General features: G+C 43.4%; 2 protein-coding genes across 11 annotated transcripts; one reads left to right on the forward strand and one right to left on the reverse strand.

Annotated features, from left to right (window-relative positions):
• The first annotated feature begins 239 nt into the window (after nucleotides 1–239).
• On the forward strand, nucleotides 240–15,948 carry CARD19 (caspase recruitment domain family member 19). Of its 5 annotated transcripts, none has more exons than XM_064724203.1 (6): nucleotides 240–366; nucleotides 5,510–5,652; nucleotides 7,493–7,646; nucleotides 10,972–11,031; nucleotides 12,613–12,684; nucleotides 14,994–15,946. In XM_064724203.1, the coding sequence occupies exons 1-6, from the start codon at nucleotides 348–350 to the stop codon at nucleotides 15,161–15,163; spliced, it is 618 nt and encodes a 205-aa protein (XP_064580273.1). In that variant the 5' UTR covers nucleotides 240–347; the 3' UTR covers nucleotides 15,164–15,946. The 5 variants fall into 5 exon arrangements, with proteins under 5 accessions (XP_064580273.1, XP_064580275.1, XP_064580276.1 ...); XM_064724205.1 differs by having other exon boundaries at nucleotides 13,381–15,129; XM_064724204.1 differs by lacking the exon at nucleotides 240–366 and adding an exon at nucleotides 2,595–2,782 and having other exon boundaries at nucleotides 14,994–15,948.
• A 5,216-nt stretch (nucleotides 15,949–21,164) lies between these two features.
• Nucleotides 21,165–36,832, reverse strand: NINJ1 (ninjurin 1). 6 transcript variants are annotated; one of them, XR_010441837.1, is made up of 5 exons: nucleotides 36,603–36,832; nucleotides 29,376–29,610; nucleotides 25,152–25,313; nucleotides 24,985–25,044; nucleotides 21,165–23,275 (listed from the first exon to the last, which is right to left on the reverse strand). XR_010441837.1 is itself a non-coding variant. In XM_064724210.1 (4 exons), exons 1-3 carry the CDS (start codon nucleotides 36,672–36,674, stop codon nucleotides 25,159–25,161), a joined length of 462 nt encoding a protein of 153 aa, XP_064580280.1. In that variant the 5' UTR covers nucleotides 36,675–36,832; the 3' UTR covers nucleotides 21,165–25,044; nucleotides 25,152–25,158. The 6 variants fall into 6 exon arrangements, 4 of the variants coding, with proteins under 4 accessions (XP_064580280.1, XP_064580279.1, XP_064580282.1 ...); XR_010441836.1 differs by having other exon boundaries at nucleotides 24,985–25,313; nucleotides 36,603–36,831; XM_064724210.1 differs by having other exon boundaries at nucleotides 21,165–25,044.
• Nucleotides 36,833–59,562: the final 22,730 nt, after the last annotated feature.

Here is a 59,562-nt window from a genome sequence, read left to right on the forward strand (position 1 = left end):
ATAACCCATTTTATGTGCAAAGCAACTCTAGAAATTATTAGCATACGCACAAAAAGCCTTCATAACTCTGAGCAAACAAACATCTTGGTTTTCAGAGCTAAAATTTTATACGTCCCCTTAAATCATCAGCAAATTGCTGCTGCCTCCCAGGCGCAGAGGAGCAGCCGCCCCCCGCTGCCGGCGGAGCTCTGCCGGCTGTCACAACTGGACTCGCTCCCTCCCTGTTTTACTTTCGCTTCTCCAAGTTGCCCGTGACCTCCGCTTATCCCATCAAGGAGAATCGCACTGCGGGCGTCCCGCGTGGGACGTGTGCCGGGCACGGCACACACCCACCCCGAAACCCATGGATGATGTTCTACAGAAGCTGTAAGTGCACATTCGTAGCGAGGAATTTGGGCAAAACAAGGGTCTGAAAGGTGCAAATCTGCGGGAACAGGAGTTCAGAGACAGAGGGGCAGTGTCTCTGAAGGGAGTGGCCAACCCGTCACTGCCTTCACGTTTTTCCCCCTTCTTAGAGCTTCTTTTCGTAAATTATTGACTGAAACTTACTGAAGGGAGCCTCGTGCGATATCTGACCTTTTTTAAAAATACTTGATTGTATTTTCTTAAGCACAAAGAAAGACTGTTAGAGGAACTGCTTGCGCTGTCTAGATTTAATTTGTTGCTAAAGAGATTCAGTCCTCTGGCGGTGGGAAAACAACAAAGCGTATTGTGATCCAACAGTTAAGAGATAGAACACTACACGATAATGTTGCCAGGACAAGGGTGTTATTTAGTAAGCAAAATAGTTCGCTTAAATAAACAAATCGGCCTCTTTAGCGGGAGGAAACAGTACTGGCTTTTGAGATTAGCTAAGCAGGAAATCAGTCTGCTGGGAAAAGGAACGTTGTGCAGGTCACTTCGCATGGCCGCTGAGCGCGGAGGCAGAGCGCTGAAGTGACCCCGGGTTTTGGAAGGGCTCTGGGCTCTGTCGGGCAGCGGGGTGAGGGCGCGTTTCTCCCCTCGCTGCTGGCGATGCCGCCTCCCCGCCCGGCTGCGCGTGTGGCTGTCGCGGGGCGGGACTGTCACCACTGGGGGCGGTCGGACCGGCCCGGGCCGCTCCCTCCCTCCCTCCCTCCCGAGGAGCGCGGGCACGGCCGCGGCCTCTGGTGGGGGCTGCGCCAAGCTCTGCCTGCAAAGCGAACCTGACAGCGATCCTGCCGCAGAGGTCTTGCGTGCCGCCGCCATGAGAGGAGATATGTTTAACCTCTGCTTCTTGTGGATTTATCTGAGTCTGCGGGACAAAAATATCTCCAGGCAGTGCGGCACTGTACATCGCAGCATTCCTGAGGGATTGATTTTCGTTTCCACTTCACTCACTGTGCTTTGAATCACTGTGTGCTGAAAAACATGTAGATTTATACTAGAGATTTCAGTCCATATCGCACTAAGATGACTAGGTTTTCTGTTTAGTGGTTTAGATTCTACTAGTTTCAAAAGTTCTAAAAGCTTTTAAATTTAAAACTTCTAAAATTTCTAAAAGTTTCCAGGGAAACTTTTTAGTAGAACACAAAATGCAGTGAATTCACGGAGGTATAAAGGGGTCATAAAAACAAATTCTCAGCATGGCATTCTCCCACTGCTTCTTAATATTAGGCAACCCCTCTTGCTGTAATGTTTTAATATGCATATGGAAGTGAATCATAGAATACAAGAATGGTTTGGGTTGGAAGGGACTTTAACATAATTTTGTTCCAAACCCCTGCCATGGGCAGGGGCGCTTTCCACTGTGCCAGGTAGCTCAGCCCCATCCAAAATCACGTTAAAATATATCACAAGAGGAATTACAAAATTCCAAGTTACTTTTCCCATAATTTCTGTTTCTTTACTAAAACACATTGCCAAAAATCACACCAATGCAGGTATGATCAAGGTCTCCATTGGCAATAATAATAATAATAATAATAATAATAATTTTAAAATGTATTTTCGTGCTGTTAGGATGATCTGGATTCCGGAGGGTAAATAGGATAAACTCAGGATGTATATACTCTACTAATCTTCTCAAGGATATGCACCATGAATGTCACAACAATTGACAATGCTTCAATCCTCTGCAGCATTTATCCCTAGCAAGGCATATTCTCTTCCATTCCTTGCTAGGTAATTAATTTTTGATGAAATCTGGGGCAAATAGCAGGTTTTACATCCACAGATTTGCTTGTACTTTTTCTCTCACAAAGTTAACTATCCCAACTAATTACATGCTTCACTGAAACTTTTTCTATGAGATAAATTGTCCCTGCTCCTTGGGCTTGAGTCACTACCTGCCCAATGCACCTTACGTGTCCAGCTGCACTGAAATGCGTGTTGTGCTGCAGGACAAGGAAAATCTAAATTCTGCATGGATGTTGTGAAGATGTAGACATGGTATTTTGGACACTGTAATTTCTTCTGGGAAAAGAAATCGCGGCTTTAATAGTTTAAAAACTTGTGGCTGTGCAAGTGTAAATTCATGTTTCCACACGGGACGGGCTGGTGAGCACAGACATTTGAAGAAATGTTTTACCTCGGAGGTCAAGGCGGTAGGAACGCCGGTGTGGGCTCCGGGGGGACTGCCCCGGTACCGCCCCGGCTGCCCCCGGCCCTGCGCTCCGCTTCCCCCGCCCCGGCTTCCCCCGCTGCCTCCGGGTCCGGGAGGCGGTGCCCAGCGCCGGCCGCCCCGCCCCGCCCCGGCCCGGCCTGGCAGGAAGGCCGAAGGCCGCAGCCCGCGGGCCGGGCGGGGCCGGGGCTGCCATGGCCGGTGAGTGCGGGACGGGCAGGGTCCGGGGATCCTCGGCTGCTTGGCGAGCGCCGCCGCGCTCCCAGGCCCGGCCGGAGCCTCCGGGACCGCAGCGCCGATGTCGCGGTGTCGCCGCGCCCCGCAGTGGCCCCGCCAGCGCGGTGGCCCCGGCGGTTCGGTGCGCGGCCGCGGCCCGGCCGTGGGGCGGGCTGAGCGCCCCGGGACACGGCCCGGCCCGGCCCGGGCAGCGCTGCCGGGCCCAGCACGGGCGGGCCGTGGGACGGCGGGCGGGGCGGGGCTGGGCGCGGGGCTCGGGGCCGCAGGGCCGTGCGGAGCCCCGGTCTGGCGTGCCCGGGGTAGCCGGGCCGTGCCACGTTTCACACCCTGGCACGCCGGCTGCCTGCTGTGTGGCAGCGGAGTCTGCTGTTTGCTCCCAGCCTCCATCCAGCTCCCTGGGATTGTGCACCTGGGGAGCACACAGGTTAGTTTTCCTGGTGACTCCCGTTGTTTTAGCCGTCTTATGGAGCTTGAAGGATTGGGACTGTGCGTAACCTAATGTCGCACTCTAGTATCAAATGCTTTTTAATATTTTGCTCACTGCAGTTGTTGAAGTCTACAATTCCCTGACAGGTGGGTGTAGCCAGGTGGGTGTGTCTCCTCCCAAGCACCAAGTGACAAGATGAGAGGTAACAGTCTCAGGTTCCGCATGGGGAGGTTTAGGTTGTGTATTAAGGAACATTTTTTCGTTGAAAGGATTGCCCAGGCCTGGTATGGGTTGCCCATGCCTGGTACAGGCTGCCCAGGGCAGTGGTGGAGTCATTGTCCCTGGAAATGTTCAAGAAACGTATGGATGTGGCATTCCATGACATGGTTTAGTGCTGAACATGGTGATGATACTGGATTGATGGTTGGACTCAAAAGTCTTAAGGTTCTTTTCCAACCTAAATGATTCTGTGATTCTCTTGACTTGCTGTCAGAGTCCCTTGACTTTTGGTAACTTGCCAGTAGCACATGGCAGTGGGCGACAGTAGCAGAGGAGGGTGGCATCTTGTTCTTCACCTCTCTGTCATCCTTTCAGCCCAGAGGAAGAGACCAGTTGCTCTTCGTGGGTGTGTTTGGTAACCAGTGCCATCTGATCTTCTCAAGACCATTTCTGTGCAGCCAGTCGTAAATCCTTGGCATTCCTTTCTTGTGATCTTGAAAGGGAAGAGTCAAAACTAAATTAGTGTTAAGCTAACATTTTGTTGAGAGAGACTTTTTCCTCTTCCTGAAATGCTTCTGAAAGGAGTTCTTATGGACATGTACAAATGGTTTGATCATCAGATCCAAACCTTCCAGGTTTTAGTTGCCAGCTTTTCTGTATATTTATGAAAATCACCCAGGAGTTTTACAGGGAGTAGCAACTCATGTTTGCACTGCACAGCAGACACCACTGAGCTTTCCGGAATAGATGTTTGCAAGTTCTGTGTTTTCCGGGGAACATCAGAGAGCTGCACCAGTTTTCATGTCTGTTGTATTTAAATTTATCTCCTTAATGATCCTGTTTGTTTGCTTGATAAACTTAAGATGGCTTTTAAGGGGAAAACAAACCAAAGATGAAACCATAATAAAGATACAGTGGTGTCAGAGACAGTGTCCAGAGTCCTTATGTAAATATTGTTGGACTTAGGAATTGGGAGTGTGTACCTGCCTGACTAAAGGTGGTTGGCAGCTCCCAGGACCTGGGTGTGGATGAGAGTGCTTGCATGTTGCAGCTGGGCAGGGAAGGGCTGATCTCGGCCTACAAATTTGAAATGCAGCTGTACTTACTAATTTACTGTGATAAATATGAAGTGGCAGTGCAACTCCTTAGGGCCCTGTGGCTTTATCCAGAAAGGCAGTGAAAGTAGATCATGAAGAAATGTACGCAGGGGATTGTGACAAACAAAATCCTGTTTGATGTTTCTTGTACAGAAAGCAACATGAGAGTTTTATGCTAAAAATAGTTAAGCAGAAACAAAATTACAAAGGGGTTTTTAGCAACCAATGTAACTTGAAAGTTCCAGTTTGTGTTGTGCCAGGGGCTAGTGACAGCTTTAAGGGTCCACACACCTCAGCACAGGTGCATAAAGCACAGTGCTTTATATGGGTTTGCCCAGCGTTCTGGCTGCTGCCAGGGTCTGGCACATCCCTACCTCTGTTGGGAATTGTCTGACAAGCTCCCTGTTTGAAGAACTTGAGAAAGGGTGTCCCTGATGTTTTTTCTGCAGGTGCTCTAGCAGACAGTCTGGCACCTTATGGTCATGTATGATAAGTTTTTTTATGAGCCTTATTATTTCCAAGAGCAGAATGGGAGCATCCCATTGGACGGGAGAAGCATCTTGCAGGCGCCTTAAATGTCATAATCTGATTTCATAAGTGATAGAGTATTTATCTGCAGTAATTCATTAACTTTAAGGCTGTGTTTGATTAAATATCCCTCAGAACTTGACTTCTAAATGATTTATAGCCTTCTCCCTTTGGAAGGAGAGAGGCAGTAGGAGTGACCAGCCAGAAGTTCTGATTTGTGGAATTTCAAGTGGACGAGTCTTTGAAAAGCACATGGCAGTGTTATGTTTCCCTAACAGATAGTTCAGCTTGCTAATATTAGGTGGTGGTGATAATTGTATTTGAGCTATTTAATCAGTGGTAGTAAAATGAAATTTATGGAATTTTAAAATGGCTTATTAATTAACTGCATTGGTTTCTTCTGTGTTATTTTATCTTTAGATCAGTCGTATTGCCATCGGCTGCAGCATGACATGTATTTCCTTACAAGCACTAGCCGACTGAATGAGCAAGTGGTTGATAAAATAGTTCTTCAGCTCAACAGAGTCTATCCCCAAATTCTTACCAATGAAGAAGCAGAAAAGGTAATTTGAGGAGTTTTGCTGTGTCTCTGACTGCTGTATTGCTTCACTACCCCAGCTGCCCTCTTCCTGACACAACTCTTGGTGCCACATGCAGCCAGCCTGCCTCACCTCCTGCTTGCTGACCACTTATGTCTGGCATCTCATGCAAGAGGAGCAGTCACAGGGCTGGCACGTTCGCTGTGCCAAGTGGTCATGGGAGAGAATGCTCTCTGCAGCAGCAGTTTAATGCCACAGTCCCTGCCATGATCAGGGGCAGCCAGTCCTTGGGCAGGAGGGCACCCATCCTGTGACCACATGCCTGACATGCCTGTCTGCTCCCGTGAGGTGGTGTGGAGTGGCACACCGGATGATCTGTGCTGCATCCATCTCTGCCCACAAAATCATCTATATTAGCTCAATCAGTTTTGGTAACGAATTAATAATTTTAAGTATTGGTAGAGAAGTGGGGGGTGTTAGTCCCAATAGTAAGTGTGGAGCTGTGGGAATTGGGTGGAGTTAATAATATCTTGCAGTGGTGCCACCATGTATGGAGGAAGGCCACTCTCCTTGAAGTGAAGCTTTCAAAAATGAGTAGCTCTTTTTAGGGAGAAAGAAGCTTCTAATTTTGTGTGGAGACAAAATTAAAGTCAGCTAAGAGCTTCCACAATCCTACTTACAACAGTTTGTACTTACCCTCTCCTGGCTTCATGTCTGCAAAGAGTTTTGGTGTATCAGTATTTGAACATGAGGAAAAATAGGTCCAATTCTACCAGAATCAAAACTTCATGGAGACAAATAGTGTTTTGTGGTGTAGAGCAGAGCTAGATAATTTACTGAGCCAGTCTTGCCACTTCCCTTAAGAGCTTCAAAATAAACCATAAAGAATCTGAAACATGATTTGTGACTTCTGCACTTAGGCAGAAATGAACTGCTTTTTAATAGATTCAGGCAAGTTTGTGTCAACTCTATTGAATGTTTAGGAAGCTTATAATCTCAGCTGTATCTGGAAGACCTGTGGGAATTTTGTCAGAATAAGAAGTATTGTGTAAAATCTGTGGCATTCGTGTCCCCCTCAAGCAGCAATTGTTCCCAACTCAGTATGCTACAAAGGTTTTCCACTGTGCTGCTATGAAATATGGTGTTTTGCTGAGAATGGATTTGGATTTTTTTGCAATAAACTGAAAATGGTTTGATGTGTAAAGCTAGAGATGCATTTTCCTTCTCTTTGTAAGGTCTGCTAATACTCATCACATTTAGCACTACAGAAAAAATTTATTTCCCACTGCAGCTGTTTGCCAACCTGAGTAATGGGAATTGTGACTGTTGAAGTGGGTGTACAGCAGTTAATTGGCTGGAAACAAAAAAACCCCATGAAGTATGAAATCTTGGGATGATGAACACTCCAGTACTGGGACCAGGATAAACAGTATAAAGTGCCTTTTAGGGGATCCTTACGAGGCAGCTAAGGACAAACTTGAAAGCATCAAACTTTATTTCCAATTATAAGATTTGCTGAAATATTCTATCTACAGCTGCCAGAATTAAACTGTACAATAGCAACTGTACAATACAAGCAGGGAAGATGTCAAATGCAGAGTGTCTTTCACTTGATTGGGACAGAAAAAAGCAGAAGGAGAGGCAGAGACAATATGCTCTCCATCAGATTCTGCTGACCACATGGAGCTCAGGGCTGTGCGCTGCATGTATGTCCTTTTTAGGTTTCCCTTTTTGGCAAATTCTTTTAGTAAATATCAAAGAAGCTCTATAAAGAAGCTACATAACTGGTATAGTGAAGTAAAATTGATCTTTTAATCTCTCTTCTGTTTTATTCTCTTTTCTGATGAGCACTTTTCTCTTGCAGTTCAGGAACCCAAAAGCATCACTCCATACCAGGCTCTCAGATCTGCTAAAACACCTCCAAAAGAAAGGAGACAGACACTGTCAGGAGTTTTACAGGGCTCTGCAGATCAATGCTGAACAGCTGTTTAATGACCTGCCAAGCAGGAAAATCTTGAGTAAGTTGATTTGTAAGTTGATTGAGTTTTGAATTTCCTCACCAGCGTATTACAAAACCTAATTTCAGATGCAGTGTAGGTAATTTAAACAACCTAAACAGATTATAAATAATACAAATAAATAAGTTACTTAAATAATTTTTGGGGTATACCTTAATTCCTTATGACTTGAGTTTTCCAAAAGCTATAAGGGGATTTTGTGATGTAAAATTGTAATTTCCTTCATTTTGTCTTTCATTTTGAAAGAAGTAATTTGTATCTACCCTGCACAAACTGGTGGAGGACCATTTTCTTGCCTGCGTGGGGAGGCTGCAGGGTTACCCCACATCCATACCTGAACCCTTTTGGACTGGAGAAGTCGGGGCCCATCCTGCCTCAGAATCTCAGATGAGCCCCAGTCCCAACTGACTGAGCCTTGCAGCAGCTTGGAGGCAACGCTTTGGTCTGATGTTCACCTTGCAGAAGTTGTGTGCTTTGGAGAACAGGCTATTCAATCAAAGTGTCTTGAATCTATCATTTTTACTTTGGTAGAGGTCAAAAAACAAGTTTTTCTGCCAGGCTGACTAGCAGTTAGCAGATAGCCTTTATGAATTAAGAGCAGTTTGAGAAGTCTTGGTGTAATCACTAAGAAGAAAAATTTCAAGACTGTTTTGATTTTTAAGAGTTAAAACCTTTTTAGATGTTCAATAGCACATTCTACAAGCCATTTTTGAAAATGTATCGTTACAAGGAGACTTGGATAGGGTCTGTGGGATGTTTTCACTTTTAGCTAGAGCAGAAACGTGCTCATCCTTGCACATGTGGTGACTCTGAGCTTTCCATGAGTAGGCAGGGTGAGGGCTTCTCATGTTCAGACTCTGCATAGCAAATACCTGTGCTAGAAGTGCTTCACATTAAACATACAGCTCCTCGTGGCACCCAAAACCAGTTTTGCTGCTGCTGCAAACTGCTGACTTCAGTAAACATGAAAAGTCATTAAATTCTCTGTTATCTTGGCACACTCTTATATGTTACCATCCTCAGAAGGATAAGGACAATTTAAAGAACAGACTTAAAACTTTACTGTGTGCTGAGATTCAGCAGTTTCTTTCTGTTGACCTAAGAAATAAATATTTAGATGATTGTGTTAATGTGCTTGCTGCTTCTTAGAGTTCTGTAATTAAAACAAATGTCTGCATTCTGGATTGAATGGTCAAGAAACATCTGTGCAGCTTTTTAAGCTAAAACTGCAAACACCTTTATGCTTCAGGAAAAGCTCCTTTTGTCAATATGAGGAGTAACTTTTCATTTAAGTGAACTTGGACATTTTCAATATTAAAGAATATTATCCTTCAGACCTCCGACACGCACAATTTGATACTCGAATTTTACTTCTTGGAAGTGCTCAAGGGGTGTTACAGGCCAAAATCTATGGGGGCCTGAGCACTCTGGTCAGCAGAAAATGTCCCTGCTCATGGCAGGAGGTTGGAACTGGGTGGTTTCCAACACAAACCATGCTATCATTCTATAATGCTCTTAGCAGTAGTTGTTAAATTTAGCACAAAGCATTTACAGAACTGCCACTAGAATTTGTAAATATGAAGAACAAGGAGAATCACTAACATGGGGCTTTTCTTCTAAATGCAGGCTGAGCTGAAACAAGCAGCCTTACAAACAGCTGGAGAAATTATCAGTGAGGACATGGATGGTTCATGGATGAACTCCGTAGTTCTGTAATAGATTACATGCAGCTATACATATGACAGATTTTTTCAGCAGAGGAAATCCTTTCAAATATTTCTTTTTCATTTTTAAGACAGCTTTAAAATTCATGCTAGAACAAAATTTCTTTGCCTGAAGTGTAAATTGCCAATGAAGTGTCTGGTAATGTCTGAACATTCCCACTAGAGGGAAGGTAAGGCACATGGTATGGGCAGCCTCAGAGCTGTTGAAGCAAATGGGTGTTTCCAAGGGACTCAGAAAATGTTTTTATTTCTCTCCATGCTGACATAGACTTAAAGGATAAAAGCTTGGATCAGCCCCATGCAGCGATAGAAGTGGCAGAGATTTGTCTGTGCTCTGCTGTGCAGTGTGAGGATTTCCTAGCTGGAATTTCTAGGAAGGACATCAGCTCCTCAAAGGGGTGGGCTGGGTGAGGCTGCTAGGGGCACACCGAGCTTATGGGAGCTTTGCAGCAATCCTTGCTGCTCTGGTGGCTCTCAGGCTTCACAGCAAAGGGCACAGATGCTTCTGTCCTGCTCCAGGCCATGCCCTGTCCCCCCACAGAGAGGGATATCCTTTAGCAGGGGAGATGGATGTTCCCCTGTGCTTGCCTGGGTGGACTGGGCAGTTTTCAAGGCGCCTCTCCTGCATCCTGGTGTCATGTGAGAGAGGGAAACCAATCAATCTTAAATTCTTCCTCATTGACAGCCAGATTCAGAACTCTTACTTTTTTCCCTTTCCTTTTTTAACCCTCCTAGCCCTTTGACAGTTGGACTTGGTGATCATAGAGGTCTTTGCCAACCTTTATGATTCTGTGATTGCATGACTACAGAAAGCTTTGGCTAAAACAGTGTTGCAGATCAGTGATGTGTTATGGAAAGTCACTCTTCTGCCATGTCTGGTGACAGCTGTGCATCCCCCTTCTGCAGACAGCATAATCTCCAAATCTGTGTGGCAAAGGCAGCTCTGAAAGGGTCTTTCTGCCCAGGCTGGAAACTACTGAACACCTTGTCCTATGGCCAGCCTCCTTTTCTACTAGAATTTGCAGAAAGATAGAGGCTGAAATTACTTGTGCCAAATGTTAACATGTAGAACCCACAGAGTTTTAAAGAATGCCTTCAGCTGAGACCGGCATTTAGTAAATAATCTACACGAAGAAGTTCTTTTTATGTGCTTTACCTGCTAAATACATCAATGCCTGAAGATTTGCTCAAGAACAAAGAATGGTGATACATTAAATTATAGAGATGTTTTGAGATTAGTGCATCTGTTAACAAAGAGTTTCTGTGTATTACAATGAAAACTGCTGGTATTGTGAAGGATTACCTCCTGCTTTCCTAACTTAGGAAAAAAGTGTAATGTTACTTATGTGGTCAGTGCTTAAGCTGATCAGAGGTGGGGCTGCAGCCATTTGTAGTTGCATTCAGATGATCTATGCCAGTGTCTTTTGGTCAGTCCAACTTTAACTCTAGCAATGGTTTACCATTGGAGGGGTTAATACTTTATGTCAATATTGGATATTTTTCTGAAATACAGTGTTTTGCACCATTTTGCATGTGCTGATTATGTTTGTTTGTTTGCTTGAGCTGAGTACTAACTTTTCATGTATTGCTTTTATTTCTAGAAACCCCAGATCCCACAGAGATAGACACTGACAAGGAGCAATATATGCTAAATGACAGGGGTAAATAAATCATACAGTGTCACCGGATGGAATGGCTTTGCAGATAATGATGCAATTTATTATATCATGTAATTTGCACTGTATATAGCAACTACTTTGGCTTATGATGTGTTTACTGTCACAAGTTAAGTAGAATTAATGGAGGAAAATGTACTGAGTTACTGTCGAGGAAACCAGTGCCAGGAAATTGAAGAGACTGTAGAGTTTAATCAATATTTACAATGGTATTACTTACACTAAAACAGCTAAGCTCTTAATTTCCTGTGATTTCTTCAGTGCCTGAACAGTAAGGTCTATTCATTTTGCATAAAGCCATCAATAACTTTTTGATCTGGCTTTCAATTTTTTTCAATTTTTTTTTAAGCTCTCAATTTAACTACAAGTCATTTGAAAGCAATGATGGAAAGGCAGGAAAAGCTTAAATATATTTTCCTTAGGAAAACATATTAATTCATTTCACCTTCCTCTGTTCAATGCCAGATTACAGAGACAAATATTTTTTTCGTGGTAGGATATTTTGAAAAGGAAGATCTCAAATAACGATGAAGAATTCTCACCATTTATGATGAACTATTGTGTCATTTAAGTTCAGTATTTTATTTAGAGATTTAGATACAATAATGAGAGATTCAAAACACCTTCTGTGAATTATGCCTTTTTTGCAGTTTCCTGAGAAAAAACTGAAATAAGAAACACTGTTTAACTCAATGTATATTTTTGTCTGTGGTGGTGGTGTTTCTGTGAATATTGAACCAAATTGCTGTTCAGAGTTTACACATTGCTGCTGCTGTCTGCAGCATAACAGTACAGGATGAACAGAGAAAGTGTTTGGAAATAAGAAAATGAAGTAGTTGTTTTTTTTGGGGTTTTTTTTTTTTTTTTTTTACTTATTACTTTTTTTTTCTGACCTGGCCTCAGACTAGAGATTGTTTGGCCACTAGCCACCCTCCTTGGGAGGTTACATGCCAAAGAGCAACGAAATCTGTTTGGTTTTGGCTCCTTTGGTGTTTCTCCAATGTCCTTGTCCACACAGTCAGCTCCAGGAATTTGTTGAGGCAGTACACTTGACCTTAAATTGGTAGGTGTAGCTTAATTGTATCTACAAGTAGATGTGTAGTTTAATTGTATCTCTGTAGTGAGATAGTAACTACAAATAGAATATTAGGTAATGAAGAAGCAGATATAAATCTTAATGCTGTTTTGTCAGTGGATAAGTATGAATTAGGAAGGTTTTATTGAACATCAGTACTGACCATCACCATTAAACTCTGTGTAATTCCAGGCAGGCAGTTTCCAGGAGATTTGGTTTGGAAACTTTTCCTTAAATGCCTTAGTCTGTAGCTGGTAGATGAGCAGAGGGGAACAGGGAATGGTGGCAGAGCAACTGTAGTAAAAATTAATTGCAGCCTAATAAATGTGCTTCACAGTACATTAGCTGCAGAACATACAGAATTGTGAATGTGTTAGCTTCATTTGAATATGCTTAATTATGCATATTGATAGCAATTGGTGATTTGTGAGCTGAGCTAAACTTCTGGTGCCCTGCTCTGTCTCAATGTGTTTTCTTGCCATTTTCTGTAGGCCCAGTGTTTTTCCTGGCGTGTTTCAGCGTGGCTGCAGGGCTGGCCCTTTTCTGGTACTGCTGTAACTCAGGTGAGCTTCTCAGGGGCTTCTCCTGCCTGCCTTCCCTCAGCAGGGGTGCAGCGAGCTGGGCTCCTCATCTGACAGGGCTCCCTAACAGGGGGGTCAGAGTTTCATCACTCGTTAATGAGCTCTGGATACAAATTGCACAGCAAACATGCTGAGCTATAAATAATGGATGTTTTGCCTCCAGATGCCACAAATAGGGGCACTTTTTAAATGCAGTAGTGATGTGAACTCCTGTTGCTATGGCAATGGTCATGATTCCCAGCACTCATGGGACACACCCAAAACCTTCTGGCTCCCACACTCCCTGGGAGCTGGTGGAAGCCTGGCCAGGGCTGGGGATGCTGGCTGGATTTGCTGAGCTCCAGCAGCTACAGCTGCCCCACGCTGCTGGCTCTGGTGTTGGCTCTGACTGCCCCCTGCCAGTCCACACTGGCTCCACACCATCCAGTGCTGTGCTCAGGGGTGAAGCTGCCCCCTTCCCCAACTGATCAGTCTCTTCCTGTCTCGGCTTGCAGCAATGAATCTGAACAGATTCCTTGTTCACCTCTCTTGGCAGTTGATTTCTACAAATTGAAGGAAATGGGCTTTCCTCTAGAGTTACTTTTAATTGGTTTTTATTTTTTGCAGATGCTCCTTCCTAGATAAAATGAAATCTAACTGTGTTCACTTTCTCTTTTTCCTCTCATCATTCCATTTTAGAAACACAAGTCATAGGAAGAGCCAGGAGAATCTTGGGTTTTTCTCCTATTATCATAGGAGGACATGTTAGAAATATTTGTATGTTGTATTTGGAAGACATGTCAAGAAATTAAGGAAAAGCTGTCTCTTTGCCTGTCTGTACATGGCACCAAAGGAAGCCAACAGTGGATAAAAATGTCCTGTACTCATACCAAAGATTTTATTAACTAGCTTAATCAATAATTGCCTTGCCTCCAGATGTATTCGAAATTTCAGCTATAAATGTCCTTCTTTATGGGAATGGACCATTTATTTTTGTAAATGCTTGAAGTATTTATTGTTTGTATAAAAATATTTTTATTATGAGCTTTAAAATGATCTCTTAAGTGCGCATGGGTCTGAAGCCATGTTTGCGTATGTGTTTTCTATACTGAAATGAAGGATCACAACTGTTTGAAGAACTCTGGCTTTCCTTTTGTGAGAATTAATTTAAGAAAAGAACTTAAACACATGCACTCAAAGCCCTTACTAAGAAATGGATCTCCATCTCAGAACTGTTTTGTCTAGACGCTTTATAGTCACTGCCTGAGCTCAGGTGTACTGGCACCTGGAAAAAGTTTATGGGCGCCAGTTCCCTTGATGTATTCATTGTGTCTTCTGATTCCCAGTTGGTGCCTCATCCCAGTCTGCCTTGTTCCCAGTCTGCCACAGCTGCTGGCCCTGATTTGAATGCCCTGGAGCTGTTGCAGGCTGCTTCCCAGCCCATGGGCTCTTCCAGGGAGAGGAATGTCTGACCCGAAGCACTTCAGACTACCAAGAAAATGTTCCAGATTCATTTAGCTTTCCCTTTCCCAGTGAAGTAAAGGGAGACTGCAGAGAGACCTGGACACATGGGAGGGCTGGACAATCACCAACCCAGTAAAGTTCTACGAGGGAAAGTACCAGATTGTGCACTTGGGATGGTGCAACCCTGGATGTATGGACAGGCTGGGGAATGAGATGCTAGAGAGCAGCACCATGCAAAGGGACCTGGGAATCCTAGTGGATGGAAAGTTGGATATGAGTCAGCACAGCCTGGCAGCCAGGGGGGACATCCCTGTCCTGGGGGCACCAGGCCCAGCATGGCCAGCTGGGCCAGGGAGGGGATTGTCCCTCTCTGCTCTGCGCTGGCGCGGCCTCAGCTCCAGTGCTGGGGACAGTTTGGGCATCACAATATAAGAAAGATATTAAACTACTGGAGAGCATTGAAAGGACGCTTCCAGGGATGGGGCAGCAGCAGCTTCTCTGGGTAACCTGTGCCAGGGTTGGGGGAAGAATTCTTTCCCAGCATGGTACAGGAAATTTTACTATGGCTAGGGCTACATTTTCCTCCCTTCCTGAGGTTGCTTGAGATGAGGATATCTCTCAGGGAAAAAAATGATCCAGAATGAGCTATGCCAAGGGTTAGAGCTGGAAGGAGGAAGAAAAAGTGAGTCTGGGTTCATCCTAGTGTTAAAGGACCTAACAGCAAAGAATAGAAAACAATTTGTTCTTTCATTAGTGCCAGTTATTAATATGAACAATGAATGTCAGGCTGCCTATACAGTTGGCATGTGCACAGGCTGGGAGACATTCTTTGAATATTTTTCTTTCAGGAGCTTGCTTCTCTGCAAGCACATCTCTGCAGCACCTATGGACAGTGATAATTCCATTTTCAGCTCCTGGAGGAAGCCCATGTGCACCTGCATGGAGTCAGGTCCTTTTAGGCAAACAGTGTTACAGACTTGGGAATAAATCAAGCAGGGTCTTGGATGAAGCTGTTTAGTTGCAGAATTCTGGTTTCCCTGGCAAGTCAAGAACAGCTTGGCCTTTGCTGCTGAAACTGTACTGGTAACTAATTTATAAACATGGTTGACACTTTGTGCAGGGAGGTTGTCCTGGCTGGGTTGTCGGTGGTTCCATGCCAAGGGTGGAGACCCTCCTGGTGAACACTGGCTGCCATGCTGTAGGCAGGAATTGTCCAGGAGCTAAGGAGGTACTGGCCTGAGCCATGGAAATGTTCAAGGCTGAGTACAGGACCATCTGTGTGCAGAGAGCTGGGAAGCAAAGTGATAGATCCTACAAAGAATTTGCACAATTCTCTTTAAAGCCAGACTGCTATTTAAAGGACTTGGTGAAGGATGATGTGCCTGATGAGCTGGAATGGGAATGAAGTAATGATTCATTCTGGGATGCACTGGGCTTCTTTACAGCTGCTGGATGGAGTTTGCAGTTACAAGTGCCTTTGCCAAGACAAAGTTATTCCTTTTGTTTCTTTCAATTGTTGTTATTTTTCTCATATTGTAATAAATTGAAAACATATTTGATCAAAATGTGCCATTGTGGATGCTTTTCCCTGCCATTCTGTGTGCACAGATGTTACTCCATGTTATGCCATGCCTTGGCTGTGCTGGCAAGAATCAGTTTGCTGCACTTCACAGGGCCTGTGTCCTGTATTAATTTCTCTGGATGTACCTCCTTTAGAAATTAATGTATTTCTTTTTTTAATGGGGTGAAGCTGTCAATTAAATTGAAATAAAATCTGGGAGAAGAATGCTGCTGTTTTTTCTGTAGTTAATGCACTGCTCTTCCTTGCAGAAGCACCCCTTGGTTGTTGCCCTCCTGTGGCTGCTAACTGACCCCTCCTGGGCTCTTGCCTCTCATGGTTATATTTTTCTGGGTATTTGCACCAGGATTTTTAACATTTTCACCTGATTTCGAAATTGCAGGTTTTTTCTGCTTAGCTTGTTTAGGGATCTGGAGTTAAACAGGGCTTATTAGTTCAAAGACTGGGTGTCTTTGGGTTAATCCTTGATTTTGTGTCATTTTGGGAGTTCCAAGGATCACTGCACATGAAACCTTGGAGGTGCACCAGTAAAGGGACTTTGACACACAGTTCATTTGAAGTGCTACTTGGGGCCACCTAAAAAGGGACTTCATTTTGTTACTGGCCTGTTCCTTGGGGTAAGGGGGAACTGCTGGCATGGGTGCCTCTATGAGGAGTGTTGAGCATCCCACCAAAGGAAATTGTTGCTGTAGCAGGATAATCATGGGATCATAGAATTGTTAAGGTTGGAAAAGAGCTCTTAATACCATTGAGGCTGATCTGGCACCACCACGATCTTCACCATTAAACTGTGTCCTAAAGTGCCATATCCACATTTTTTTTAAACATGTGCAGGAATGGTGACTTCACCACTGTCCTGGGCAGCCCATGCCAGGGCTGGACAGCCCTTTCCATAAAAAAAAAATTTCCTAATATCAAATCTAAATCTCCCCTGACACAACTTAAAACCTTAGGTAGAGTCACTAACCCAGAGCCAGGATTGCATCTGACTCTCTGGGGACAAGAGGAGCCCCAGAGCTTGGCACTGGATTCTGTTGAACAGGGCCTGAGTGTCACAGAGGAGGATCTCTGAGAGAACTTCATCAGGAGCAGAGATCCTCTTCATCCTGTGCCCTTCTGTGGACTGCCTCCCTGGTGAGTGGGAACTGGGCTCCGCTCCTTGCCGCTGGGTTGTGGCCCTTGGGGGAGAGGAGCAGCTCGTAGTGGAGGCTGTGCTGGGCAGCGTGCCCAGCCCTCTGCCCCTGCAGGAGCAGCCTTGTGCCAGGCACCAGGTGAAGGGACCAGAGCAGAGCATCAGGGCATCACCAAGGTTTGGATATGAGTGAAACAACAGCCTGATGAAACTACAAAATTACAGGATTCAGGGGAGGGGGAAATTTTCTATCTTCATCTCACCCACTGCATAGAGATGTTATTAGAGCCAAATGAAAGAAATAAGTCAGAGGCAGGAGATGAGACAGCTGTGCAGCAACACTGCTCCAGTTAATTCAGTCCCATTGCTTTGGCATAAAAGAACATTTTGGGGGAATCCTGAGCTGCCCTTGCTATTTTGGAGCACAGGCCACTTTACACTGTTGTCACAAGGAAAAACTTTCTGCCGTGGTACTGTTGATAAATCTTTAATAACATTGTGTCTAGTAAAGCCAAAATCCTTTCAGACTCTGTGCTTCTCAAACTGGTAACAGGTGAAGTCGGGTGCCAGCAGCCAGAGTGCCACTGCACATGAAGCTTGGATAAATCACTGGCGAGACATGTTCTCACAGCACGATTTACAGCAAATCTCCATAGCAAAATATTTCATCACACTCAGGTGGTTTTTGTTTCCTTTTTAGGCCTGGCTTTAGCTACCCTGGGGGTGTTCTGGTGCTCCAGCCCTGCGGGTGCTGTCCCAGGGCTGCTCTGTGCTGTGCTGGGTGCCACAGCCGGGTCCTGCGGGGTGCCCAGGGCTGAATGCTCCGCTGCAGCAGAAACTGAGAGAGCTGACGTTGTTTTTCCTCTGTGGCTCTGAGCTAATTCATTTTAAAAGCTCCCAGTGAAGGCTGGAAAGATGATGCCTGTGCCTCTTAAATATTCCTGATCCATAATGGTTGCATAGAGCTGGGTTTTGTTTCACCTGTGCCTCTGGAGCTGGCTCACGGCCAATTTAACGTGGCTACTTTGCTCTGCTTTGCAAGAACTCTGTTCCGCCAGGAGGTAGGGAGATAACTAACATCAGATTGGAACCAAATTCACAGTTCAGGTATAACAGGTAAAATTATAGCAGAAAATAAAAATTATTATTAATGGTAATCATTTAGATAGCAGGTTTCTATGAAAGAATTGCAATGATATCTTTCCGGGTATTCCCAAGCTAGGAGTCCTGTGAGATACAAGTGAAACTCATCTTGGTGATCTCAGAGTCAATAAGAAAACAAGTAGGAAGTAAATTCCTCATTCTGAGCTGGATGAAATTCAGCCCTGGATGAGTCTAGGCTGGTCCTGACTCTGGAAAGATGAATAAGACACATCATTCCATCACACCCTGTGTCTGCAAGTGAAGAGGACATGCAAATTAAGCAAAATATTATCAGTGATACCAGGTTTGAAGATTGCAGGACTTCTGTGTGATAACCAGGGTCCCTTCAAGAGGCTGTGAGGCATCCTACCAGTGCACCTGGGATGTGGGGCTTTCAAACCTGTTTTTCTACTAGCATGGAGAAGAAAGAATTTTTATGGAGTATGAAGGAGAACAGTGACCCACACAGGCACATTGTGTCTTGCTCCCAATGTTCCCCAGTTAGTGCACTTCATACAGTTTGTGAAGTTCAGTCATGTTCCCAAGTCATGTTGCCAGGATTTGAAACTCCACAAGGGATGGAGAGGCCTGAGGGCTCTCTTTCCTGAGCAATGCTCTCCCTGGCATGCCTGGTGAATCATGTTTTCTGACACAGAAAAAAGTGACTCCTCTTTCAGGGTAAAGACACATAGCTGTCTCCCTCCAAATCTTCCACAAGTCCAGAACAAATCTGAAACATTAGGCCTTCCCAAGAGTTTAGATTATTTTCATCCTTCACGCCAGAAATCTGTGGCAATGTTGGGTGGTGATGAAGCTGATTTATTCTCAAATATTTTTGGTACCAGTGAAAATGTTTTGCAATGTTTCAGTAATCCTGGTGTGGTACTTCCTAGCATGGCACCATATTTACACTCACCTCTCAACTAGTTAAAACTTGTACCATATAAAAAGGGGGTGGGACAACTTCTAGGCTGGAAGACTGGAAAAAGAGGAGTGGAAAATATCAGAAAGGAGGCTGAATGAAAAAGGAGTTTTTGCCATCTCCATTTCTGACAAAGCCTGACTTGCCTGATGAGGAGCTATTGATAAGTCTCTGTTCCTGACTTGGAGCTGTGGCACTTTTCTTGGGAAGGCAGTCAGGTTAGTAAACAGTTCTCGTTATGAGAACCCAAAGGCATAAAATGAATCATGAAAATCTTCAACAGACTGTGGAGGAGGAGAAAAGTGAATTCAAAATAACCCATAGTATCCAATAGGAGGGCAGGTTATGTTTTGTCATCATCCTGTTAGGAAGTTGGATAATTATTGGTCAGATATTATTTTGAAAAGATTGTATCCTGTGTTTCACACCGTATCCTGCACTGACAGTCAGTGACTGGCACAGCCAGGGACTACGTGAACATCAGGAGCCAGGATGAGGTGGGGCATTTACAGGTGGAGTCAATCAAAAGTTGGACTCAATGATCTTTGATATCTCTTCCATCCTAAATGATTCAGTGATTCTGTGACTTCATGATTTCATACAGTGAAAACAATTTGATCAAGTGTGAAAAGAAGAAATTCCTGCCAACAGCTGAAGCCTTTATATACCACATTTTCTCCTGTCTCTTTGCTGTAGATGTACTTCCAACAATGTGTGTTCGCTTCCTGACATGCCCAAGAGCTGTCTGCTATCAATCAGCTCAAGTTCCTTGGTCAGTTCTGTCCATGCTCCTTCCCCTCTGCCCTCCCACTGCTGCTGGACGTGTTCCAGTGTCAGGGAATACTCAGCGATGGGGAGAGGAGTGAAACTCCAAGTACAGCTGACACGCCACGCTGCAGCACCTGGGTGCCACCCAGCCTCTGATGGAAACTCTGCCCTAAGGCCTGCTATGACCATGTTGTTATTTATCTCTTCCTGGAGTACCTTCTCTCACTTATTTCAGTTTACTTCCTTCTCAAGGGAAGTCTCACCTTCTGTCTCTGGTTCGGCGTTGTTGATCACCTGTGAATACTAATGGGCTCCCCCAGCAGATGCTCATGCACTGGCTGGTGGGGTCCTGGTGCCTCCCCCAGACCCTTTTCAAGTTGCACCAAGATCTGAGAAATGTACCTGGGCTCAGCTTCTCTTGGGCCTATCAGAAACACCACCTGCTCCAGGAACTGGTGCTGTCCAGTTCCTCCCAACACCCACCCTGACCCTCCCCTGGCACAGTTTGAAGCCATTCTGTCTCCTCCTGTCCTTGTTTCCCAGGGGCAGAGCCAGAACCCCTCAGCTGCCCCCTCCTGTCAGGGAGTTGTGCAGAGCCAAGAGGTCCCCCCTGGGCCTCCTCTTCTCCAGGCTGAGCCCCTTCCCAGCTCCGTTCCCTTCTCTGGACACACTCCAGCCCCTGCAGCTCTTTCTTGTTGTGAGGGGCTCTAAACTGACCCCAGCATGTCCAGCACAGGGGTGGGCACTGCCCTGGCCCTGCTGCCACACCAGGGCTGAGCAGCCCAAGGTGCCCTGGTCCTTCTTACCCACCTGGGCTCCTGTTCAGCCACTGCCACAGCACCCCAGGGCCTTTCCAGCCCCTCTGGCTCAGCCTGGAGCTGCAGGGGTGTTGTGACCCAAGGACAGGACCTGGCACTTGGCCTTGTTCAGCCTCAATCACTGGCCTACGATCAAGCCTCTCCAGATAAAACTATGAAGTCTTCCTGCCTGACAGCACATCAATACTCCCAGCAACCTGAGTGTCATGTGCAAACTCACTGAGGGTAAAGAAGTTGTTAATTCAAACAACTGAATGGCAGTTGGCGGGATACAGAAACCGGGATGGTGTTTTCTGCTTCAGCCCATTTTATATAAGACTCAGCATCAGAATGAGCTCCAGCAGTGACCTGGTTTAGAAGACAAATACTCAGAGTGAGTTCCAGTAAATATGGTTGTTGTCACCTGCTTCAGTAAGTAGAGCTATGCTGAAAATCCCAGCCCAGGCTATTCTGCATGCTGAAGGGACTAATGAGAAGGACCATGAGCAGTGCTCACCCTGCCCAGAGCTTATGAAACAGGAGCAAACGGCTGACCTGGCACGAACTGCTCCCCACAGAGTCTGGAAAATTCATCTCCCTTCATTATTGATGACCTCTTTTTAAAAGAGATATTTGCCTCCAACCAAAAACTCTGAAAAAGCACAGCAAACCAGAGAATGAGTCAAACATATGTATTTGTTTGCTGCCCCTCTGAGATATTTGCCTGGATTTTAAAGCAGCACCTGCCTTAAAAGAATAATAATCCTGTGATTAAATTATTTATACTTGAAAGCAACTTGCAGATGCTTCTGTCTGCTAAAAAATACATGAACTCTGAAGGCTTCAAAGACTTAAAATACAGTTTTCATGTCTAAGAATGTTCTGCAAATCTTACTTAATCACAATAAAAGACAAGGGAAGCAGCATCAGAAGTGTGACAGCCATGCCAGACAGCCAGTGGGCATGAAGAGTCCTACAGCAGTTGGTGGTTTGTGAAAAATAAATACAGGAAGGAAGTTGTCCTGCGTGCCTCTTTCAGAACTTGTTCTGAGTTATGTTTACATTAGTATAGCCCTCAAAATTAAACCACTGCCTGCTGGATACTGGCTAAATACATGTAACAATGGAAATGAAGCAACAAAAGACAAATTAGAAAATAAAAAAGAATATCTATTCCATTACTAATCACATGAGTTTGATTTGTTTTCTGTTAGTAATCCTTACAGAACATATACATGAAAGTCTGGTACATCAGTGGGCTTTGAGACATAACCAAAGAGAAAGGTCAGTAACAAAACCTGTAAATGAGATGAGACACATGAAGTCAATCTTCTATTCTTATGTACAAAGGAGCTTTTGAAAATTGACACCAAGAAAATTGATTCATACAAATCTACATCTTACATTTACATAGAAGTGCAATCTAGAAAATTTAGATTTTTCTGATTGTAGGTATGATACTTTGGAAATAAAATTACTAAAATGTTTTTGTTGAAGAAATTATTGTAACCTACACTATTATTAGCAATAGTGTATTTAGAAAAAGTGTAAGTCCCTGAGCCAGCAGGTAAGAGACTAGAAGATACTTATAACTCTCTCTATATATTTAAAAATAAAAAATTAAAATTTTATTTTGCTTTTAGCCATAAACTCATAAAAGGAAGAAAACTGCAGCAATCAGTGATGGGAAGGAGAGAGAGGAAACTAGAGAGAAAAACTCAGTTCATTTTGCCATTTGAGTTGCTGCTGACAGGCACTTGGTACCAGTTTAACAGGTAAAGTTCACTCTGGATCTTCCAGTTTACCAGTAGAGCCTAGAAAAGGTGGCACTTGAAATAGAGTTTCCAGAAATTTGATATAAGAAAGAACCTTTTACAATGAAGGTGCTGAGTGCCCAGAGCAGCTGTGGCTGCCCCTGGATCCCTGGCAGTGCCCAAGGCCAGGCTGGACATTGGGGCTTGGGCAGCCTGGGACAGTGGGAGGTGTCCCTGCCATGGCAGGGGTGGAACTGGATGAGCTTCAAAGGTGCCTTGAATGCAAACTACTCTATGATTCAAATAAATACATATAATGGACAGAATACACAGAATAGCAATACATGGCAAGAAACCATTAACAATTAGGTGATTTGTGTCTGTGCATGAAGGGCAGGAAATTTTAAGTGTGTCCAGAAGAAACAATTCAAATGATTACCCATGAACAAAACTGGGCAAAAGAATGCTGCTTATTTCTTTTTGTCTCATCTTTCCTTTAGCTAGAGTGGAAAAAAAAGCAAAACAAAAAGCTGTGCAAAAGCAGAGCTACCTTTACACACTGCAAACCAGAGCCCTGCTGAGCTGCAGAGTACATGGGCTTGGTGCCAAGCTGTGAAATGAAGGACAATGTGACCACTCCAGAATCAAAGGCCTGACATTTCTTACCATCGTGAAATGACAAATTGCTACAAAAACCAAAGGCATGTAAAAAGAAAAATCCTGTGAAATGCTACCAGCTCCTATTTCCTTGTTTCCTGAATTTATGTCACTTCTCTGAAAAAAAAATAAGTTTCTTCAGAAATTGAAATGCCAATATTCCAGAAAAACAGCATCCTTGGGGAAAAGCTAACCTTCTCTTAGATGCCAAACAATTTAAATATTAACACATGGGAAAATTTCAGGTATACAGGTGTGTTGGAAGCTTGAGAAAGCTGCCTGGTGTGTCCAGCTTCTTCAAATTATTTTTCTTTCCCCACTGTGTACAGCGTAGCTGGCTCAACTGCAAATGGCATCTAAAATGGATGCTCCAGGTCTCTGAAACACAAAGATATTGATATTTTAGTGATACAGGAATTATAGTAAATGATACATTTACTTTAAAAGGGCAATTCAGTTTTCTGTGGAAAAGGGTGCATAATAGTAAAGGTGAAGCCAGAACACGGCCACTCATTTCTCTCAGGGTTTTGAGGAGACTGTGGCAACAGACTGAAAAACACTTATTTCTCAGGTTACATTTAGATGACAAGATGTTTTTAGCAAGGGCAATGCGTACAAATGAACAAACAACAGCTGTAATGTTCCAAAGCAATAAAGAACTTTCACATTTAATAAGTCTGCAGCAAAAAATAGGCTCTGGACACCACATTTGGCTGTTTAATTAGAAAACTGCACATGTGAGAGCATGGAGGCAGGAGCCCACAGCTTCTGGTTCTGTTCTGAGCTTCCTTATGCCTATTCCAGATCCTTGTCTCTGCCTCTGTCCCAGGTATTTTGTGTGTTTCGTCCCATGAAGGCAGCTAAAATTCCAATAATGCTTCATGCAGCTCTCTTGGTTTTGCCAGTGTTAATTTTGGGGTTATTGCTTCAGTACTGCTTTAACATGTTCTCCTGAAGTCAACATTCTACCTGCATTTTGGGTAACAGCTCAGATAATCTATGTGCTCTTCAGTGTTAAAATTAAATACTCATTAGTCTGTTTGTCACAACTATGGCCAGAAAGTGCATTAAAACTATCTTGTTTCACTGCCAGGTTTTCACAGGTTTTGGTTAAAGGAGAAAATTACAGCCACATCCTGAGATAAATTACTGTAGTTCTTAATTTTCCTAGTAAGTTTTTACAATGCTTTCTCCTCATGCTGTTTTGACTGATGATAAATTTTGGTTTGACTCCCATTTTTGTCACAGATTTCTGTTGCACCGTTCATCTACAGATAAATATTTAAAAGGCCTTGTATCTTCTTTTTTATGGAGCAAGGGTTTCTTGTAGAAGCTTTCACAAAGCAGTAATGTTACTTGCACGGGCTCTCTGTGTAGTACAGAGCACAGCCATGGCCTGCCAGCCCGGCCATTCCTCCCTCAGCACGTCTCTGACCCTGGGCTGACATCTGGAGACCGAGTGCCAGAGCAAAGCTGGCACACACAGACAGACTCAGCACTGCTGTTTTAAAGGCAGATGTTGACCATGGTACTTCTTGCATTATGAGCCTATAATTTAGGTTTACGTCCTCCCAAACTGCTCATCACAGCTAGGAAGACACCCAGTTTGATCCCCACAATCCCTATATTTATCCTTCTGCATAAGTAAAGAACAAAGCTGCAAGTGCAGGTAGAGCACCAAGATTGCCCTAAATGGGCACATGTGAAGTGACAGTGCTCATCTCTGTGAGCTGAGTCTCCCACAGAGCACAGCCCCGTCCTGCGAAGGACAGAGCAGCCACACGATCTGGAACCAGCCCAGAAACTCAGAGACTCCAGCATGTGCAGGGTTACATGTCAGACTGAACAGCCCTAGTTACTTGGAAACAGATTGTCTTCAGCGTTAAGTAACAGACTGGATGCAAACCTTCCTCAAAAAAAGGACAGGCATTTGGAGAAAGCAGAACAACATTATTTCCCTTATTGTCTCCGTCAGCAGTAAGGAAAAGGAGTGGCTAGGCCAGGACAATCCCTACACTTCCGATGGGTGACACGTGCTGCCATCAACTTTTGAACTCCACATTCACAAACACATTGCAATAACTTACCAGTTCCCAGCAGCTTCTGCTTTTGCACTAATGGGAAGCGAGCTCAGGTATCTGCAAGAACTTCAACAGTACAGATCAGCCTGTGGCTGTTTCTGAGGTGCCCCAGTGTGCCCTGCATTCCTGGATGCAGTGCTCTGCTACCTCATGCTGCAGGAGACCACACTCACCTGGTCCTTACTGTCTTGATGCTGGCTCAGCAACTGGTTTCTGCACTCCAAAGGCAGTGATAAAAATATTCACAACTACTATAATGAATACTAGTCCAGTTGCAAGGTTGTTGAGGAAATTCAGCTTTCCATGTTTTGCAGGGTTGTTAAGGTCATATTTTACTTCAAAGAGAAAGGAGAAAAAATGTTTAATAATATGTATATTTCAAAATCCAGAATAAAAGGTTTCTGCTGCAGTTACAGAATTTATCTTATGCTAAGCTATTTGGATCAGTCATATTTAAAAGGAAGTCAGATTCTGCAGTGTCACTGAAAGTGCTAAGGGAAAGGTCTGTAACCACAAGGAGCTTATTAACTTCCAGTAATTAGCATCTAATCTCTGTGGAGACACATGGGAAGTAATGGATGCACTAACATCACTAGAAATCTTTTGAGTTCTTGAGGTTTTGAAGCCTAGCTTTGTTGCAGACTTTAAGCATTTAAAAATTATTTCAATCTTGAATACATGAAACTTGAAGCCCTGATAGGATGAAGTTAAATTTCCTAGTTAAAATGCTACAAATCTCATTACCAGGGCTGGATTTTTTCTGTACTGGTGCCCTTCCCCAGCTTGTATTCCCTTGTACTCCCTGCCTTTGCCCTGATTCTGTTTATAGAAAGCAAGGGTACTCTATCTGTTAAACAGAGGGGGTGTCAGAGCAGTGTAGCTGCAGTCCTTTCTACAGAGAGCATCTGCTGTGTAAACATTTTCCTTTGTTTCTTGCAGCTGTTTTTCGGTTGAACTGCTGAAGGGAGTGAGGGAGGCTCACACAAGCATTAATGGAGTGTAAGCTTTGATTCCAGGCCTCGTGATAGCACACAAATGAGTTACATTGGGCTGATAATAGGTTTGGTTTTAAGACAGTGAGAAGTCTGGGGCACTTGCCTGGCATCATAGAATCATTAAGGCTGGAAAAGACCTCCAAGGTCATCAGATCCAACTCTGACCAAATACTATGCCCACTGAAATACCATGTGAAAACCCAAGAGTTTCCTGTCTCTATTCCCTGGCAGGAAGGGCCCTGCAGCTGAGACCCTTGGCTACATTCCTTTGGTGCTGATGGAGTGAGTGCTGATGAATTCTGGAGCATGTTTTGAGAATGGGTTTTGTCTGTTGAGACTCCAAGTTCTCAACAGCATATATCACTGGAGCTTGTGTCTGCATGTGCACAACATGTGAGAGAAAGTTTATACCAGACAAGTTTTTACAGCAACATAAAACCTAGGGCTCCTTCTGATGGACACATACATAGACATAAAACTTATGACTCTACAACACAAAATAAATTTTGTTACTTGCTTGTACCATCATCGCTGTGTTCCATACTGCAGAAGTGAACCACTGAACCAATATCCCTTGTTGTTGAATGGTGGCAAACACACTTGTGATGCTGAAGTGCTAACAGCCAGGTTCACCTGGGGTCCCTAATACGGCTGTTTGGGTTTCAAGGAATTCTGAGCACCAGCTCAAGTCCTGTTTGCTAAAGCAGTGTAGCCAAACATCACAGGCCAGGCAAAGCATTGAAGAACAGTGTGGGAGAACTGCCCTGAGAAGCTACTGCACACCTTTGCAGACATTAAATAACTTCAGTAAGTACTTCAACCTTAAAATGAGTTTACACATCTGTAAAGTATCTGGAGGCATGTGGATGCTTGCACTCCAACAGGACCTGGAAGGACTCCATGTGAGTGAAGAATAAATGAAACTGAATCATGAGTTCTGAAACACAGAATAACAGCATTTGGGACAGCTGGATAAAAATAGAAAGGCAATAATGACCTGACCTGTTATGTGAGTTAAAAGCAATCACTCTGAAAGGCAAACTGACACTTTCAGAGCTGTCCCTTTGTCCACAGGAGGGTCAGAGAAGACAAGTAATACTTGTCAGTTTAGGAAAAGCTCTAAACTTTCAAGTAGAATTGCAGTAATCCTATCTTTGTAATTACAGCACTGAAGATGAGGGTGTTTGTGAAAATGATTTCAAGCCACTGAAACTATTTCAAGACATTCTTTGCTTTTCTTCCAAAAAGTTAAGGTCACCAAATCCCTTCCAAGGACAAGTTTGCTGAACATTTCTCACGTTGTTTTCGTGAAAGGCTCTTTAGAAGGAGGAAAAGCTTTTAATACCTAGTAGAAACTGTGAGAATTGGTAGCTCCCAGGATAAAACCCTGACTCAAGGAAAGAAACTGGATCATGGCACAGACTTTTGTTTGGCCGTGTGAGAGCTTGAAGAGACAGAATTTCATGGCTGGACAGAAACAAACTATTCCTGCCAGCCAAAACTATGAAATATATCTTGTGAAAAGCAAGTTCTTGGTCTGATACCTGCATTTTCATACCTTTGTGTCCTGTTTCCTGTCTTCTTCCTGTCTTTGACCTTAGCAGGACAACACTGCTCCAAGAGTGCATCACCATAAGCCAAAGGCTCTGTTACCCTCAATGTGACAAAGATAAAATTGACAGCAATTTGTCACAGTACAAGCTGGCTTGTACTGGGCAATTGATATGGCTATAAATCAGAAACCCAACTGGTTCCATAAACTGGCCCCTGGGTTGACAGACAGGAACCTCAACCAATTACACTCCATCCTAAGCTGCAGACATCTCACTGGTCAGGAGCTGGGCTGTGTGGGGATCAGATCAATCAGCAGTTGGGACCAGGGGTTTCAAATCCCCTATATATACTAGGTTTGGACACCACACACTCTGTTTGTCAAATGGGGCTTTGAGGTGTGTGTGTTGTCTCTGTCTCCAACCACCTAAGGGACTGAACATGTGGCCCATAACATAATAGCAATTTAAACCATTTCAGCAGTGTCATGCAGAAACAAGTGTTAAAAGGCAGTATCTCAGCATATACTGAGAAACTATTGCCCAGCAGAAAGACAGGGAGCTTGTTTACAGCCTCAAAGCCTGCTGAAGCAACCAGGGAGACGCCTTCAACTGAGGAACATAGAAGTATTTTACTGATTTTTCCATTACTTGTTTCCCACACCTGCCAGCATCAACAGGTTGGGTTTTTCCAGTCCCCTTCTGCAATCTCCTCTGAGCCAAGACCTGGATTCTGCTTTTGCACCAACTCTAACAAACGCAGAGACAGCTGTATTCCATCTCTTTTGTAAGAAAGAAAAAGCCACATCAACTGTGAATATTACAAGCCATGTATATCCTGGATCCCTAGAAACTTTCTCCTTGAAAAGAATGTTGTTTTTTCAGCTGTTATAAGAGAGCACAACACTGAAAGATTGTCAGGGATGCCAAACTCATTCAATGCCATGTGTGAAGTCTGCCTTTTCACTTGCATTAGGCCCAAGGTCAGTTACCTAGTTCCCACTAAGGTAAAGGATGAGATTTGAAAAATGTTATGAGAATAAATGATCCCGTATCACTAGCAGAAATGATCCACAGCTGTTTCCTACCATTGGCAGTGTCATTTATTCCAGCTGGGCAATGGTAGATGCAGTTTAAATGCAACACAGCCAAGCTAAAGACAACATGCCACACCAACATGACGGTGGACATTTAACTTTCACTTCCCCTTTGGAGTTCCCCATTCACATTATTTTCTTATATGATATGGAAGAAAGACATTTCAGTCATAAGATTAAGTAACAGGTCTTGCCAAAAACAGTATTATGAAACTTGATAGACCTCACTATCCTATCTGGCCTACTGATTCTTTTACAATATTTCATAACTTTCCTTCCTCCTCAGGCTTTCTGGAGGAAAAATTTTCATAGTATGGGCAAATGAGTAGGAGAAAGGTGACAAAAACTGAAGATTTCACATAACGTTGCCCTTCCTCCCTTTGTTGCAGTATTTCTATGGTTTCAAGTGAAAATCTGCTTTTTTGGATATCAGAAAAATTTCTTTACTGAAAGGTTTGTCAAGCGTTGGAACAGACTGCCCAGGGAAGTGGTTGATCACCATCCCTGGAGATAATTAAAAGATGTGCAATTGTGATGTTTATGTACATGGTTTAGTGGTGAACAGGGCAGTGCTGGGTTATCTGTTTGACTAGATGATCTTAGAGGTCTTTTCCAACCTAAATGATTCTGTGATTCTAACCTGCATCGGTTCTGAGGTAAAGGCTTTTTAAAAGCAAAGGGTGTTTATTTACCATCCTACAGGCTGCGTCCTATAAGAAAAATACGAGTCAGTGGCTCTTGCTGTTGCTACCTACCAAGGAATATCAAGAGCACTCCCACCATAACTTGCAGGGTGAGCGACAGACTGATGAGAATGATCAGCGGCACGTAGAAGGAAAAGGAGGGCCCTTGCTCCATGACAGCTTTGAGCTGGGAGGCGTTGGCCATCAGCAGGGCGATGTCCAGCATGCTCTCGGCCGCGCTCTTCTTGTTGGCATAGTGGTTGATGTTGATGGGTCTGTTCCTTTGGAACCACTGCCACCTTCTGCGCTGGAGCCAGCAGAGAGGAAAATGGTTATTCACATCTCTTAATTGGTGGTGAGTGGGACATCACTTGGCCCACCAAACGATTCCTGTGACCACATGGGCAGAACCACAGCAGTGCTGAGATCTTCTGTGCACCTTTCCCCTGTTACCCCCGTCCTCCAGAAGGAGAGCAGAAACCTGCCTGCTTCTACTGCCCTTTTACACCTTTTCCAGCTTGCCTACAGGATCAGTTTAAACAGTCAGCATGTTTCTACCCCGGGAAAAGAAGAGACTGGAAAGGCTGAAAAGTTTGCACTGAGAAAAAGTTGAGAGGGAAAAACCACTGTAACACAATCCAGCAAACAACAGGTTGTTGTGACTAATTTACTCCTGAAGGCACACTTAAAAATACAGATACTTATTAAATTCACTTTCTCTCCTTACACATCCAAAAAGTTCTTTCATTTCTCATGAATCTTCTTTTAAAGACAGATGTGAAGTTGGCCACTGTGTGAGCTTTGCTTGCCCTCCTTTCCTTGCTACTCCTTCCTTCCATGCCACTCTTTCCATGCCACTGTCCAGGGCCATCCATACACCCATACACAGATGTTTTTCCACTTAACTATCATCACATCACATGATGTGTTGTTGCCAAGAATTGCCCAATTACAAGGGAATCTTTTTTCCCCCATTTTCACATCAGCTGTTTTGGGTTGTTTTTCATTTGTTTGGTATTTTTTAAATTGCTCTGCAAACAAACAGGAAAATAAAAACCAATTGCAGGGCAAACTTAGGGCTAGTTAACCCAACAGGATGAATATATGAGTGTTTCCTGATGATGATTCATGTGACCTGACTTGCAGTTTCACTGCTTGTCTCCCGGCAGTGCCTATTTCTCTATGGATTAGATGCAGCTTAGGGTAACTAGGTGAGACTTAGCAGCCCAACTCCATGAGGAATGGAGAGTAAGTGATCCTCTATCCTGCGGTCTCTGAACAGGTTAGCAATTTCATTCTTTCTGCTCTTCTAGACTTTAAAACTAATAGACAAATATATGAAAAGTAAACTTGTTCTAGCTGTCTTCTTTAAACCTACTTCTTAGAGACTTTTTTACTGCCCAGATGTGTTGCTCCTTGCCAGACTCCTGTGAAGGGAGTCTGGCTTTGCAAGTTAGCTCAAATGCAGAAGACACCCTCTAATTACTCTCCTCAGCAGCACTAAACATTATCAACTCCCAAGCCAGGCTTGCCACAGTCCAGACCTAAAAGCCTCCTTTTAAACGGGGTAGATATTCATATACACATTGCCAGTTTTTTCAGGGCATTTAAATACCAAACTTGACCTGTTTTCACCAGACATGTCATCCATCACAAGCCTAAATGTTTGACTGAGTATAATAGGGCAGCAGAAAATGTCAGAGGTTTTTCTCAGCCTGTGATCTTGCCTTCACCAGGAAAAATGGCCTGTAATCATGAAAACCCCTGAAACATTCACTTCCTGCCTCCTGACTGATGCTGGAAAACCAGAAAACAAAAATCCAAAAAAAAGAGCAAATTAGCCTTGTCTTCTGGGAGCAAGCTGAAGGCCACTGCCAGAGGTATTGAAGATGATGCAGTCAGTACTACACGGGTACTTTTTAAGATCAGATTGTGTGTTACACAGCAATATATACACAGGTAAAGAAAAAAGAGATGTTGCCTTAACCTCAGGAGAGGGACAGTCTGTACAACAGAAATTATAGTAGAACTTGGTTATGTGGCTTTATGGTTTCAGAGGGATTCCAGGCATGCAGCAACGTATGCAGCCCACAGTACCAAACAACTACTTGCTGTGCTTTGATCACCCACAGGAGTACAGAGGGACAGTGGAATATCTGGAGATTTTCTAGGATACACCTAAAGGAATGCTCTTCCTGCAGGTGTCACTTGGCAAAAGAGCAGTATGCAGTATGCATTGCACAGGACCTGCTTCAGCCTCAGTGCAAGCAAAACATCTCCTCACACACATTCAACATTCAAACTCTTTGGCAGAGACAAGATAAGCCCTTGTGTTCGTGTCTCCAAAGGACTTTGAGCAAAGCCAGCACATGTGTTCACATGTAAGAGCCATGTGCAGCTGGGACACCATTCCCTGCAGTATTCCCTGCTTGCCCTCAGGGCCTCACAGCACAACAACCTGCCCTGCTGGTCCATGCACAGTTAGACAAAGGAAGGGAGTGCAGAGCTGATTTTCACAGTGACATGGTGCTGTCCCACAGGCAGTACCACCCTGTGTCTCCTCACAGAAGCAGGGGCTGTTTGCTTGCCCAGAGCACTACACTCTGCAAGGATAAAGCCACAATGCCATGTCATAAACAGGCATGGTTCCGGTTCTGTAGGATGGAACCTTCACTCCAAGATTGCACAAGTCCCTCTGTGTTAGTACACACTCTGCATCTGCTTTGCTTCACTCCCCCTTTCAATGGTACACCCAGAAAAACTGAGTCCCTCTCAAGTACAGAAAGAATTTATTGGTTGCATTTATTAAAAAGCAAATACAGGCGGCTCTGCAGCAAATGTCCTTAAGTGCTGAGTGTATGACAGTGAAGCCCCACCTGGTGATTCAACGGGAAGGAAACAGCACTGAAAATGGAAATATCTGAAAACAATAAAGTATTTTTGCTAAACACAGTAAATTGTTATAGAAAGGATTACAGCAGTTTTCCTTCTATTTGGGGTTAGTTATTAATGCAATTTTATGGGCCAACAGCTTTGATTGAAAATGAGACTGGACCAGAATGACCTCTGGGTTTGCAATGCCACAGAGCAAGCTTTCTGAAAATCTCGTGTTTAGGATAAATCTGAATTATAAAACAATGGAAGCTTGCTAAATAAAAATGAAGCTATGCAGAACTAAAGCTGAGCCATACTGAACTTAGTGGGGCTGTTCTTTACTGTGTTCTGCAATATTCTTCCCAATCAGAATGGATCAAAAGATGCTAAAAAGCAATTTTGTTTAAGAAGTAATTTACTATGGTTTTGAAGTATTAATCCTTCAGAAAAATACCACATGGCTGATTTTTCCAGATCTTTGAGGGAAAATTTCATGTTTGGAAAAAATTCCAGTTAAATCAAAAATGAGATGGATCAGACATAAAAGGAATAATACAGAACTAAAATAGAACACCATTTCAGAACGTTTATTTTTTTGTAAGATCAAACTTACAGTTACAAGATTGAACTAGCAACTTTGCACTAGTATTTAATAATACTTGTAGTTGTAGAATTTCTGTCCGTATCTCCATCACCTACACATTGAAATTGTAAAGGGCCATTTATGGCCACTCTGAAGTTAGTCCTCCCCTCCATCTCAGGGACCTTGCTGATCTAAAAACAGTCAGGTAAAATATTCAACAAAGAAAAAAAGTATTTGTCCAACAAAAATATTTTAAGCCATATCAGTCATGTAATGGATGATTAAGATTCACAGAACAGGCTGAGTTGGAAGGGACCTGCAGGGGCCACCCAGTCCAGCCCCTGGCCCTGCCCAGACCCCCAACAATCCCACCCTGTCCATCCCTGGCAGTGCTGCCCAAAGGCTCCAGCAGCTCTGGCAGCCTCGGGGCCGTGCCCATTCCCTGGGCAGCCTGGGCACTGCCAGCACCCTCTGGGGGCAGAGCCTTGCCCTGAGATCCACCCTGACCCTCCCTGACACAACTCCAGGCCATTCCCGCAGGCCCTATCACTGGTCACCACAAGAGACATCAGTGCCCCTCCTGTGCCGCTCACAAGGAACTTGTGATCCCAGTGAGTCTCCCCTCAGCCTCCTCTTCTCCAGGTGAACAGACCAAGGCTTCCCCTCCAGGCCCTTCACCATCCTCGTGGCCTCTAATGGATTCTTTGTACACTGCCTCAGAGGATACTCAGTGGTTTATCCTTCAAAAACACATCAGATCACTTGCTCAGTTTAGTACTGACTCAAGAGAGAAAAACCCCTTCTCTGGCCCTGGAATGAATCATCAGTTTCATCGTTTCATTTCCCATGGAAATTTCATTCTGAGGAGAGGGGGGAGATGTTCACCCAAGTAGCAACCCAGTGTAACACTAACTAGTTTGTGAGAACTCTGCAATCACATGCTGCGCTTGCTGGCAAATCAAAAAAAAAAAGGAAAAAAAAAAAAAAGAAAAAAGGGAAAAACTCAGCATGTATTTGTGTTTCATAGACATCATGATTTTCTAGCAGCTCCAAAACCTTGTGCTTAAGAATCACTTTTATACAAACAGATCACGCAAGCATGACTACATTAAGAGAAAAAACTGTGGCAATCATGTTGAGTCCTGAGAGCTAAAGAAGTTAATATTAAAAAAGGGAAAAGTACAGTCTGCTGAGAGCCAGCTTTAGCAGCTTTAGCACTGTTTTCCTAAAGCTGTACTGGTTCCAGGGTCCAGTTAAAATATTTCTACTCATTAAATTACTGTAAAATAATCAGCACATCTCATGACTAAATTTGTGAAATGAAGGAGTAACTTAAATTTGTTCACACTGCTATTTAAATAGAAGTTTGGTCCTGTATAATTTTTTCTGCGTTGCATTATTACTCTTTTGGTCTTACAATACTATTTCTCACAACTGGGCTGTGGACTGTCTATTTTGTGTGGTTAACACACTGTTTATTATAGCTACTTAAAAATATTCAAGCCAAAACTTAACACCAATAGTATCAATATTTGGAGTATATAGAACACTCCAAATTCAGTTTGATATGAGTAATGAGAACATACTATTTCAGGTTATATGCAGCAAAATAATTTCAAGTTCCTACACACTGGTTACTTGCAATATGATGCCAAGAAACTGCCATGTTTCAAATTACTTTCATGTTCCAAATTACCCCTGAATTAATATATGGACTTCAACACATTTTTAGGAAAACACGATTAAAAGTGTTTATTTCTACTATCCAATTCTTGTTCACCTTTTTCATAGCTCTTCTTTAACTCTTCATCTAGCATGCCCTGTTATCTTGGAAGCACTAAACTAGATTTTACAACATGGTGGATGGAGAGTGCTCCAATATGGACCATGAACAAGGAAAGCAACTAGATGGATGAAAAACTAGTTATAATCTGTATTTCTATGAACAGATCCTTTGAAAAAGAGATGAGATACTTGTGCCAGGTGTAATCACACATATTAGTCAGTGAGGTGTGCCATGCCAGACCAATCCTAGTAGCAAGGAATTTCTTGCTTCGAAAAGTCTGACATCTGCTAAAAAAATGTATTCAAATTAATGCTGGAGTAAAAATAAACCACATCAAACCACTGTGTGACCCTTGTTCAGATCTACCAAGAGCTTAACTGGTCTTTTTAAAATTCTTATGCTTTGATTGCTTTGAAGGCAACAACTACATCTGCATTTCATGTCAGCTCTTCTGTGGTCTGTGGTGAAGGTGTGCAAGAGAGTCTGTTTTGAGGAGAGGACAGAGGCTGGGACAGGCAGGAAGGAAACAAGAGTGACCATGTTCCCATGCCTGTGAGCATTCCTCAAAGCAGACACACTCTTGACCCCAATACAGAAGATTCAGGCAGCTGCAGATGGTCCCTCCAGGTTTAGGTGGCTGCTGAGCTGGGGTGTTCTTTTGTTTGCGGGAATTGTGAACACTGGCAGACTTTTCAAAGTATCTTCTATTCAGAGATGGGTTCTTGGAAAATCCATTTGTTTTACCTGGCATATACTTTGTATGTGTGAGTGTGTATGTGTGAGAGAGAGAGAAAATTTAAAAAGTGTTTATGAAGTTCACTGAAGTGCCACTGTATACATTTAAAACAATGGAATAGCATGTCTCACTGCTTATTCTTTATATGGCACTCACTGATAACTGGAGTTTTGATGGGAAAGATGTAACAAAATGAGGGCTGCTTGCAACTGAAGATGAAGTAAAACAGGTAAGTTGCTGAAAAATTCTTGAAGAAGACCACACTGGGGGAAAAATACCCCATCAAGAGTACTTGTGATGCAATCACAAAGCTGCATCAAGAAAATGAGAGAACTCCTGAGAAGTCAGAGGTTTAGAGGAGCCCACTCCAGACCACCAGTTTGACTTGCATATCCTAGGCTTGATTAACTTTAGGTAGGATTTCCAGGATTTATTAAAAACAGATTTTTATTTTTCTTGGTTTCATATTCATGACTCCAAATGTTTGTTAGGGAGGGAGGGTTGGAGGAAGGACAGATGTGCTACACAATCAGCCCAGTCTGTCTGTAACCAGAACATTATACCAGTGACACAGAAGAGGGTTTAGTACTATGGTTTCTGTGTGGCAGAGACTTAGGCTGGAGTAAGAGCTGCCTTTAGAGTTTAGTCCTTTCCAAAACAAGATAAAAGCCACTCTTTTACCCGTCTGTTTTCTTCAGATAAGTGGCATGTTCTGCAAATATCCTTTATACTTAAACAGAATGCGAATGAACATTTCCCAGTGAGGATGTCTGGTCATGTTTTGACCATACACAGTATGAAAAAGCTGCGTATTCTGGCTTTTATTTTGATTACTGCATGGAAATTAACCATACAGGCATAACCACTTCAGCAATTCTTCCTGCTCTTGTAATTGCTTATTTCGCGCGGATGTCCTCTCCCAAGCCAGCTGGGTGGGTAGAGCCCTGCAGGTGAGGCGAGCTGCGGGCGGGCCCCGGCCGAGGAGGGCCCTGGTGGCCTCCGGTGACAGGTGACAGCTGCAGGAGCCAGGAGCGGCCCTGGTGACAGCTGTAGGAGCCAGGAGCGGCCCTGGTGGCCCCTGGTGACGGTGACAGCTGCAGGAGCCAGGAGCGGCCGGGGATGCTCTGCCCGGCCCTGCCCGGGCACACGGGCCCCGCGCAGCGGCCTCCCCGCAGGAACGGCAGGCTAAAAAGCCAGCAAGAAGCGAGCAGCACCGACCGCCACCGCACCCCGCGGAGTCCCGTCCCGCCCGGCCTCGGGAAGGACACGGCGGGACGGACACGGCGCCGGGACCCCCGCCCCGCCGGGCCCGGCCCTCACCTGCTCCTCGGCCGCCAAGTCCGCGCCCTCCGCCGTGCCGTTGAGCTCGTGGGTCTCGCTGCCAGAGTCCATGGCGGCCGCCCGGGCCCCTGCTGCTCCGGGCGGGACAGGGGAAGGTTCCCCGGGGGCAGCGGCTCCCGGAGCTGGCCCGGCCTTGCCGCAGCGCGCCCGGAGCCACTCCCGCCGCCGGGGCCGCCTTCCCCGGCCTTCCCCCGTTCTTCCCCCGCTGTTCCCCGCTATTCCCCGCCTCCTTGCCTGCCTCTCCCGGCTCTCCCCTCCCTGCCCGCGGGCGGAGGTTTCCGCGCAGGGCCGGGCCCGGCGGAGCTCCGCGCTCGGCCCGGGGCCCCGAGGAATCAACGGTTCTGACAATATCAGAGTCCTGAAAGTGGCCTGAATATTTTTATTTACTCTGAGCTTTCATGAAAACCCAATGATCAAGGCAAAGGATAGCGCCCTTCCTTCCTAATCAGCAGGACCTGGAAAGACATTTCAGAACGTTTTCCAGACAGTCTGGAAAGACATTAGTGAAAGATTCCCTGTCCGTGGCAGGAGGGTTGTGACAGAATGATCTTTGTGGTTCCTTACAACCCAAAACATTCCATGACTCTGATTTTGGTTTTGCTTGCTCACATGCAACTGGTGTGGGCTTAATACCTGAAACAAATAAGGAAATTTCCAGCCTCTATTGTTGGGAAGATCAGTTTCAACAATCACATTTTTCCATTTTGGATTTAAAATCTTGAAGCCAATGATTAAATATATAATTTTTTATTTTTTTTCTTAAGATGTGCTGCCTTGGCACACACATGTTTGGAACAGACTTTATGAGACAGAGACACACAGCAGTGTGGACTTGTGCCAGAAGGAAATGAGCAAGCTCCTATGTAGAAATAAGCAGAAACATCTATGCAAGTTGTTTAGCATTAAAATGGGGATGTCTGGAGTTTGTGAAAATGCTCTTACCGTGAATGTACAGTTTACCAATACTCTTTTGGATTATTTTTTTGATGCATTTAGAAGTGTAAGGTAGTTAATTTTCTCTGTAAACAGCAAGTACTACCCATTAGACAAAGGACTTCTCTGTGCAGTAGTGCTCACTTCCCCTGGGCTTGCTGCCCTCCACACAGTCCTCATTGCTGTGCAGTGTGCTACGTTCACAGCACATCGCTTGTACACTTGAATCAGCCTCTCAGCTGCTCCATTCTGCCTTGTACAAACAGCTGTTCCATAGTCTGGAATGCTGGCTGCTGTTTGGTGGGCAGCCAACGTGCCTGCAGTGCAAATGTCAGTAAGACTGTGCCTGGCAGGGCTGGTTTTAGTGAGAAGAGGGACCCAATGGCTCCGGAACAGAGGTGGCTGGGAGTGCTCATGGGTATCTCATCTGAATGTGAAGTTCAAATTTGCAGCATGGCCACAAGTCATCTGGAGACCATAGGATTGTGCCTGGGCACGACATGGCATGACATGGCAGAGTGTTGTCTGACTCCAAATCTCATGTTCAGAGACAGCTGTGTGATCCCCCAGCCTGGCCCTTTACACAAATTATTGGCATTCCTCCCTGGAGAGTCTGATGATCAGTTTTTTACATATTTCTTTAGAAAATTATGACAGCCTGCCAGGTTGTCAGGTGGCTGTACTGTTCTCTAATTCTGGAGCACACTTCCTGAGGAGATCTGGCACTCCTGGCTCAAGTCCTCTATTAATTCCCTCCTGGAACGCCTGCTTTGGGGTGTGCTAATACTGCTGCACCTTTCCTGCTTCAGCAAGTGTGACAACATAATGCTAGCTGAGAAACTAGGTACAGCCTTGCACTTAAAATAGGAAAGAAATGCAAAGAATTTGGATAGAAGAGACTCAATTGCAGGAAATAAAGCTCCTGTTTTTATTCTTGGTCTTAAAGACTTCATAGCTGTTATACTTTCTGGCTGAAATTGCATAGCTTAGTCTATTTCTATACATTAATTCCTTCTTTTAAAAGTCCTAGCAGAGTCTCTGCCCCTTTTCAAACCACAGCATATATGTATGTATATATATGTGTATGTATTTACAGACTAGTACAATTAGAGGATGTGGTTTTTTTGCAAAATTTGCTGAGGAAATTGTGGAGCTGAAATGAAATGGTATATAAATTTGAAAATTTGGCATGGTAAGCCTGGTATAAAAGTTCTGCTGTGCTTGAGCATTGTCTTCTTTAAAACTGTGTGTTAATGATTTCTGTTAGCTGGTAAAATGTCTTGCTCAGAAAGTCACATTTGCATGTGCCTGAAGCTGCGTAATTTTATAGCAGTTTGCTATGAAATCCACAAACAACACAGTGTTTGGGAGGTGGTGGTGTGTACTTAGAGTATGTACTTCAGTTCACTTCAGAGGTGCTGAATCTTAATCTAGGTAATGAATGAGACCAGGAATCAGTTGCATTTATGTTCCTGAACTCTGTTGTCATTGTTTCATTCTAGCCAACAGAACTTTCTTATGATCAATGAATTCTTTTAATAGATTTTGTTATATCAAATAGATGGAGAATGATTTAAATACATCTATGTGCAAATCTTGGATTAAATGTTTACTTTTGAAAGGTGAATTTAAATTTTTTCATCAAATGCATAGGCAGTGATAGGTCAGAGATGACCCATTTGCAGCAATATATCCCAAAAGAAAGAATTCAAAGAAAAATCAAACCTAATGTATTTTTTCAGGATTGTGCAGAAGTGGAGCAGTAGTCTAGAAGAGGGAGTGGAAGGAGGTTGTCTGTAAACCAGAGTAAAGAATGCATCTGTTTAAAATGCCAGGTCTCATTACAGGTGTGAATCTGAATTGTATGTCCCCACATAACTTGTCAGCAACCAGGTAAATAAGAGAAGAATCAGACCCTAGAACTACTGTTGGGAAAGAGTAATTCAATGAAAAGACTAATCTAGTTAAATGAAAAGGCCTTTGTGTATGGAATTACTCCCAAATGTAAGTCATAGAACAATGCATGCTATTGAAATGCATTTAAAAAAAGAAGAAAAAAAAAAAAAAGAGGAAAGGAAAAAAGGAAATAAATGAGCTGTTCCAAGGGTTCTTTTGTATCAGACTCATGTTTTCAGGAGTGATTCCCAGCTTCCAAGATGCATGGGGAGAGGAGGGAGAGAGGAAGGCAGAAAAAGAAGCCCCCAGGAGCCCAACTTCTGCCCTGCAATGGCCCAGAGGGAGGGCATGAAAGAAGCAGCCTTCATTACCCAGGTGTAACCTGTTCCCATTTGTTGTGTCTTTTATTAATATTACTAACCTTAAAAACCCACCAAAAACCAAAACGGAACCAAATCAAACAAAACCACCAAAACCCATACAAATTCCAAAACAAACAAACAAGCAAAGCCACGAAAACAAAACAAACAACCCCCCAAAAAATCAACAACAAAAAACCAGGTGATGTTTGCCAGCTGTCCCAGTTCTGCAGCATCAGTCAAGCCTTTAGAGCTGCTGTGTAGCTGTAGGATTGTGTCTGTGCACAGGGCTGTAGGGCCTGATCCCTTTTGGAGTTTTTGTGCTCTCTCAAGACTGAGTTCAGGTTCCACAGTGTGCAGTGGGATGAGTTTATATGCATTGCATGTGCCCATAAATACTGCAAAATAGGCTTGTGAGTGTGACTGGTGTGTGCAGCATGGGAACTCACGTGTCTGGAGTGAACAAGCAGTGGGGCTGGTTTCGTTCTCTAGAAAGAGTTCCTTAGTAAGGTTGTTTTTTCCAGAATTTCTGGAAGTTTTTGCTAGATTCTCTGGATAATCCAGGTTGAAAGAAACATCAGGAGGTCAGCTAGACTAACATTTTTCTCAAGTAGGGTAAGCTGTGAGGCCACACCAGGGCTGGCTCATGCTCATTGGCCTTTGAGCATTTTTTGGTAGTTTCTTTGTCATGATAATATTCCAATATATGAATTTACAAATATAAATTTCCATCCCTGCCATGCTTTCTTTTGCCAGATTCATAGACAGAAGCTTTTTGAAAAGTGAGGAATTTGAGAGTATAACTTTTCATTTGCTTGTTTGAATTTTAAAGAATAGCACATGAAATCTTTAGGTCTGGATGATTTAAGGTGACCAGATAGGTACCAAACACAGATTGTTGTTTACTACTGACACACAGGTTAAAATAGTAAGAGGATATTCAAGCCCAGATGGAATTTTATGGCCATAAATCCCTATTGCTTGAATTTCATGCAGCACCACTCACAGTTTGCTCGGTAGTTTGTGGTTGAACCAGAGAAGGATAGTTGGCTTTGTTGGAGTCCTTGGCATTGTTTTTAAAGCTGACATTAAAAAAACTTGACAGCTTTGGGATGTGGTAAAATCTCAGCCTACAGACTAGACTGGACTGAAACCATTAAATGTGATACATAAGGAAATTTTAAAATCTATTTCACCTTGAAGTGGCCTCAGCAGAACCTGTAGACATTAATTCTTCCTGTGGTCTGTATTCCCCTCTGCAGTTATGGTGAGGGCTGCCTGTAAAAATCCAAATTTTCTGTTGTTTTACTGGCAGAATATCAGAAAGACATTGCAAATATTTCTCTCTTCTGGTCCCTATCTCCAAAACCTCATATAAACATAAGGGCTTTTCCTTGCTAGACATGTTGCCTGATGAAAGCAGCGCCATCTGGCTTTCTCTTCCTTTTTTTCACCAAATATTTGCTGCAGTGTATAAAACTAATTTCAACTCAACCAGTTTATTAGCACTGTTGCTATGTTTTCACTTCCTTATACTAGCAATTATTTGCCATTGTTTTTTTTTACTTTTACTTGCTGAGTGACTCTTGTGTTTTTATTAAATCTTGATGATTGCACTACTTGTGAATGATTTTCTTTGACTTAGAGTATAGTCACCGTGGAAGTAATAGTACATAAAATAAATGCAAAAGTTATCAAGAATATAATAATGTCAGTTATATAGTGCATGGATATATAAACAGCTTGTATTTACAGGGTATTTGTTCTAATTAATTCCTATCTGTTTTCATGGAAGCTTTGTAGAAACTTACATGGAATGTAAGTTTAGGATAACTGCCCCATTAGCATGCACGTTTTACTTTTTTAACTTTGCTGTGACAGTTTCTGCCATTGCCAAACTGTGCTGCCAACATCTCTGTTTAATGCTCCTATTACTCGTGAAGGAGTTGAACATCAGTCCAGTGTTACTGAAATCCTGAGGTATGGAGGAAATTTCCAATAGATAAATGGCGTTAAGATCTGCAAATGTGGTTTTTAAACCCTCTGTCTAGTCAGAGATTAAAATCAATAATTGTGCTTCTACCTAAAGAAATGCTTCCATTGAGCATCCTGCTGTTGAATCTGCCTGAAAGCTGCACCCTGGTTAACTCACCTCCCTGAGGGTCTGAGCATGGAGCTGTTCCCCACCCACCCCAGGCATGTCCAGATTATATTGACAAGACTCAGGTCCCTCTTGTCTACAGGGTGAAGATGCAATTTTACTTTAAATCATAGGCCTTAGAGGAGCTAAATTGGTAGTACTAGATAAAAGTTTGGGATTATGCCCAGAAGTGAGAGAAGTTTAGGGTCTCAGCCCAGCATGGAGCTACTCAGCAGTGCTTTGGGGAGCAAAGAGAAAGTCAATCCAAAATCACTCTTTTGCTGATCCAGCATGTATTTTCAGGGGAAGTGACATGGCTGCAGTGTGGGAGGCAGATCACCGTGACCCTGACAGTGGCAAAGCCATAATTGTGGTGTCTGGGGCACAGGCCTGAATCCCTCCTGTTAATAAAGGAGTTAGCTGAGTGCTCTGACAGCTACACTCTGCACTTTACTAGAGAAAACACACTCCTTCATTTCAGAAAAGAATTTCACACATCTGTTGGAGGAGGAAAACCATTCTAGGCTGTGAACCTTCATTGAAGCTGGGTGACTTGAATGTCTGAGGATGGAAGGAGAAAAAGCTGCTGCCTCAAAGCATTGGCGCACCAGGCATGCTAATGAGAGTAAGCCCCAAAGGGAAATCCAGCCCTGTTGGCTGTGTCCAATCCCATTGTGATAAAACAACTGGGAACAGCCACAGAATCCCCTGATTTGGTTTGGGATCAGCTGCTTCAGCATGAAGCACTGCTAAATGCAATTCTGTAGTGGACCTGGTTCCTAAGGGAGCTTGCAGTGTCTAAACACAGGCTAGATCCAGTGCTTGGAGCAGACTCCAGGTGCCTGCACCTGTGCTCTTATTCCCTGCCAGCCTCCACAGACCCAGGGAGGGCTGGGCTCAAGGTGTGGATGCAGGCAGAATTGAATCTTTTCAGCTAGAGCTGTCTCTGCTGTAGGACTGTAGAGAATCACTGCAGTGCAGTGGCTGTCAGGAGGGAGAACTGTGGGGCCCTAAATCAATGTGATGGATTGTACAAGGGCTATAATTCAAGGGGAAGTCATTAGTCCCTTCTGAGGGTTTCCTTCTTGAGCACCACCAAACCATTTTTCTGACTTCCTAAGTAGGCAGAGGGATTGAGTATGAATTTATCTTTCTCTCTGCCATTACTTTCCTGCAGGATTAATATACAAACCAGAGGTAATCAATGACAGAGACAGGAAATGTCCTAATGCTGAGGCCAGGGCAGTTGTGGTTTGGATGCTGTTTTTGCTGCATCTCTAGGCACTTGGTTTTTATTTCAGAAGAGAAACTCCAATGGTAGTGTTTAAGAGTAATGAATACTTACACCATAATGCTGGGCAGTCTCAGGACCTTTATAAAAGCATTGCAACTATAGACTCAAAATACAGAACAGCAATTTTGAAAATATTAAGAAAAGAAAATGATCAAGACAGAAATCAACACCTTCATATTTTTAAGAAAGGAAAACACAGAATTTCAGCCTAGCTCGGAAATGCTGCATTTTTTTTATATCGGTGGTGATAAGAAGATGAATTAGGAAGCTGAGAAAGAAGTCTATATGTGGACTCCTTAGCCTGGCTGCACCGTGCTCCAGCCGCCATGTTTATATTATAGTGTAAGCCTTGGTTTATGTTGCAGTGTAAATATTGACAGGTATTATTGTCAACAATAATTGTTAGTCTCCTTCTGGGTGAGTAACATTGCAGATTTCCCTGGCTGAGTCTTCTGCAATGGTGCTGCTGTATGGGAAGTGAGGCATTAATACCTTGAGCATAGACATTAAAGAACTCCTGTCAGGAGAAATGCAAAGTGTGAGAGGTAAAACTGCTCTGATGTACTTAATTGCTACTGGCCAGTCACTTACCTCCTAAAACCACATTTCTACCAAACCTAGTACAACTGCCATGAGCATGAAAAGCTTAAAACTGGGGCTGTTTTCCAGACTAGCTGTCTGAAAATATTATAGGAAAACTAAGATGTCCAATTGTCCCAACTTCAGGGGTGCCAGTTTCTGGTTACATATATGTTCCAAATACTTTTTGTCTTAATGTATTAAAAAAATCAGAATTAAAACTCCTGAAAACTTCAGCTTTGATATCTTTATATCAGATCCATTGGTGATTTCAAAGACCATACAATTTAGACACCAAGTTGGGCTTTAACATCCTGGTTCCAAATATCATTATTTTTTTTTAAATGGGTTCTTAACTGTTTTTCAGACTAGACATAGTCAAATGCATCTTTATTAATTTTGGTGGACTCTTAGAAGCATCTATATAATGGGATAAAATAAGAGGTATGTATATGAGCTAGCAGGTAAAGAAATCCATCCTGTTCTGTTCTGGCAGAACAGCAAAGCTGTTAGGAAAAGAAATTAGATATTTATTCCGTTTTCACTGAGACATGGGATCAGTGTGGATTTCCAGGAATTTAAAATTATTTTGGTAGCCTTAGGGCAAGGTCTGAAGGTGGGTTCACAATGTAAATCCTCCCAACATCCTGCCTGTAGATGGTGTTCATCCAAGTCATGGACAAAACAATGCAAAGTAAAATTGCACTGTTATATGGGATGAATTGTTGGAAACCAGCATCTAGGAGTCTATTATTGTTATTGAAATGGCTCTAGTTTATTAAAGGAAATTTAATCCACTAAATATATACAAAGCTTGTCTGTCAGTTTCTCTGACTATCCAACAATAGATTTTCTCTTTTTTTAAAAATTTTTTTATTTTTCTTTCTTTTTTACATAAATCTGGCAAAAGCAGTAGGAAAGGGTATCTTTGGTCAGTGCTCTGAGTCAGTTTATTCTGATACTGCTCAAGGCACAAAATACATGTTTATGTTACCATGTTGAAGTTATTTGTTTTGCTTTTAAGCGGTGTGCTTTGCTGTAGACAGCATTACTGTCCATTCAGGAATTCATTGAAAGTACAATTAAGGTACAGGTACACAAGGCTTGAGAAAATCCCAGTCCCATAGAGCCAAACCAGCACAAATTAACCAACTGCATGTTGTAGTTCTTTAACCTGCTTTGATCCTTTGGGATGATTTGAAAATGTCTGCTGTGTTTAACTTTGTGTTTTTTGCAAAGGTTTTAACAAAACTCTTAAATTCCTGAATAATAAAAAAAGGGGCCTATTAAACAATGAGCTAAAGCCTGATTAAGCAGCTGCAAACAAAGTAAGCAATGACTCTGTGTCTGTAGGTAATGCTGAGTGGTGGCCGAGGTGCAGGATTTCTGCCCTTTTGGGAAGGCTGTGGGCGAAGCCTGTGCCTGTGGAGTTTCCTGGGAGCAGCTCTGCCGTGGAGCTGTGCTCTGGTGTGCAAGGCTGTCCCTGCAGCAGGACCTGGCGTGCCATCACATCGAGTGCGCTCCAGACTGGCAGAACAAAAAGCAGCTTTGTGCTGAGGCCATCAGATGCCCTGAGATTTCTGCTCTGCTGAGGAGCCTGAGTATGCACTGAAACAAGAAAGCTGCTCTCGGTTTCCAGCTCAAGTTAGGAGCCAAAATCAAAAGTATGGTGAAACATGCCTTCAGAAATTACCCATAATAAGCAAAGGCTTTTAGTAAAGGTGAAGCAGGCCTGTAGACAGTACATTTGAGGTGAGTCTTTTGAAGTATGAATCTAGAATACAGTCGTAGACTTTTACACAGGTTTTTCTGCTATGCCACTGAATTAGCAAAAGGAGAGAAAGATTTAAAAATTATTTCTTGTGTGTCTCTGTTTATCTGCTCAGGTTCAGATATACAGCTTGCTTTGATTTAAAGAAGCTCAAGGATATCTAGGGCCATTCTCATCCAACACAATTCACTATAGACTTGCTGTAAAAAGCACCTAAGTGTTACTGGAAAGGCCAACAGCCTAATTTAGGAGAAGATCTGCAGACATATGCAAACATAATCAAAAATGCTTTTTCATGTTTTGAGAAACAGCCTGGCACAGCCAGGCATTATCTCCCTATTAGGTATATTGAAAAATGCACTGGAAAGAGAGTTAAACTGCCTACCCCACCTCAATATTTATATCCTAACTGGGTGGTACTGTGGTACAGAGCACAGCTGTGTGTGCTGGCTGCCAGACAACATTCCTGAGTCTACCAGTGCAGAGCAAGCATCCTGATGCATCTCTACAGACACTTCTGATTGTTGAGATGAAGTCACTCATGGGCAGGGGGCTGCTACCAACACGATTTCCAAGCTGTGGATTGTGGGTGAGCCTCTTGCTTGTCATGCATGTGTGTACTCTGCATCTTTTGTGGGAAAGTGCTCCCAGTGACCTTAGGGAGGTGACTGACAGGGTGTTTGGGCCTGGTGAGCCCACTGTGGTCTCTTCCAACCTGACCTATTCTATGGTTCTGTGATTCTGTACTGGAAAGAGAGCCTGTATTTTTGAGAGTTGATCCAGATCTTGTCGAAGTTGAAGGAAATCCTGCAGTGAGCTTTTGCTGTGTTGAATGTGAACCAAGACTGCGATAAAACATATAAAAATGCTGGTATTAAAATGAAAAAGAAAAAGACATTTGATACCTGTTGTGTAGCTTGCATGTTTGATCTCCCTTGCCTACAACAGCTTTTCTTTTTTCAGACTCAGTGTATACAGAGTCTGTAGCTGTGGATTTCCCTTCTTAGCTGGTAGTCTTTTTAGGAATAATATACGCTGGCAGGAGGGAGAACCAGGCTGCTTCCAGGATAAAAATGTACTGCCTGCATCAAATGTCCCATTGACTTTCACATCCTGTCTGTGAAAAAAAGCCCTTATTTAAAATCTGTATTGCTGTGGGGTCTTGTTGGGGTGGTTTTGGGTGGGAGAAGGTTTTGTGTAGAATGGAAATGAAGTTAAGTGAACATGTACAGAGACAAATACCTTCATGTGTGCCCTCTCTGCCAGTGCTTTCCTTCCCCCATTTCTGGGGGACACTCCACAGCTTCCAACCCCAGCTGCAAAGGTGACCTTTGGTTCTAGCAGAAGGTCTTTTTCTACTGAGGTGTAGGCTGGAAGTGGAAAGATATCCTCTTTACAGAGAGTTTGTCAAACCTCATCATTGACAAACAGGGTCTGAGACCACTAGTCAAGGGGTTTCTCTGTTCAGACTGGAGCTGCAGGAGGCATTCATGCAGGTACATGGTGGATGGCTGGCAGGCCTGCCATGGGGAATGGCCACCATCCTCAGGAATGCTAATCCATCACATAAAATGGAAAAGTCTTTGATTCAGACAAAGGTTAGGTATCTTACTCTTCATTCTAGATCTGGGGCTTGAATTAAGCTTGGTAAAAACCCTGATGCTCCTGTGAGTACTATTCAGCTCTGAGTAAATGCAAGCCACGTCCAGGGAACAGCACCCTGCAAGCCCTTGGGAGGGATGAGGAAATAACTCTTGGGTGGATTCAGGCTGTCAATTAAAATTTAATTATAGCCTTTGGCAATATGAGAGCAAAGGTTGGGTCTAAAGCTTTTGTGCAGTCCTATTAATAAGTCCAAGCCATTAGGTGACAAATTAGGCATTGGTCATCATTGACAAGATAGGTCTTGCCAGTAAACACAATCAACATCGGGTGTGAGACTGTAATTGTGAGTACAACTGTGCAGTGACAGAATACAGCTCACCAGTAGTCTGTTTAATGTAAGAACTCTGCAGCCTACCCACCTTACACCATTGTTTCAGACAGAATAGGTGTGGAGAAAACCTGAAATAGGACTGACTTCCCCTAAAAACCCGGCAGAAGATGTGAAGAGATGGTAGGTCTGGATAATAGGAATGTCTCTCCTGAGAGCATCCAGCCCCAGGCAGCTTGTTGCTAGGCAGAGGCACAAAAGATACATTATACACTCCAAAGAGGAGTCTGTACATTTGATTTTAAGAAAAGAGCTGAATTTTTGCCAAGATTTACATATTTAGGTTTTTTGTTCATGGCATTTGATATTAATTTTAAAAGCAGTCCATAATTTGCCCTGCTGACTGTTGTGTTTTAACTGTGGCACAATTCTAACACCTCCCATTACATTTTTTTCACCTCTGCAATTACCTTATGTAAAATCAGGGTTGCTGGGTTTTTAAAATTTTTTTGAAGAAAATTGCCTAGAGTACAATTACTGTGCAATGGCTTTTTCCAGTGCTCTTGTTCATTCTCTTACACAGTTGAGCATGTGTTCTTAAAATGCAATAGTGGTAATATCATGCAGCTGCAATTTCATTATGGAAACATCATCTTCAGGGGATGATGGGACTTCAGGGACACAGCATAGTACAGGTTTCCACAAAAGCATCTTGAGGTTATTTTACCAGCATGATTATGTGTCTCTAGGCATGCCTTGAGACTTCTGCCATGCTCTTGGACTGAATGCAGAATAATAAAAGCTGAAAAGTAGCTCTTCCTTAAGCTTTTAAGCAATTTGACTACCTTTTTGGAGTTTTTAATAGCTGGGAGGTTTAAACTGCTGTGGGAGTTAATTAATACATGTATCTATTTTGATCTATCTGCATTTACACACATCAGACAACATCTTGTGTATGTGGGTGCTCATGTAAATCCTATTGGAGTACATCTATTCAGTGATCAGATATCAACAGATTTCTTTTTCTTTCACTTTCCTCAGCAAAAGACAGGCATCATAGAACCTTAAAGCTGGGCTTACCTGTTGACCTTACTACTCCATTACTGCCCTAAACAGCCTGTTCCAATGCTTTACTACTTTTTCAGTAAAGAAATGTCAAGTTTTGCTTTACTTTTCCATTGCTGGGAAGCTGGGCAAAACCATAATCTAAACCACGCTGCTGCTGTGTCCTTGTGCACATCTGGAATGACCTTGCACCTTGCAATCTTGGCAAGACATTGCTGATAACTCAGGCTCAAACCACTTCTGTGATGGGACACACAGTGTGCTGTGACATACTGAGCTTCCAGTAATCTTGTACAGGTGCAGGTGAGCATACTGGGGGTGGAAATGGCCTTTTCAAATCTCTTTGAATTGGAAGTACCTCCGCTGGCTGGTGTCTGAGATTACCAGCACACCCAATATTGCTGGGGCAGGAGGTTGTTCACAGCCAGCCCAGCCTGATGGGGCTCGGGCACCACTCAACCATCAGCCTTGTGTACAACCAACTCCTGTTTGCCACCATCCCATGGTCTGCACGTGGGGTTTGTCCAAGGCCCAGAGGCTCTGCAGCTGCAGCAGCCATCTGGCACCTGGGGGAGTTGGAGCACTCCGTGCACCACCTAAGGATGGGCTCGGATTTGTATTTCTGGATGGAAGAATCTGAGGGATTCAAGGAATCCCAAAGTGTCTGGAGTTTTTAATTATCACTTTTATTATCAGCCAAACAGTTAGATATATATGTTTAAGGTGGTTTTTTAGTCTTCTCTAATGAGTCATGCTCTCAGTGAAATATGGTCTGTAATTACGTTCTCCCTTGGTTTTCATAGTGTCTAAGCATTCCTTTTATATTTGTCTAAAGTTTGTACTGTTTCTTCTGTCTCTTTTGAATTTTTATTTTAATTCTTTCACTAAGAGAAACAATTTAAAAACCATTCAAGTGTTACCCTTGATGATGTGCTTGTCAGACAACAGCTCGTAACACTCTTGTAGGACTAGAATTATTGGGCATCTTCAAAGCTCAGCTGGCAGAAACCAAGCAAGAGAATTAGCCTGATCTATGGGATAGAAATCCCTTTCTGTGTTTGCCAGAACAGAATAAAAAGGACCATTGTTGGTGTGAGGGAAGGATCCTCCACCGGGGCCCTGGCCGCTGGCCTGCATTGTGAGACGTGGATTATCCACCACTGGAGGTCTACTAAGAACAGGCTGGAACAAGATGTAACTTGGCAGGAGTGGTGCATGCTTTGAGGAGCCTGCCTCAGAGCATCGGGCTGGGCTGGGTGAACTCTCTACAGTGCTGTTTTATCCCTGCTACTCCAATAGAGTTGTCTTTTTTCCTCTTGACGGGCAATACAAATGTAAATGCCTGTGTGTAGCTAAGCAACAACTTTGTCTAGTTCTGAAGTTTTGCCCCCAAAGTAATTTTTTTCTATCTCTGTCTGTGAGAAAATAGAGAAGTGGAGGTTCAGACCCCGGGGGAAGGCTGCAGAGATGGAGAGGAGCATGCAGCTCTGGTGGGAGCATGGAGAGGGAAAGCCCATGAGCTGTTCCCATGGCACTGCACTCCAAAGGGCCCCACACACAACACTCAGAGCATGGAGAGCAGATGGACAGCTCTGTCAGGGGGACTTAGAATGCAGGATGCACACAGAGAAGACAAAGATACACAGATGGGTTCCAGGAGGGTACTCCAAAATCTGCTTAAATTCCTTTTGAATGTGCCATTTAAAAACTTTGGGTGTTGAACCAGATCTGGAAAATTCATGCCTCTAGGAAAACCTGCTGCAAGTCTTGAAATCTACCCCATGCCTTTGTAACCTTTTGAGTTTGCAAAAAAAGGTGTAATGTATTTGTTTTTTAGAAATGATAAGAAGAAATATATTTAAATTGGCTGTAATTCAATGGAAGGCCTTTTGGATTCTTAGAATGATGTATCCAGGTAAAGCTGGATGGGGCCTTAATTTGCTTGGAAAATGCAACTGTCCTGAAGTGGTGGATGTTATGCTGTTAATAACAGTGGGTTGTTTTAAGTTGTTTTAATACATTCTGACTGACAGGGATGAACACTGTTAAGTTATGATGCATCAGTATTAATGACCCAAGAGCTTCTTCTCTTACTTTTTAAATTTTTTCTTCTGTTTTTCTCCAAGCAAGTGTATCTCATCCAGTCCTCGGCTGAGCAAGGTGGGAATGTAGCAAAATCACTCCTCTCTTTGCCCCTTCTGAGGCAATTTAACACCCAAAAGGTGTTTAAGCAATATTCAGCTAGTAACTATCCAATGGGGGTTTTATCCAGAAGTTATCACATTTCATTATTTTAATCATTCAGAGTACTCTGGAAATGTCACAGCATTCAGTGAAAACCACTGACAGCTATTTGGATCCTTCCTAGGGTGTTCTATTATTGTTAAAAACATATCCAGTAAAAAATAATGTGATGAAAACAGGCAGAAATCCTCTCTATCTCTCTTGATCTAGTCTAAATTTAGCATGAAACCCTTGTTTAGTATTGAATAAGGACAACTTTGCTTTACTATCTTGTGCATACTAATACAGTCTTCTTTTAATGATAAAGAAGGCAATATTCTTAAAATTTACTTTATCATCAGTTAGCTGGTTAGTGTCATGACACTTGGCTTGGTTTTACTTGGTTTACAGCTGTGACAAATAAAATCACAGAATGGTTTAGGTTGGAAAGGGCCTTAAAGCCCTTCCCCCTTTAAAGCCTTTCCCTACTCATACCTTCATTTTAGCTCAACAATCACAAAATTCGGCAGCCACTACTATCAAACTTTGATTTTTTTACATATTTGCATTTAGGTATTTTTTACTGTCATGTTTTTAAATAAGGTTTACCAGGTCTATCTCAGATTCTATGTATCTCAGCTGCCAGAAAAGGTAAGGGAGCTGAGGTATTAACTACTGCTGCCACTCCACACATGCAGCACCCCCAACCTGATGTGCACATCTTATCCACCTGTTTCATGTCTTGCCTTCAGAACATGTTGAAGGGAATGTGCAGGTAGAGGAAGCACAGCTCACTGAAATGAGCCTCAAGCCAGGCTTCCCTCACAGCTTGGCTGTGATATGTTACTGACATTGTCTGGTCTTGCTATTGAGTTGTCTTCCTTTGAAGAAACTCGTTTGTATCGAAGAAGGAAGGTCTGAACAAATAGGAGTTAGAAATAGAGTTGCATGGCAGTGAAGCCCTAATGAAAATGCACAACACGCTGGAGAACTGCTGAAAGCAGAAGGCTGTTGAAAGTATGGTGCATTATGTACTTTATTTGTGTTATTGGCATCAGAAAGTGGTTTTGGACGGTGTGAGTCTTCATCCAGCTACAGCAGAAAACAGCATCTCTCTGCAGTCGCACTCGAACTCTCTGTTTGGTAAGGTATGTCCTCTCTGACAGCAGAAATAATGACCCAGTAAAAAAAACTTGACCAAAGGTTTTTTAACTCCCAATTAGTGTTTCCCTGCTGGTTTTCCTTATTTTCCTGTATCTGAAGCTGTTTCTATCTGTTGTTGTGTTCATTAACTTCAGCTCCAGAATGAGCAGCTGAAATCAGCACGTTTCCCTATAAACTGATGAAACCTGGAAAAAAGATTGCAAGACCCTGATGTATCTTCCCATAGCTGCTGGTCCGTGATGGTGAGGAACCAGTTGGTGACCCAGGGGGAGAACCTGCTTCAAACAGGCAGCTGCTGTTTGCTGTGCTGAGTCTGGACCAGCGAGGCACACACCCATTGCAGCGCTGGCAGGAACGTCTGTAGCATTTCCTTTCTGTTGTTTCCTCGTTAGAAACTGCACATTATTTCACAAGTGCATACGTATGGCAGTGTGGGTTATCCTACTTATTTTTATTATAGTCGTTAAGGTCTTATGTTTCTCAAAATACTGTTTGCTTTGACAAGGAAATGCCTCTGCTGTTTGGCTGGGAGCTTCCTCTGTGCAGCATGTTTCCAGCAGATAAGGTGTTTGAACTGCTCAAGTGTAAAATGTGAAGGAAAACCATCTAACAAATAGGTGCCTTTATTGAGTTCCAGCTGGTCGTGTGGATGGTGGAACCTGAGCAAAGGGAATCTCTGGTGGGGAGCTCGTGTCGCCAGGTGAGGCTAAGGTGGAGCTGTGCCTGCTGCCCAGTCTGTGCAACACACGGAGGGACAGAATCACAGAATCACTAAGGCTGGGAAGGCCGCCTAAGATTGAGTCCAACTGTTAATCCAGCCCTGTTCGTCGCTAACCCACATCTCTAATCCATTCTTGCAACATTCTAAGCTACTCTGTTTCTGTCAGGTGTCTCTTGGGCAGATTTACCCACCAGGGTCACTCACGCTGGGGAGTTCTGCACCACGAGCCTGTTTCTGTGCTTTGCCAGGTGGATGCATTAGGCAGGGAGTTGGACAATTCCTGTGTCTGAAACTGACTGTGTATTTCAAAGTCACAGTAATTAACTCTGCCATAGGAGCTGATCTGCTGAACTGTTCTCCCAGCTAACATCTGAAATGTGTTTAATGAAAATTCCAGAGCCTAATGGGTCTCGTCTAAAAGCACCTACTTCCAATGACTTATTCCAGTAAACCTATGTTTATGAGAGTGCTCAAGTAATCTCCTGAGGGTTATATTACATCCACTGCAGATTAATTTCAGGCTGTTGTATTTGTTCTAAACAATTTTCATAATGAAAGTGAGGTGTCATTTATTTTTATTTACTTTGTAATTAATGTCAGCTACATATTAGGTACTTGGAAAAATGTTTATCAAAGGCCTGGGGTGATAAATTGGGCAGAAGTCTCCCCAAAAGAAATGGCCAGCACAATCTGGAGAATGTTCTTGAGATTTCAGTGGTTTAAAGAAGGTGACCTGTGTGATTATTATTAAATATTTCTGTTTCCATTGTGGGGGTCAAAATCAGTTTCCAGGAAAAAAATGGGAAATAATGAATTAACTCATCAAAGTACATCTAGGTCTGTTCTGTAAGGAAGTTTAGCTGTTAATTTATTCAGATCAAGTCACCTACCTCCAGCTGTCTTAAAACACATTCAGAAGAAGGGGAATATTCATTCTAGCAAAAATAGTACACTCCAAAACTATAAAATTAAGAGTGGGTACTAATTATTCTCATCTCTGGAACAGAAGAAACTGCAGAAGGCGTTAGAGCAAAGAGGGCAAGGAATTAAATGCAGATGACTCATATCACAGCTTTCAAGGAGAAATTTAGTTTAATAGATAAAACCTGAAGGCTTCAGATGAACATAACCAACCAAGCCACAAAATGGATAAAATTTAGGGTTAATAAAAAACAACCCACAATAGAAAAGAAACTTGAAGCATCTCTAGACATTGCAGAGATGAAATTAAAGGAAGCTGATCAGTGTGGCTGTGGCCATATCATAAAATGTGAGAAGATGGTTAATAATCTAGACAAATGCCACAGAAAATGTAATCACATCCTGTTTGAGGTCCACATCACATCCTCACCTGCAGCACAACTTTCAATTCTGTTTGCAAAAGGATTTTTAAAATAAAAACTACTGAGAAAAGCAGGTAAGAGATCAGCCAGACAAATGGCAGGCAGGGAGCATACAGGCAAGAGGGGACGTGCTAAGAGATCTGAAGAGAAATCTCATGCTTCTATGTACTTTGGTTGCAGAAGCAATTGTTTTAAATCAAGAGACATCAAATCAGATGTATTGAAAAGACAATACACAGTTTCACTGAGGAGCCACTTGTTCTCAGATGTTGCCTCTTTGCTGGACAAACATTAAGCACTAGAAAAGATGTAAAAAAACACCCCTAAAATTGCTTGAGCTGCCATAAATGATTGTCATCCTCAGAAATCTACTTCTTAAATCCAGAGCAGGCCCCAGGGAACTGCAAATGTACCAAAGGTTTTCTAGGCACCATATGGTGGTTATGAAAAAACCTAACACAGGCCTATTTTTGAGTCAGCAGAATGGCAAAGAGGAGGGCTAAGCTTTGGAAAGCAGCATGTTCATGGTTATGAAACCCACAGTGGTAGACAGGCTCAAGCCCTCGACACTTCAGCAACACTCAGTCTATATCTATTTATAAGTCGTTTTGCTAGGGGGACATTAATCAAGTGAGAAAATACTCTTGCTCCAGCCTGCGAATGAAGCAAGTGTCATGACAAAAGAAAAGCAAATAGAGCTATTTTAAGATATTGGAAGAGGCATTATAGTGCAGCCATGTGCTCGCGGAAGGTTTAGCCTTGGCTGCAGTCTCTTGTCCTGGGCTGTGAGAGCCATGGCAGCCCAGCCTTGCCCTGGGCAGCTTTGCAGAGCTTGTGTCATCCTTGATAAAACAAGGCCTGATATTGTACAACTACCTACAGAAATGCTGGCAAAGCATTTCAGAGAACGTTCATAAAAGCAGGCTGAGTGCCTTTAGGACATCTGCCTTGCATGAGGAGATTTCTGTTGCTGTGATCTCTTACCCCGTGTCAGAGAGACACTGTGTGATGATTTTAAAGAAATTCATTAGGAAGTGTCCAAAGGAGGGACACAGGATGAGGAGGGGTCTGGAGGGGCCCTACAAAGATTGTCTGAGGGCACTTGGTTTGCTCAGCTGGAGAAGGGAAGATTGAGGTCACAGCTCCAGGGGCTGCAGCTCCTCCCGAGGGGCAGCTCCAACCTCTGCTCTGGGACAGGGACAGCACCCAGGGAACAGCTGGAACTGGGCCAGGGCAGGGTCGGGGGGACATCAGGGAAAGGTTCTTCCCCCAGAGGCTGCTGGGGCCCTGAACAGACTCCCCTGGGTTTGGTCATGTCCCCAAGGCTGCCAGAGCTCCAGGAGCATTTGGACAACACTCTGAGGGACAGCCGGGGTGGGATTGTTGGGGTGTCTGTGCAGGGCCAGGGGCTGGACTCAATGGCCCTTGCAGCTCAGGAGAATCTGTGAGTCTGTGGTTTTACTGGTGCTGTCACTGTCCTTCTCCATGGCACTCCCAGAACCTCTGTTCTCTTCGTTGCTTTTCCAGCCCTGGAAGACCCCACAGCTGCCGTGTGTGGGGAGGTGGGGTTATGTGTATATTCATGTGGCACACTGGGAAAATGCATTCCAGGCAGTGGTGGTTTCCTTGCTATGATGCAGCTCCAATGTCTACTGCACTAATTCTATTATATCCTTGATATAAACAACCTTAAGGATAAGCAGATGCATTTAAATAGCACACATTTGAAACTGATTCTTTATTGTTCCGATATTTCTATTATTTAGTAATTAGATCAAATGGACCTGAACCTTATAGCAGAATTTGGCACTGAATAGTTAATTCTGTAATATAATCTCCAAGATCACTGGAAAGAGCCAAATTCAGGGTTCCAGTGCAGAGGATAAAAGTTTATTTTTGCTCCCCTGTGGCTTAGATAAAGGATGTTTGATCTACTGAACACAGATAGAGTTTCAATTACTTATTGAAGTCGGAGTCTATTGGTAAAACTAGAATAATATTTAAGAAAATGTAAATGCTTAAAAGAGTGAGCTTGAAAATTGCCTACTGCGGTATTACCCTAATGCCTTATAGAATGCAATTCTGCCCCACAAAATGAAATAGGAAAAGATCCAGCTGTAACAGGATTTTGCACAAAGGGAAGAACTGAGAATTTTGATTTAAAATAATAATAAAAATATTTTATTAGCTGGCTTTATTTAATTTTTGCAAATATTCTCTGCAAACCTCTGAAAAACTTTGTAAGTCCATCTGCACAACAGATAAAAATTTGTACAACAGATTTTGTTATTCAGATTTGTCCAAAATTGTAATGAAATGCAGTACAGAATGGTCTGTGTCCCATTGTCAAAAGTTGCCCAAAAATAATTAGAGTGCCTCTCTGATGCATGACCTAAAGCCCTATGTTTTAGCTGCTTTTCTAGCTTTTAAGATCTTTGGGATTTTTACACTGCACCCTTGATTACAGAAGTATTTAAGAAGCAATGATATTATGAGGTGACACTATTTGAAAACAATTATGATTCCCTATAAAGTGCAAGTAAATTATTAAAAACCCACTCACAACCAGTACCAGCAGAAACATTGTTTATCCTGTTTCCTGCAAAAGCCGAGCTTTAGGTTCTGCTGTGCCCAGGTGAAGTGCTGAGCCACCCTCAGCTCCTGGTCTGTCCAAGGACAGCACATTCAGCCTCTGGAAACTGTCACCCCATTTGCAGTTTATTACATGTCATAGAATCCCAGAATGGTCTGGGTTGGAGGGACCTTAAAGAGAATTTTGTTTCACCCCCTGCCATGGCAGGGACACCTCCCACTGTCCCAGGCTCCAAGCCCTGTCCAGCCTGGCCTTGGGCACTGCCAGGGATGCAGGGGCAGCCACAGCTGCTCTGGGCACCCTGTGCCAGGGCCTGCCTATCCTCACACCCTTTCATTACCAATGTAATGAAAATTGCAGATTTAACTTTCCAGTGTGCCCTGAAGCACACCCAGCCCTCATTCATTCCCAGTGACTTGCTCACAGTTCCCTGAACCTGTTGCTCAGGCATTTAACTGTGAAAGCCACGCACTTCTTTTCCCTGTCTGATTCAAACTTCCCTGTGTGATACCAATATGCTTTGCCCAGATAAAAGGTGACATTCAGGTGATGCCTGTTGTTCCAGCTGAGGACTGTGTTCGCTCGGTGCTGTCACCTGGTGCTGCCAGAAACCAGGACTGAAACCTCACTTTGGTCTCCAGTAGCAGCAGGGGATTTGTCCCCATCTCTGGTGTTCTGACAGAGGCCCTGAAAGGTGATGTATAGTCTTGAGATGAAATTCTTAGAGGCAAATCAATTCTTACAGCTGTGGAAATAACAGAGATTTTGAAGTCTTTGGAAACTGGCTTCCTTTCCAGGAGGGTACTGGGAGAAAACCCTGAGATTGTCTGATGTGCCTGAAGCCACTCTGGCCTTCAGGAGCAGCAGACACGGTGCACATCATTTGAAACTTTGATCAATGACTCGGCAGCTTGGTCCCATCTCCCAGAGACATGAGCTCATGAGCCACTGATCTCTCATCCAATGTGCAATTACACATCTTCCTCTTCCACTCTTTCCTTGCGGTTGCACCCATGATTATTATGGATTGATCCTTTAGCAGTGGGGCGCTGGGTGTCGTTTCATGCTTGTGGGGATGCACAGGATTTACTGAGCTTCACAGGGCCTGGGTGGAGCATGTCATGAGAAATGGAAGTGAAGGGTCAAACAGAACAACTGAGGCTCTTCTTCATTCTGCTGCATTCTCATATAATGGAGCATCATCAAAACCTCTTGTAAAAGGATAATAAAGCTCACAGAATTTATCTGACATTCTGAAAAGGAATTTGCATGTTGAAGAAAATCCTTCACTGTCTTTTAAACAGTTCTTGTTTCCAAATTCACATTCTGTGCTAGTTTTCCATACTAGTATTATCTAAGAATTCAGTGGCTATTATCAGAATTCCATCTTCTAATACAGCCGGTTCAATATTTTGGTGCTGTGCACTTCATATGACCTTTTTAATATTCTGTTGCTTGACTGCTGCCTATTCTTATTCTTTTTGCTATTTACAGTTTTCTAGCCCCATGGAGAAGGAATAACTGCACTGACTAATAATGACAATGTGGTCTGCTGGAATGAGCAAAATAGTTCCTCAAGTGGCTACAGGCCAGCATGGTTATGGAGTTAGGATTTGCAGCAGTCTCATCACAGTGGCAGTCCCCTCTGTTCCCAGAGCAGTTTCTGAGTGCCTTGCCATCATCTCAGTCACTTGCAGAGAGCAGGAACAGCACTAAAGAGCTGTTCCAAAAACATTTACAAGACTGTGTAAAACTGTAAAGAAAGTGGGCATTATGAGTACAGGTGTTACTAGGTTTTTCCTCCTCTAGTTCATCACGGGGGTTTCTTTAGAGCAACAGACTACAAGCAAAAAGAAATGAAGCCTTAAAAATATGACGCTAAGAAAGGACAAGAATCTGCAAAAAAATCAGGATCGGGGAATTAAGTTTACATAGCAAAACTGAGATCAGAAACTGAACCTTCAGCACAATTTTTTTATGAGGTAAGAGTAGGATCAGAATGTTCCCTCCTGCTTTCCTTCCAAGCAGAAAGGAAAATTGGCAGGTATCTTTCGGTCTCTCGGTCCCTCAGGGCTGGGTCCATGGTTGCTGCTGAAGCAGGACTGGTCCACTTGAGCAGCTATGACAACTCCATAGCACTGAAAGCTTGGAAGTACCAGGAAATTATATTTTACTAGGCCTCCTACTATATGTATTGTATAAGTGGCCTTGCCCCTAACCTAGTTGTTCTTGATGGGCTGCAGCTGTGATGTCCTTAATTGGGCAGCAGCTGTGGCTAGTGAAGATAACTGGGATAAAAGGGGGTGGGTTGGCCAGTCAGGGAGAGTCTTGGAGGAGCTCTGATGAAGGAGCAGGATCAGCACTGCTGTGAAGAGCTGCTTGTGAGAAAACCACTCAGGTGGTATGAGGCTCTAGAGATGTGATAACAACAATATGACTACAACAATTGATGACCCCGACGTGATAGAGATATGCAGCCTGAAGAGCTGTGGCAGCCTGAGAGCTGGTAGTCTAGAAATACGATAACAACAGGAGATACCTTGCCCTGCCCTGGAAGGTTGGCTTGGGAGCTGGGAGATCTGTCCTGCTTTCAAAAGTTCATTTAAAAGAACTAAATGTTATCAGAACTTCAGAGATAGGTTATTGGTAGTTCTGGATACAGGGCTGAAATCCAGAGGACGGATTTAAAGAAGGGAGTCAACAGTATGTATGATAACAGCTCATTATGGATTTATTATGTTTGTGTTTGTGAAGGAGTTCTTCTACTCCTGCATGAATGAAAGGGAGCAGACACATCCTTCAAGTACCTTAAGGGGGCTTGTGAAAAGATGGAGACTGACTTTTTACATGGGCAGACAGTGATAAGACAAAGGGGAACATCTCTATATCTGGATTAGGTACTAGGAAGAAATTCTTCCCTATGAG

The sequence above is a fragment of the Zonotrichia leucophrys genome, chromosome 12, assembly GCF_028769735.1.
Source record: "Zonotrichia leucophrys gambelii isolate GWCS_2022_RI chromosome 12, RI_Zleu_2.0, whole genome shotgun sequence".
NCBI lineage: Eukaryota > Metazoa > Chordata > Aves > Passeriformes > Passerellidae > Zonotrichia > Zonotrichia leucophrys.

Excerpts from the sequence above, each read along its gene's own strand:
- CARD19 (XM_064724203.1), top strand. Across the intron at positions 7,647-10,971 it reads GCCAAGCAGGAAAATCTTGA|AAACCCCAGATCCCACAGAG; the intron begins GTAAGTTGATTT and ends TTTTATTTCTAG. Across the intron at positions 12,685-14,993 it reads CTGGTACTGCTGTAACTCAG|GAGCTTGCTTCTCTGCAAGC; the intron begins GTGAGCTTCTCA and ends TTTTTCTTTCAG.
- NINJ1 (XM_064724210.1), bottom strand. The coding sequence starts at position 36,674 with ATGGACTCTGGCAGCGAGACCCACGAGCTCAACGGCACGGCGGAGGGC. Across the intron at positions 29,611-36,602 it reads ACTTGGCGGCCGAGGAGCAG|CGCAGAAGGTGGCAGTGGTT; the intron begins GTGAGGGCCGGG and ends TGCTGGCTCCAG. Across the intron at positions 25,314-29,375 it reads AGTGCTCTTGATATTCCTTG|TAAAATATGACCTTAACAAC; the intron begins GTAGGTAGCAAC and ends TTCTCTTTGAAG.